This window comes from Taudactylus pleione, unplaced genomic scaffold (assembly GCF_031769625.1).
Source record: "Taudactylus pleione unplaced genomic scaffold, aTauple2 ptg000256l, whole genome shotgun sequence".
Lineage (NCBI taxonomy): Eukaryota > Metazoa > Chordata > Amphibia > Anura > Myobatrachidae > Taudactylus > Taudactylus pleione.
In genome coordinates this window covers 1,208,567-1,280,655 of record NW_028284658.1, presented here as the reverse complement: position 1 = coordinate 1,280,655, position 72,089 = coordinate 1,208,567, and the positions used below count along the sequence as shown (strand labels likewise).

Genomic DNA, 72,089 nt, shown 5'->3' with positions numbered 1-72,089 from the left:
GACGTTGGTAGCTGAGTGGCTACGTGGAGCGGCTGGATAGTCGTGGGTAGACGTTGGTAGCTGAGTGGCTATGTGGAGCGGCTGGATAGCCGTGTGTAGACGTTGGTAGCTGAGTGGCTACGTGGAGCGGCTGGATAGTCGTGGGTAGACGTTGGTAGCTGAGTGGCTACGTGGAGCGGCTGGATAGCCGTGGGTAGACGTTGGTAGCTGAGAGGCTACGTGGAGCGGCTGGATAGCCGTGGGTAGACGTTGGCAGCTGAGTGGCTACGTGGAGCGGCTGGATAGCCGTGGGTAGACGTTGGCAGCTGAGTGGCTACGTGGAGCGGCTGGATAGCCGTGGGTAGATGTTGGCAGCTGAGTGGCTACGTGGAGCGGCTGGATAGCCGTGGGTAGACGTTGGTAGCTGAGTGGCTATGTGGAGCGGCTGGATAGCCGTGGGTAGACGTTGGTAGCTGAGTGGCTACGTGGAGCGGCTGGATAGCCGTGGGTAGACGTCGGTAGCTGAGCGGCTACGTGGAGCGGCTGGATAGCCGTGGGTAAGCGTTGGTAGCTGAGCGGCTACATGGAGCGGCTGGAGCGCAGTGGGAAAGCTACTTAGCTAAACTAAGAAACTAGTTGCACTGGCAACTTGTGTGAGCATTGGGGATCCTTTTATAGTGGACACTGGGAGCTGACAGGCTGAGAGAGAAAGAGAAGGCTCCTCATTGGTGGAAGTGGGGTCACATGGGCAATCCAAGATGGCCGCGCCCATGGACCGGAGGACAGCGCTTCCTGGAGGTAGTCAGCGGGGACCAGTGGTGAGCAGGAGCCGGCGTGGGAGCAGCACAGCAGCGGGACCCTCCAGAGGACAACAGCGTACAGCGCGGGAGCCGGAAGACAGCGCGGGTCAGCGCCCGCACAGGTAAGCGACGGGGTCTGATTCTGGGGTCTCCAGGCTGGCGTGTGACAGTACCCCCTTCTTCAAGAGTGGCCACTGGACACTTCCTTGGTTTATGAGGAAATTTCACATGGAACGCTTTGACCAGACGGGGTGCATGGACATCGGAGGCATTTATCCAGATTCGTTCCTCCGGACCATAATTCTTCCAGTCGATAAGGTATTGAAGACGGTTGTATCGACAACGGGAATCTAAGATTCTGTCAACTTCGAACTCCTCTCCCTGCTGTGTTTGAACACTAGAAGCTTTAGGCAGGACCTTCTGAAATCGGTTTAAGACTAGTGGTTTTAAAAGAGAAATATGGAAGGAACTTGGAATGCGAAGAAATGGAGGAAGCTTTAACTTGTAAGCCACAGGATTCAGGACTTTGATGATTGGGAATGGACCAATGAATCGCGGAGCAAATTTCATCGAGGGTACTCGGAGTCTTAGGTTTCGGGTAGAGAGCCAGACCATATCCCCAGGTCGGAAATTTGGAATCGCTCGTCTTTGGCGGTCAGCAAATCTCTTGTACCGGGCTGACGTTTTAGTCAGAGAGGAACGAACCTTTTCCCAGATGTTTGAGAATCGTTGAAGGGACATTTTGGCCGCAGGCACATCTAATGTGGGAAGAAGAGGGAAATCTGGCACTCGAGGATGTTGACCAAAAACTGTAAAAAAAGGAGTTGAGCTGGTGGATGTGTGATAATGATTATTGTGGGCAAATTCGGCCCAAGGAAGAAGTTCAATCCAGTCATCTTGGGAGGAGGAGACAAAAGTGCGCTGGAACTGTTCCAGGTCTTGATTGACCCTTTCGGTCTGACCGTTGGTCTGGGGATGATAAGCGGTAGAAAATTTGAGTTTTACCTGAAGGGCAGAGCAGAGTGACCTCCAGAACTTCGCTACGAACTGTACTCCCCTGTCGGAGATGATCTCTTGAGAAAGGCCGTGGAGCTTGAAGATCTCTTTTATAAAGCTCTGGGCGAGTAGAGGTGCAGACGGAAGCCCAGTAAGTGGTACGAAATGAGCCATTTTAGAAAAACGATCCACGATAACCCAAATTGTGTTGTGGCCCCGAGATGGAGGAAGATCAGAGATGAAATCCATAGATAGGTGAGTCCATGGCTTAGATGGAATTGCAAGAGGTTGGAGTTGACCGTGTGGAACCCGCCGAGGTATCTTGTGTTGGGCACATTTGATGCATGAAGACACATAAGATCTGACGTCCTTTTTCATCGAAGACCAGCAATAGGACCGCTGGATAAATTCTAGGGTTTTATCCATACCCAGGTGACCAGAGAACCGGGAAGCATGAGCCCAATGCAGTAACCTCTTGCGGAGTTCCGGAGCGACGAAAGTCTTCCCAACCGGGGGTATAGAAGATAGTTGAGTAGAGGCGAAGGAAGCGGAATTCAAGATTGGTTGGGGCTGCTCCATGGGTAGATCAGGGTTGCTCGTCATGGAACGGGAGAGTGCGTCGGCTTTGAGGTTTTGTGAACCGGGGCGATAGGAGACTTTGAAATTAAATCTGGAGAAAAACATTGCCCACCGGGCTTGACGAGGGTTCAAGCAATTTGCAGATTTAAGATAAAGGAGGTTCTTATGGTCAGTAAAAATGGTAATGGGGTAATGAGCTCCTTCTAGAAGATATCGCCATTCTTCGAGGGCTAGTTTCATGGCGAGTAACTCTTGATCTCCAATGGTGTAGTTCTTCTCTGCAGGCAAAAACTTCCGGGAAAAGAAACCACAGGGATGAAGTTTTTCATCTTTAAATCGCTGGGAGAGCACTGCACCGACACCTTCAGAGGATGCGTCCACCTCCAGGATAAAGGGCCGGGTGGAGTCTGGTTGGTTTAAGATGGGAGCGGAGATGAAGGCTTGCATAAGAAGTTGACATGCAGAGGTAACTTCGACGGGCCATATAGTTGGATCTGCTCCCTTGCGGGTGAGGGCTGTAATCGGAGCTACCAGAGTCGAGAAACCTTTTACAAACTTGCGATAGTAATTGGCAAATCCTAGGAATCTTTGTATGGATTTTAAGGAAGAAGGAAGAGACCAATCAAGAATGGCTTGTAGTTTTGACGAATCCATTTGAAGGCCTGTTCCGGAGATAATGTATCCCAGGAATGGTACACTTGAGACCTCAAACAGACACTTCTCTAATTTGCAAAACAGTTGATTGGACCGCAACCTCAGAAGGACTTGTTTGACCTGGTCTCGATGAGTTTGGAGGTCTTGAGAAAAAATCAAAATGTTGTCTAAGTAAACGACCACACACTTGTACAAGAGGTCCCGGAAGATTTCATTGACGAAAAACTGGAAGACGGCCGGAGCATTACAGAGGCCGAAGGGCATAACGAGATACTCGTAGTGCCCATCCCTGGTGTTGAAGGCCGTTTTCCATTCATCGCCTGGACGGATACGAATTAAATTATAGGCTCCTCTTAGGTCGAGTTTGGAAAAAACTGTGGCTCCCTTGACTCTATCAAATAACTCTGTGATGAGAGGAAGAGGGTAGTGATTCTTAATAGTTATTTCATTAAGACCCCGGTAGTCAATACACGGGCGCAAGCCACCATCTTTTTTTTTTACGAAGAAAAATCCAGCCCCTGCTGGAGACGTGGAAGGTCGAATGAAGCCTTTATTTAAGTTTTCCGTAATGTACTACGACATGGCCTGAGTCTCAGGGAGAGATAGAGAATAGGTTCGGCCCCTAGGAGGATTCTTCCCGGGAATCAGATCTATGGGACAGTCCCAATCACGATGGGGAGGTAACAGGTCTGCGCTCTGTTTGCAAAAGACGTCCTGAAACCCATCGTAGGCTTTGGGCAGGTCTGTAGAATCCCGTACAACGGAAGATCTGATAGGTATTACCCGCTGAAGGCAACCTTTGAAGCAATTGGAACCCCAGGAGATTATTTGCATGGTGGTTCAATTGATTTGAGGTGAATGTCTCTGTAGCCAGGGTAATCCGAGGACTAAAGAATGAGAGGCTTTGGGAATCACTAGGAAGGATAGTTGTTCGGAATGGAGCACCCCAATGGTAAGTTTAAGTGGTGTTGTACGATGGGTGATGGTTCCACTAGAAATGCGACTACCATCGATGGCGGTTAAAGTGATGACTCGAGGCAACGCTTCCATGGGGATTTGATGCTTCTGGACAAATTCAGTAGTGACAAAGTTCTCTGCCGCTCCGGAATCCAGGAGAGCTAATACAGCTTTGGAACCTCGAGGACACTTTAAATGAGCCTGGATGGTGGAATCAGACTTCCTTTGTGATTCAATGGCAACTCCTAACTTAACCTCTCTTTCATAAGTTAGCAGGAGGCGATTCCCGGACGAATGGGACAAGTTTTAACTAAATGTTGAGGAGATCCGCTGTACATACAGAGGTTCTGCCTCCGCCTTTTCTGACGCTCCTCAGCCGATAAATGAGAGCGGTTGACCTGCATGGGTTCTTCGCCCAGAGGAGGAGAGGGTAAGCGGGAAACTGGACTTGGCCTTCCACGATCAAATCTGCCTCTTTCCAAGGCACGCTCCCTGTGACGGAGATCCACCTTGTTGCAGAGGGAGATTAACCCATCCAAACTGGTTGGAAGGTCACGGGAAGCTAGGTCGTCTTTGAGCCTTTCAGAAAGGCCACTCCAGAAGGCAGCGATGAGGGCATCCTCATTCCAATTGACTTCTGAAGCCAGAGTCTGGAACTGGACTACGTATTGGCCGACGGTCCTGCTGCCCTGACGGAGGCGTAGAATATCAGCTGATGCGGAGGTGGTTCTTCCGGGTTCATCAAAGATTTTGCGAAATGTAGCAACAAATTCGGGGTAGTTGGAGAGCAGGGGATCCGACTTCTCCCAAAGGGGCGAGACCCAATCGAGTGCTTGGCCAGAGAGTAGAGAGATGATATATGCCACCGTGGTTCTGGCCGTCGGAAAGTTGGCGGATTGTAGCTCGAATTGGATTTCGCATTGATTTAAAAAAACCCTGCATAATTTGGGGTTGCCATCGAACTTGCTCAGAGGGGAGAGCTGAAGACGAGCAGGAGGTAGAACCGGAGGAGCAGGTGACACCACAGGAGGAGAGGCGGCTTGGGAGCCAGCGGGAGCGGGATGAGCCAGTAAGGACTGGATGTTGTCCAGGCGTGACGACATATCTTGGATAAATTGGATCAGCTGAGCCTGAGAGGTCTCCTGTCTTTCCAGACGGGATAGTACATCCTGCGAGGCTTCTATCCCAGATCCTTGACCACTTGCCGAGTCCATCTGGCCAGTGCAAACTGTCACAAGCGTGGAATTTAGGAGCTGTGTTCCCGGACTGGGCCTTGGATCTGTATTATTTGGCGCAGACGCTCGCTGGAGGAGGCTTGGCTTAATGAAGTTTCTCCGCATGAGAGGGTGCAGCGAACTGACAGGGGTTTGAGGAATGCGGCAGTAACGAGATAGCTAGGAAGCTGTGTGGAGCGGCTGGATAGCCTAGGGTAGACGTTGGTAGCTGAGTGGCTATGTGGAGTGGCTGGATAGCAGTGGGTAGACGTAGGTAGCTGAGTGGCTACGTAGAGCGGCTGGATAGCCATGGGTAGACGTTGGTAGCTGAGTGGCTACGTGGAGCGGCTGGATAGCCGTGGGTAGACGTTGGTAGCTGAGTGGCTATGTGGAGCGGCTGGATAGCCGTGTGTAGACGTTGGTAGCTGAGTGGCTACGTGGAGCGGCTGGATAGTCGTGGGTAGACGTTGGTAGCTGAGTGGCTATGTGGAGCGGCTGGATAGCCGTGTGTAGACGTTGGCAGCTGAGTGGCTATGTGGAGCGGCTGGATAGTCGTGGGTAGACGTTGGTAGCTGAGTGGCTACGTGGAGCGGCTGGATAGCCGTGGGTAGATGTTGGTAGCTGAGAGGCTACGTGGAGCGGCTGGATAGCCGTGGGTAGACGTTGGCAGCTGAGTGGCTACGTGGAGCGGCTGGATAGCCATGGGTAGACGTTGGCAGCTGAGTGGCTACGTGGAGCGGCTGGATAGCCGTGGGTAGACGTTGGCAGCTGAGTGGCTACGTGGAGTGGCTGGATAGCCGTGGGTAGACGTTGGTAGCTGAGTGGCTACGTGGAGCGGCTGGATAGCCGTGGGTAGACGTTGGTAGCTGAGTGGCTACGTGGAGCGGCTGGATAGCCGTGGGTAGACATTGGTAGCTGAGCGGCTACGTGGAGTGGCTGGATAGCCGTGGGTAGGCGTTGGTAGCTGAGCGGCTACGTGGAGCGGCTGGAGCGCAGTGGGAAGGCTACTTAGCTAAACTAAGAAACTAGTTGCACTGGCAACTTGTGTGAGCATTGGGGATCCTTTTATAGTGGACACTGGGAGCTGACAGGCTGAGAGAGAAGGAGAAGGCTCCTCATTGGTGGAAGTGGGGTCACATGGGCAATCCAAGATGGTCACGCCCATGGACCGGAGGACAGCGCTTCCTGGAGGTAGTCAGCGGGGACCAGCGGTGAGCAGGAGCCGGCGTGGGAGCAGCACAGCAGCGGGACCCTCCAGAGGACAACAGCGTACAGCGCGGGAGCCGGAAGACAGCGCGGGTCAGCGCCCGCACAGGTAAGCGACGGGGTCTGATTCTGGGGTCTCCAGGCCGGCGTGTGACACTGTGTAAACTTAATACCTATTGAGGCTAAAGTGCTACATGTGCTTATTAAATAATTCCAAAAAAGTGCAAAAGGTACACAAAAGTAGCAATACATACATAAAATTTAGAAATTCATTCAATTAATGAATAACATATACAGGTGTATCCAAATAAAAATGTATATTTAATTAGATAAATGTCTTTTAAGTTAATTGTTCTTATGTATTATCTTTTATCTAATTAAATATACATTTTTATTTGGACACATGGAAAACAATAAGTTTCGGTTTTCAGATCCGAACATAACTGAGCCAAAACCGAACCGCTCATCTTGAATTCCATCCACTCTTCCCTTCCTACTTTCCTCACACAGTGCATCACGTGGCCGGCTCCTTGGACGTCCGTTCTCCACATGTTTCAACCCAGGGCATGCACAGTGGTAACAGAGCATATGATACCATCACAAATGCTATAAACAGCAAAGAGCAGCCACTTCAGGCATGAAAAAATACATACATACAACAGCAAAAAATTGTGATATGCCACAAAAAGTGGCAATTTTTTTACGTCGCTTTTCAGTATTGTTTTACAATAGATCCCATAGTTTAAAATGGAAAAAAAGCAGCATGTTAACATTTGTTGGTTCAACTTCTGAGAAAATACGAGAGAAGTAATAATCTTAATTGTAAGGTTGCAGGTCACTATTTTAAGTGATTAATAAAGTAATAAGTGCTGACATCTGTCTGCCTACTTTGTTTATATCACTGTTCTTAAACTAGTCTCAATGTTAGTTTATTAGGGCTCATTTATAAACATTGTAATTACAGCCACCAATAAACAATTAGCTTCTCTTTATTTCAAATTAAACAAAGCCTAAAAGTGCCTCACTGATTGCTTTGGTTTAATGCACAAGTTACACCTTTTGGGGTGATTCAATTGTTCTGTGGGCGCCCAAACATAATCTACACCAATCGGAGCAATTCAATTGTTGCTCCCATAGGGCGTGAGTGCCACATGAGTGTGCCCAGAAGCTGCGGGTTTAGATGCGCCATGCGGCTAAACCTGTCTAGAGTACTGCTTTGAGCACCCAAATTGCAGACTTATCCTACATTTCTTCTCACCACCTCGAGTGCTATTTGCGCCCGCATGATGCAACAATTGAATTGCTCTACTCCAAAAGAAATAGCAGCGAGCGCAAGCAATTGATTCGCTCCCTTTGAATCTTAAAATGTCTTACTGGAAAATATCCATGAGCAAATTTCTAAATATTGTATACATATATATATATATATATATATATATATATATATAACTATATAAAGAAGGGTACGGTACAGCACTCGGGGCTAGAATAGCCACTGTGCTACAGCTGGTACACCATCAACGTTTCAGTGTTTGATGACACTGCCTTCAGGATCCTGACGACAGTGTCATTAAAAACTGAAATCTAGACCTGAGTGATGCACCTTAGTATACTTTATCTGCACTGTTTGTGTAGGTACTATATAGAGAGAAAATAAATAATAATATACTATATTGTACTGTACCTGCAGTAAGAGACTTTCCTTTCCTATCTCTTCTCTTGATCTTCTTTTGTAGCTAAATCCAAGTCTTCGGTACTATTAAGTTTCTATTTGATTCTGCTTTTCCCTCATGCTAACTGTATTCCTCATTTATAGCCTCATCATCTGGAAAGTGTCACTATGTTGCTTTTATAGGGTGACGAAGCAAAATAATAAGCAAGGGCTGAGATGAATGATACACAGGAAAAGACAAAACAGACTCTCCCTAAATGTAATCTTTCTGTCAACAGTTATAGCTTACATGCTTGTAAGTAGTATATTGTTGTAGTATAACATATTAATCCAGATTGTCTGCTCTGTTTGAAGTGATATCACAATACATACAAAAGAGAAAACTATATTTACTCTGTGAATCTCTCCTTTATAATATAGTAGCAATTCCTATATGCACTCACTCTGCATCAACCTCTGTAAGTAATAATTATATAGACTAGAAGTAGAAATTAGAGTGGTTCAGTTTCCCTGGAAACCAAACACACCCGAACTTTAATGATTCCGGGTCCATGCTCAGGTCTACTAGCCAAGTTCGGATCACAAAATGAGGCATAAAGTCATGAACCGAATAGAACCGAGCCTGCACATCCCTACTTTGAATGCACATGTTTTAGAATGCATATAAAAGTCCCTCCCTTGTGATTGGGCACCATTTCACAGAGCAGAACGGAGGGAATGGGTGTTGGACATAGGCGTGTTTATAATGGGTGCAAGGTGTGCGGGGCACATTTGTCCAGGTGGACCACACCACACACCCTGCACCCATAATTAATAATTACTTACCTTACCGCAGACTCCGGCAGCCATTTTCCCGGAGACCTGCACATGTGCAGACAGATGTCCCCAGGCACCATTTTCCCAGAGACCCACGCATGCTCAGTAGATTCTGGCCAGAATCTACTGCGCTCAGTGCACTGACAGGGAGGAGGGGGCCCAAACAGAGGCTGCACAAGGCCCCATTTTCTCTTAAAATGCCCCTGTTGTGGGACTGTGGGCTGTAGCACTGTGAGGCACTATCAGGGGAGGAAGTAGTGGCGGTGCAGCCGGTGCATTACCGGGGCTGTCACAAAGGAGGGGCCCGCAGCCAGCGGCAATAACAACAAGCAAGTCATGTACTATAATGAGTCAGACTGATTCTTTATAGTATGCTGGTGGCTGCTGCGGGAAAAGACAGGAGGTTGTCCAGCCAGAGGAGAGGAAGAGGAGGAGGCTCCCTCATCACACCCCTCAGCACCTCCTCTCTGAAGTGGTCCTTACTTTCTGCTGTTGCCGCAGCGCCGCTGGGAATCTGACACCGGTGCAAAAACCATGGTAACAAGTAGAGAAGAGCCTCCTTGGGCTCTGTCTGCCAGCTCAGCCCAGCCCTGCACATCGCAGCCCTGCCTGCTCATGGAAATAATAAATTAAATATTTTTATTTGAGCGTGAGTGTATATTTTATATATATATATATATATATATGTATATACTAACAGTGCAAAGAATAAGCGCCTAAATGTGTCTAGAAATTAGAACATTTGTGAAGTGTATACATATAGATACACCCGTGTTGATGATAAATGACAACTTATCTGGTAGTTGTATCTTCGGTCAAATGACCCTTATTGGTTTCATAAAATAGAAGAGAGAAAAATGCAACATAGTGTGTATCGTTTTTTAACACTGTATATGTAATAAATATTTATCATATACCCTTTTTAGGAGCATATTTGCTCCATATAAAATTCACAATCACAAGTGATTTAGGGTAAAAAATGTAATTTTAATCTAACAATGACATAAATGGCTAAAAAACACATGTACAAGATATCAATAAAAAAGGCTTATCTGTCCATCAATAGGGGTACAGGTACAGTGCAGCGTTCCGGGCCGGCACAGGGTGCTCAGACCCCTGGAGCCGGCCCTGCACGGGACGATCTGTTCAGCGAACAATATCGCTGAACGATCTCCCTTGAAACTCCTGGTGTGCTGGATATACGATACTGTTCATTCACACATCAATGATTTTACCAACGATGAATGGCCAACGATCATTCTCCCATATAGAAAATTAACGATATCATCTAGATTGGCCTGCATGCATGCCCGATGGACGATATCATAATCGTTCAGCAGGAGTGCGCATCGTTGGTCGTTCATTGCATACAAACTAGGGGTGAGCGGGTTCGGATTTCTGAAATCCGAACCCCCCCAAGCCCCCCCGATCCGAGGCCGATCCGAGTCAGGCTCGACTTTTCCCGCCTGACTCGGATCTGAAATCGAGGCAAAACGTCATCATCCCGCCTTCCGGGTCTTGCGGGTTTTGGATCCTATATAAGGTACCCGCGTCGGCGCCATTTTCTCACTCGGCTGTGGACAGTGAAGAGGGAGGGTGGGAGTTTGGGCTGGCTGGGCTGTGTAGTGTAGTGTAGTGCTGTGTAGTGTTGTGCTGTGCTGTGCTGCGCTGTGCTGCTGCTGTCCATAAGGGCTGTGTCCACTCCTCCAAAGTCCATAGGGGCTGGCTGTGTTGTGCTGTGCTGCTGTTGTCCATAGGGGCTGTGTCCACTCCTCCAAAGTCCATAGGGGCTGGCTGGACTGTGTTGTGCAGTCAGTTGTCCATAGGGGCTGTGTCCACTCCAAAGTCCTGTGCAGAGTCCCAGTCCTAAAGGGGTGCTGTAGTGTTGTCCAGGGGGTGCTCTGTCCATCAGGGGTGCTCCCCCCAAGTGCAAAAAAAAATAAATATTTTCTGTGTTTGTGAATTGTGTGCGCAGTTGCCGCACGTGCATCAACAAAGTAGTGCCAAGCGTGCGCCTGTGTCCCATAAATAAAGGGCCGGCTGGATTGACCGCTAAAGGGTGCTGTAACCCCCAAAGGGCACTCCAAACAAAATAAAAAAATATATTTTTTTGTGTTTGTGAATTGTGTGCGCAGTAGCCACACGTGCATCAACAAAGTAGTGCCAAGCGTGCACCTGTGTCCCATAAATAAAGGGCCAGCTGGATTGACCGCTAAAGGGTGCTGTAACCCCCAAAGGGCACTCCAAACAAAATTTTTAAAAAATTCTGTGTTTGTGAATTGTGTGCACTGTGGCTGCACATGCATCAACAAAGGAGCAGCGCCAAGCGTGCGCCTGTGTCCCATAAGTAAAGGGCCAGCTGGCTCATTTCTTAAAGGGTGGTGTAACCCACAAAGTGCACTAGTCTCCAACAAAAAGAAAAAATAATTTTCTGTGTTTGTGTGCGCCTTAGCCGCACGTATATATCAATATAACATAAATGGAGGACCAAACTTTCTCCGATAAAAATAAAATAGGGAAAGATCAAGAACCACTTCCTCCTAGTGCTGAAGCTGCTGCCACTAGTAATGACATAGACGATAACATGCCATCAACGTCATCTGCCAAGGCCGATGCCCAATGTCATAGTAGAGGGCACATACAATCCCAAATGACAAAGTTCAGGAAAATGACCTTGAAAAAAACATTTAAATCAGCTGAAGAGAAACGTAAACTTGCCAATATGCCATTTACGACACGGAGTGGCAAGGAATGGCTAAGGTCTTTTCCTATGTTCATGACTAGTGGTTCAGCTTCACATGACGATGGAAGCCCTCCTCCCACTAAAAAAATCAAACGAGTTAAGCTGGCAAAAGCACAGCGAAGAACTGTGCGTTCTAAGAAGATATCACAAATCCCCAAGGAGAGTCCAAGTGTTGTGGTGGTTGCGATGCCTGACCTTCCCAGCACTGGACGGGAAGAGGTGGCTCTTTCCACCATTTGCACGCCCCCTGCAAGTGCTGAAAGGAGCACCCACAGTCCACTTGCTGATATGCAAATTGAAGATGTCACTGTTGAAGTACAACAGGATGAGGATACTGGTGTAGCTGGCGCTGAGGAGGAAGTTGTCGAGGAGGATTCTGATGGTGATGTGGTTTGTTTAAATCAGGCTCCGGGGGAGACAGTTGTTGTCCGTGGGATGAAAAAGCCCATCACGGTCATGCCTGGGCAGAAGACCAAACATTCCACCTCTTTAGTCTGGCAATATTGCTATCCAAATCCGGACAACAACTGTCTTGCCATATGTACCATATGTAAAGGTGAAATAAGTAGGGGTAGGGACGTTAACCACCTAGGAACATCCTCCCTTATACGGCACCTGCAGCGCGTTCATAAAAAGTTACTGTCAAGTTCAGAAACTTTGGCTAAGACTGTTAGCAGTCCAGGGACACCTAAATCCCGTTGTCCTGTTGTATCCAAGCGCCTGCAAACCACACCGTCAACTCCCTCCTCATCAATTTCCACCTTAGTCAGGATCGGAAGTAGTCCTGCAGGCCATGTCACTGGCATGACTGACTCTCCTATCCGGGATTCCTCCGGAGGATCCTGCATTGCTACGCCTCCTGCTTCCGCTGCTGCTGTTGCTGCTGCTGGGAATCGTTCAACATCCCAGAGAGGAAGTAGGAACACCACTACTTTTACTAAACAATTGACCCTCCAACAGTCCTTAGCGAGGAGGATGAAGTACGACAGCAGTCATCCTGAAGCAAAACGTATAACTGAGGCCTTGACTGCTATGTTGGTGTTAGACGTGCGTCCGGTATCCGCCATTAGTGCAGTGGGATTTAGACAATTGATTGAGGTAGTGTGTCCCCGGTTCCAAATCCCGTCTAGATTCCACTTCACTAGGCAGGCGATACCGAGACTGTACAGAAACATCAGAAAAAGTGTCCTCAGTGTCCTGAAAAATGCCGTTGTACACAATGTCCACTTAACCACGGACATGTGGACAAGTGGAACAGGGCAGACTAAGGACTATATGACTGTGACAGCCCACTGGGTAGATGTATCACCTTACGCAGCAACAGCAGCAGCGTCACCAGTAGCAGCATCTCAGAAACGCCAGCTCGTTCCAAGGCAGGCTATGCTGTGTATCATCGGTTTCAGTAAGAGGCACACCGCCGACAACCTCTTAGAGAAACTGAGGGAAATCATCACCCAGTGGCTTACCCCACTTAGACTCTCCTGGGGTTTTGTGATATCTGACAACACCACCAATATTGTGCGGGCATTACATCTGGGCAAATTCCAGCACGTCCCATGTATTGCTCACACAATAAACTTGGTGGTGCAGAATTTTCTGAAATGCGACAGGGGCGTGCAGGAGACGCTTTGGGTGGCCCGAAAAATTTCTGGCCACTTTCGCCATTCAGCGACTGCGTGCCGAAGACTGGAGCACCAGCAAACACTCTTGAACCTGCCCCGCCATCACCTGAAGCAAGAGGTTGTGACGCGGTGGAACTCAACCCTCTATATGCTTCAGAGGATGGAGGAGCACCAAAAGGCCATTCAAGCCTATACATCCACCTATGACATAGGCAAAGGAGGGGGTATGCACCTGACAAGCGCAGTTGAGAATGATTTCTGTGTTGTGCAAGGTTCTCCAGCCCTTCGAATTTGCCACACGTGAAGTCAGTTCAGACACTGCCAGCTTGAGTCAGGTCATTCCCCTCATCAGGCTTTTGCAGAAGCAGCTGGAGAAAGTGGAGGAGAAGCTAAGATGGAGCGATTCCGCTTGGCATGTGGGACTTGTGGATGAAGCCCTTCATTCGCTTTGCCAGGATTCCAGGGTAGTCAATCTGTTGAAATCAGACCACTACATTTTGGCCACCGTGCTCGATCCTAGGTTTAGAGCCTATGTGGTGTCTCTCTTTCCGGCCGACACAAGCCTGCAGAGGTGCAAAGACCTGCTGGTGAAAACACTGTCAGCTGAAGCAGAACGTGACACGTCAACAGCTCCTTCTTCATTTTCTCCCGCAACTGGGGCTGCCAGGAAACAACTTAGGTATCCTAAGCAACCCGCTGGCGGTGATGCAGGGCAGGCAGAACCAAGTTTGGACATCTGGTCTGGACTGAAGGACCTGGCAACAATTTCTGACATGTCTACTGTCACTACATATGATACTGTCACCATTGACAGAATGGTGGAGGATTACATTGGTGACAGCATCCAAGTAGGCATGTCAGACTGTCCATACCTGTACTGGCAGGAAAAAGAGGCAATTTGGAGGCCCCTGTACAAACTGGCTCTATTTTACCTGAGTTGCCCCCCCTCCAGTGTGTACTCCGAAAGAGTGTTTAGTGCAGCTGGGAACCTTGTCAGCGAAAGGCGTAGGAGGTTGCTTCCACAAAATGTGGAGAAGATGATGTTCATAAAAATGAATTATCAACTCTTCCAGGGAGACCAGCCTCCAGAACGTACAGAGGGACCTGTGGTGGTGGATTCCAGTGGGGACGAGTTAATACTCTGTGAGGATGAGGATGTACACAACACTGAAGAGGGTGAGGAATCGGTGGATGAGGAGGATGAGGACGACATCTTGCCTCCGTAGAGCCAGTTTGTGCAGGGACAGATTAATTGCCAGCTTGTTTTGTGGGGGCCCAAACGAACCAATCATTTCAGCCACAGTTGTGTGGCAGACCCTGGCGCTGAAATGATTGCTTTGTTAAAGTGTCCATGTCCTGTTTATACAACATAAGGGTGGGTGGGAGTTACCAAGGACAATTCCATCTTGCACCTCTTATTTTTCTTTGCATTATGTAATGTTTGGAGCCTAGTTTTTCAAACTGCCATCCTGTCTGCCACTGCAGTTTCACTCCTAGATGGGTCACGTGTTTGTGCCGCCCACTCGTGTCGCTTAGCATAGTCATCCAGCTACCTCGGTGCAACCATTTGGACATAAAAACACTATTGTGAGGTGTGAGGTGTTCAGAATAGACTGGAAATTAGTGGAAATTAAGGTTATTGAGGTTAATAATAGCATAGGAGCAGAAAAACCAACACATTCTGTGATTTTAGCTGAACCCAGAACCCAAAACACGGAAGGGTGGTTTTGGCAAAACCAATCCAGATCCAAAACACGAAGAAAGATCCAGATCCAAAACCAAAACACAAAACACGAAAAGTGGCCGGTGCACACCCCTAATACAAACGGAACGATTTGAATGATATATCGTTGACCGATATCGTTATCGTTCATATCATAAAGATATATCGTTCCGTGTATATGCACCTTAAGGTGACTGGCAAGAAACTGATAGTAAGGGAGGGGGCTTCTTAAAAGTGGGCAAGCATGAATTGCACTCAGCAGAAACAGTGATATGAAGGGTGAGACTTACTAAGCAACCTTTTTATTTGCAGTTTTCAAATGATCATACATTGGATACGATTTTTATAGCTAAAAACGTAGGATCTGCTATTCTGCAGTTTGGAATCTGAAAACTCAAATTTCATCTGATGTATGGCAATTTTCAAACCTTGACCTGCATGCTGTTCAGGGCAAACCAGATGCGGCTTAGGCCAAACCGTATGGTACATCTGGTTTTACACCTTACATTGTATAAAAGCACAGTATCAGCATTTGACCCAAATGTCCAAAATATGACGACATTTAGGACACTCACATCGGGTATTACTAGTGCCAGCATGCACTAATAACCAATGAAGTATTCTTGCATGTTGGCACTTGAAAAACTAAAAGTACCAACATGTACTGTACATGGGCAAATATGCATACTACTGCTTCAAGTGACCCAGGTCCATGCAACTGCAACTTGCTCACACTTGCCGTATAGCCCTGTCCATACAGCTGCATCTTGCTGACACCTTCCGCATAACCCAGTCCATGCAACTGCAACTTGCTGACACCTGCTGTATAGCCATGTCCATGCAGCTGCAACTTGCTGACACCTGCTGTATAGCCATGTCCATGCAGCTGCAACTTGCTGACACGTGATGTATAACCCTGTCCATGTAGCTGCAACTTGCTGACAGATGCCGTATAACCCTGTCCATGCAGCTGCAACTTACTGCCACCTGCCGTATAACCCTGTCCATACAGCTGCAACCTCCAATCAGCATTAGCGTACCAAACTTTTAAATTGACAGGCAAAACTTCCAATTCAATTGCCATGACACCAACCTGCACCACCTGTAAATCCAAGTCTACTCGGCAACCCCTCCCCAGGGTTGCAGAGTTGACTCTGCTGAGTCTTTTTCCTGATGATATCTGCGGCATTGACTCAGGAGAGGTAAGTATAATATATGGGTGCAGGGTGTGTGGTGTGGGTCCCCCCTGGACCCAAGGGCTGGTGTGCAACTGCACCCATTATAAATATGCCTATGCTATAGTAGTGAGTCACATATCTTCTTTAACCCCTCTTATTTCATTATTGCTTTTAATCTCTGTGAGAAGTTTCTGTATAAATACAGTATTGACACAACATGAGCTGCCAATGACTGATAAATCCATTGCTGTGATTGTTTAATCCTAGGAGCTATGCTAAGAATGCTAAGTACTGCCTCCCAGAATCCTTTACTTTGCTCTAAGGCTTGAAAACTCAAAACTAACAAAACAACATTTACTGTAATCCCACTATTTGTAACTGGATATCTACAGATGAATCTCATGAGGTTGTGATGATAGTAACTCATTTGAAAATATATTTATTACACATTGTATAATGTATATATGCGCAATAAATATATGAGTCCCAGAGGTGATTTCATGCTATCATGCAACTTAGTGGGTGTGTTTATGCTCCATAATAAGGTGACTTTTAATTGAGTGTGAGACTAACGTGATAAAGATTAGTGTAAAGTGTTCATGTTTAGGTAATATTAACTAATATATAGGAATTGAAAATATAGTGTTATCAGTATCACATATCCCAACATACAAAAGAAGTGGCACTTGGCATTTGTCATTACACGATGAACAAGAACAAGGACCAGCTCAACAAAAAGGTGGTTATTCCTTTGTTCTACTTTAGTCAATGGCTCTGGCTGGACTCTGACCTGAACCAATTACACTAATTCTTCTTACAATAACTTTTGCATCAAATCATTCTGACTCACATCCAGTGCTACTGCTAACACATTCACCACCCCCAAGTGTTTCGGTTTTGGTTTTGGATTCCAATAAAAATCTAATAAAAATGTATAAAATTCAATAAAAACAACTAATATGGCCGAATCCAAAAACCCAAGTTCGGTTTTTAAATCTGAGTTCCGAACCGACAACAGATCTGACTTGGGACTCGGTTCGAATCGGGTCACAAAAGTGCATACGAACCCTGAGGAAGAGTTTGTTTCAACTCATTGGAGGCATAAGTGTTTAACTGTATCCACTTTCACTGGAACCTTGCTGTGCGACGCTTTGATAGCTAGTCCAGTATCTGAGGAGGAACTAGTGAATGCATGCTCCTATTTTCTATCTTGGTGATTAAGGGAAAGATACTGGAACTCCCCCATTCATGTTCACGGCATCAAGGTACGGTTCCAAACACTATATTTGCCTATTAAGGAATGCATCACTGGATATGTATATATGCTGTAAACCTGTCCCATTGGACACATGTTCACTTCATAGTCTGGAGACTTTTTGCTTGTTATTATATTGTAAATACGTTTTTTCTCTTGAACGTGCTGCACCATATATTTTTTCTTTAAAATTTTGGGGATTTAATGATATTAAGACTACAAGAGAAGTCCTTGGAGTAACCTGTTCATAACGGTTTGGCATTGGTCGCTTTGTCATTCACCATTACATTGGAAGGAAAATACTGATTGAATGTATCTCGATTGGACTATTCCATGTGAAAAAGGAAGGACACATTTTTTACTGATACCAAAGGGAAGTACTGAATACTCTTGTGATGTTAGGAGGGCACCTAGAGAGCCTTTGAACGTTTTCCCTGTTTGTGATTTGAATCCGAACCTTAACCCAGTTCTACCCAGAACCAGTGGTCAAAGTGTGAATTTTGAAGTTGGGGTATGGATATCCTGTGTGTGCCCACTATACTGTAGGTGCACGGGGAAAAATGGGCATGGCTGTGCATCACGAGGGGCATGGCTATGTGTCATTAGGATTTGCATGAAAGATAAAATGCATACATTGGGGGCAATTCAATTAAACATGATGTGAATAGCACTGGGAAGGAGTTCCCGGAGCGATTCATTTATTTCTCCCACGCCCAGAACTTCCCCCACATCCGGGTAGTGTGCCTTAAGCCAGGAGTTTAAGCGCACTATCCAGTATTTTCCGACTAAAGTGATGGTCGCGATGGTGTCAGTGAAACTGATAAACAGCATCGCTCTCTGCCCTTTAGTTGGATTTCTGCCAGCACCCTCAGGAGAGTTCTTCAGTTGGACTAACAGCGCGGTCAGTTGAATAGATCTCGGAACCCCTTCCCAGCACTATTCAACACTGCACTAAATTGAATTGCCCCTAATAGCACCAATAAGAAAATAAAGAAATACATAGACTACAGGAAAAAAAAACACACACACACATAGGCCCGAAAAAGAAAAAAACACAAACATACTGGCACCGATAGGAAAATGTTTTGAAAGTACACAGGGTTGGTGAGGCACACAGGGGTGGTGAGGTGCACATGGGTAATGAGGCACACAGGGGTAATGAGGCACAAAGGGATAATGAGGCACACAGTGGAGGTGGGGTAGGCAAGGGGTGGATGGTACACACTACAGAGAAATAATAACTGAAAGCTACTATTACTCTCTGGTTGTTGATGTAACAGAGCTGAGGAGGAGGCTGTCTGACTCTGATTCCAACTAGATGGAGTGGAGAGGGATCCATCCTGAGGAGTGAGGAGGGAAGCAGGGAGAAGTACAGGAGCCAGTGGCACCAACAGTTGTACTAAGGAGGGACCCAGCAATTAAGAGGTCCCAGCACTAGGATCAAGCTCCATGGCTCCCTCAGCCAGCCACACAGTCACCCTCACCACGGAGGCCAGTATAAGGGGCTGTCTGGCTGTGGGCAGTGTCAGTCACTGACAGCAGCGGATGGAGCATGTAGCTTTCCCAGTCAGACCTCTGTCCTTCCAACTAGGAAAAATAAAAAGTTTATTGTTTGTAGGGGCTGGTATGCCATATTGATGCATACTGGTAAACTTTGAGCACTGCTTGGAACCCCTAAATTTGGGTGTGTTTGGATTTCAGAAATCCGGGCCTGCGCATCTCTTATTATTATTACTAACATAGATTTAAAGCAACAAGCATATTAGGCTGCTATTAGCCCATCCATTATCCACAAATACAAAAAGCAAACCATAAGAGTTTTTTTGGGAATAAATTTCAACTCACCAATTGGACACTATGGTATGAACCTCTATAAAGCTATATCAGCATCCTTTTGATGATACTAAAAGCTACAATAATTTTTGGAGTCTTTCATTACGCACATTAACAACAATACATTTGGCCCTCAGTTTACCTCTACTATTAGTTAAGATTGTCTTTCTATATTTGTGACTAAAGCTGGGTAAACGCTAGACGATTTTATGAACATTTGGCTGATTCCTATGCATTGGAACAACAAAACATTGATATCGTCCAGTGCTCCCACGCATCGTCAGTGACATCGTCCGTCGGACCTGCATGCAGGTTCGACGAGCGATATTGTTAGCGGGGCCAATTCTGCCTAGCGCGTTCCATTGCTGCTGGCATCGGCAAGTGTTATGCACTTGCCGGTGCCAACACCCCTGCCGGGTCCCGTCGCTAGCGACATTGCACTGGGTACATATCGTTTAGTGTGTACCCATCTTAAGTATGAATTTCATAAGATGCTCGCTTAAAGCTAAGGTGTATTGGAAACTAATTGTTTATACCTTTACAAGAATGTTTTATCATAATGGGTGACCACAGAATGCCCCCTTTTGCCAATAAAGTACTGTAGATTTAGGAGGAATTGTAGCCGATTAACTGACTAATTAGGATGCAAACATTGTAACCAATAAATTACTTGAAAAATAGTATTTTGGGAATACTGCTTCATGAAACCCAAACCTGAACTGGGAAACTAGAGATATTGACATTTTTATCAAAGAAGATTAGACATATTAATATAATGAACATCCTCACTTAGTAATGTGGAGGATAAGGAATAACTTTAAAAGGTATCAGCAGGTTATTATGGGTTCTTGCACACGCAAGTTTAATAACTAATTTGTTAGCAGTGACATAGGTGGAATATTGTACCACAGATGTTACAGTATGTCACTAAGGGGTCAATCTAAGTTTGCAAGTGTGAGTTTGTCTCATGAAACTCATACACTTTGCACGAATGCTCGCTCCCGAGAATCACGCAATCCAATTAGAAATGCCAACTCGCACTACTCACAGTGAGTAGCATGCGACTTGGGAGAAGTGCATGAAAAAGGGAGACCATCCTGGAACCTCAAAAATGTATAATTTTGTTAGCAGGACCATATAGAAGCATGTTAGTGGGCATAAGGAAAGTAATGGAGGTTTCTAAATGGTGTCAAATGGCTGATTTGGGCATATTTTTTTAAAAATAAAAAAAATTATAAAAAAAATAGCCTAGTTAGTTTAATCTCAAGCGAATGAAACAAAAAAACTGAAAAAAGTTGGAAAAAAAGGTGATTTTGGAGTAATCTGAGACCAATTTAAATGAAAATAAAAATGTAATAAAATGATAAAAAGTAATTATTTTGCATTAACCAAATACTGTCATTAAATGTAAACTAACAAAAAAGTAAATTTGGGGGTAATTTGAGCCCATTTTTTTAATACACCCAAAAAATTACATGTAATTATTGGGCCAATTAAGCTGGTCACCCACAGCTATGCGAGCGGCCAGGAGGCCGCACAGGAAAAAAAATGCCCTTATTCAGAGCGAGCGCTCTTTCAGAGTGTCTGGCTCTGAATCAGGGCCAGTGCTCATTGAAACCTGGAGCCTCCCTGTAGACTCCCAGAGTAGCTTGTCTCTTGAATAATTATTATTCCCCCACAGTCAAAGTGCTTGAAGGTAATAATATAGTCAAATCAAATACAACCCTTTTAGGTAACTGAAATGTCAACTAAACTCTTCTTGCAAGGTTTGACTGTTGGGTATAACTTGTCTCTATTCTCTCCCATAAACTCTGTCCCTCTATCCTGTGCCCTCTGGAATGCCAGATAGGTCTGCAATAAGCTGGTCCCCACCCATGACTTTTTCATCTCCAACTCCCTGAATCTCCTAGTAATTACTGAAACTTGGATTTCACCCCCTGACACCACTTCTCTTGCAGCTCTTTCCTCTGGGGGCCTCACCTTTGCCCACACCCCCTGGCCCAATGGTTCCTATCATCTGGCACTGTCCCTTTTGCATTAAAACATGCCCTTGTCTCCCCCATTCTTAAAAAACCTAACCTTGATCCTAATACTATCTCCAACTACTAACCCATCTCTCTCCTCCCTTTCCAGTCTGGCTTCTTTTCTCTCCACTCCACTGAAACTGCCCTCACGAAAGTCAGCAATGACCTCCGTGCTGCCAAATCCAAGGGCCACAACTCTCTGCCCATTTTCCTCGACCCTTCTGCAGCATTTGACACTGTGGACCACCCTCCAGGCACCGGACTCTTGACAGCAGTCAGAATCCCGGTTTCAGAATCCGCTGACAACCCAATGGTGAGTATTAGGGTTGTGGGGAGGTTTAGGCACTAGGGGGAGGGTTAGGGTTAGGCTGTGGGAGGGGAGTGTTAAGGATAGGCTGTCGGGGGAGGATTAGGGTTAGGCATTAGGGGGAGGGTTAGGAATGTTAGGGCTAGGCTGCAGGGGGTTACTTACAAAATTCTGCATCCTGACCACCGGGATCCTGTACCCAACCCCTGCACAGAAGTGAGTCTGTTGAATTGTGTATTAACCAAAATACTGTACATCAAAGGCGGTCAATCCACCTGTAACACATAGGTTAACTGAGATATACCGCCAAACATTCAGATTTGGAAATTGTGATATTTAGGTCAAAATTTACCCTGAAATCACAAATTCCTTCCAATATTCTGCCTCTAAAATATAAATTTAGACTATTGGAGGTATAGTACAGGTATGAATATCAGGAATTAATTTTTTTGTATAACTTTATATGGAAACTGCTTCATAACAATATATATATTTGAATATATTATATTGCCTTGAAAGATCCATATAAACTGATTATATTTTGTAAATTATTAATTTTTTTGTCATTGCTATTCCCATGTTTATAGAACAGTGACAATTCAAGGCATAATATTAATTAATATTGTAAGTCTGAGGTGGGCAATCAGTGTTTTTTCAGATTTGTGGAACTAGAAATCCCATCATACCCAGCCAGCTAAATATTACTGAAGCTTGCTGTAGATAAAAGGAAAAAAAAAAACAATAAAAAAAAAAACACACATGCACAACTAAGCAGCTCTCTGAGGCAGTCTGAACACAAATATATATTGAGAACGATGAATTCATTCTTCTGGCAGGTTCAGTTTTACAGTCAACATTTTCAGTCCATTCAGAAAATGCAATGATTCTGAAGCAGTAACATAAATTTAAAAGCAATTTGAGGAGCCCCCTTTCAAATGAGATGTCAGTATGAACAAAAACTAAAATGCATTTAAAATGTAAACACACTTTAGTAAGGGTGAATATGCCCATTTGGATATTTTTTTTTAATGCTAACTGACTTTATTTGAATAAATCAAACAACAATCAAGTCATGTTTTTTGACCCATGGAAGTGTTTCTTTCTTTGGAAATTTATGGCAACTATGGAGAGACAGTCTAAAGTTCATGAAACCATTTAACTGGAGAGAAAACCACACACAATTTATGCAGAAATAGCTCATATGCTCTTTACCAGCATCTCTACAGCTTGGAAAAATTATTTCAGCAGCTGGTCAACACATCATGCTGAAAGACAGCAGACCGGAGATTCAAACCAGAGGGACCAGACACATGAGACTTCTGAGACTTCTCCCATGCTTCCCTCATTTCCCTCTTTAAGAACTCCCTGTGCTGTCTGACCAGACTCTCTCCTGCCCTTCAATCTTTAAAGCACAGCTCAGAACATACCTCTTCATTATAGCCTATCATGTCCCAATCTGATACTACTCTCTCTGGATGCTCTACTCGCTTCAGACCTAATCTCATCTCTAAATCCTGCAGATCCTATTGTGTCTCCCTTTAAACCAGGGGTGGGGAACCTTTTTTCTGCCGAGGGCCATTTTGATATATATATATAACATTATTCGCGGGCCCAGTGAAGGTGGCCTTCACTGGCTCTGCCCCCTCTGTGTGCAGGGCCACAATCGCCAGTGATTACAGGGATGCTCCGGGGAGCTGTAAGGGCAGTGGTGTGCACGTCTTCAGCATTCTAAGGATGCTCCAGGTGGCAGTGCTGCATAGATTCTGGCTGCAGGGTGCCATTGTAGGCACCCTGCTAGCCATATGAGGCTAGCAGAAAAAAGCTCAGAGGGCCAGACCAAATGATTCTGCAGGACTTATACAGCCCCCGAGCCTGAGGTTCCCCATCCCTGCTCTAAACTATAAGCTCTCATGAGCAGGACCCTATTTACCCTCTGTCTCACATTTGCACCTCCTTCATCAACCTTGTTTGTACTTATTCTCTATTATGTATACATTTTATTTTGTATGATTTGTTATACCAAATGTTGTGGGGCACCTTACATAAACAATGATGATGATATGCATAGCGGGAGGCTCAGTGTCACTACAAAATTAAAAATTTACAGAACTGTGAATAGCACTGTAGTGTAGCCAACTTCAAAACTTCAAGCCAATGAATGGCCCATTGTAATGTCAAATGTATGAGGTAAAGATGATTTGTCTATCTATCAACTTTTAACTGGGCAGTAATGTACTGATCTCTGGAGAGTAATACACTGATAACTTCATCATTTGTTATATGAGATTTGTAAGCATATTCCTTCAAAACCTTTTTATATATGGAGAGCATTGCGCACATACATTTTACTGCTACATCTATTGCATTTGGCAGTTGTTTGTATTTCTGTTGTTAACCTTCTAAGGGGTTGATTTCCGAAGAGTCATGGTTGAAAATCTGGAGCTTCTGATTGTGTTTATGCCCAATATGTAAAAGGGCAATAATTTTACTAGCCGTGTTTTGCTAGTAAAAGCATTGCCCTTTTAAATATTGGACATAAACACAATCAGATGCACAAGGTTTTATAACCCGACTCTTCTAAAATAAACCCTTAAGTGTCTGACTTAAGACTAGATGGCTTCATGTGGATTCTGCTCACAACAAGACATAAAAAGAATGTATGCAAATTGCTGACAACTTTATAACATTTTATTACAAGGATATTTAAATTTGCAGATCATTTTGAACCATATTATCCTTGAGGTATATAGATGTCAATATTATAAATATACATTTTTAGTAAAATTTTTGACTCATAAAACATATTGGGGCAGAAGTGCCGCTCTACCGCTTTCTGCTTTGCCTCTTTACCGAGTTATGTTTTAACATCTCATCGGCTGGAGCGGGGGATTGAACACTCCCCACCCCAGTGAACCCCACTAGTGCCCACAGCGCATCAGCTTAGTGCTGATGCTCTGTGTCTCACTCACGGCCGGCTCCACTGAGCATGCACGGCATCTCGCAACCATCGCGAGATCCTGTGTGCAGCTACCGGAGTCGGCAGCAGTGCTGTCCCTGCCGCGGGGATAGGGTAACGCCAGCTGCAGCTGTCGATACCATTAGTTGCAGCGGACGAAACGGTCAGGCGAACTGACTGTTCATACTGACAATAGCCCAGGCTATCGGCGCTGCTAGCTGTAAGATAGCAGCACCAGAAATAACAGGGGCACATAGTGCCCCTGTCATTTACCACCCAGCCCCCCAATAATACATGGGGGAGAAGCGGTATCAGCGCACATGACGTGCGCTGATGACGCTTTGGTGGGTAATACATCTGCCCCATTGTGTACAAATACTACATTTACTAAACATTTACCATCATAATAATGTATTCTGAATTTTAAAAAAAATCCTTTGCTTTGTCACTCTGAGAAAGATTTGACAAAACGATTTTGCTTTCTCAATAGACATGTCATTATGTAGAAACCATCAAATTGTATATCTTCTAAAATCACTCTTTTGAAAAGTCTTCTTTTAAATCTGCTGCCAACAGCGCAAACCCCTAAAATACATAAAAAAATAATACATTAAAAAAGCATATTCATTTCATTATGTCTAACAAAGTATATTTTCGTTATACTCGAACTTCTTGTAACCTTAGGCAGTGTCAGACTGGCCCACAGGTCTTTAGGGGAAATCACCGGTGGGCCCCCACACCTTCCTCTAGGAGTCAGTAACTTGGTGGAGCAGAATTATTGATGAACTTGGGTGCCTACAGCAAATCAAAGTGGGTGGTCCGGACACACCCCTGTCTCCTCCTTAATGGTTGGCCCAGTCCCTCTGTAGTGACTGGCCACACCTCTTCTGGTGATTGGCCACATCCCTTAAGTTTGGGCCCCTACCATTGTATTCCCTGGTGGGCCCTTCATGTCCCAGTCTGACACTGATCTTAGACCTCAATTAGCCTTGAATATAGATAAAGTGGATGGAGATAAAGGCCCTCATTCAGAGCCGTACGCTCTGAGCAGAGCGCACGCTCTGAATGAGGGCCGGGCTCCATTTTCATGGAGCGTCCTCCTGGACGCTCGTATAGCTGTGGGTCACCACCCACAGGCTATACGAGCGTGCTTTGTGATGGCCGCGATGGTCGAGACCATCGCGACCATCGAAATTGCGAGCCGGAGCCTGCGGTTGAGGTTTTCAACCGCAAGCTCTATCAGAGCCAAAATCACTCCCACTGACATCACTAGTGATGTCAGTGGGCCGGCTTCTGACGGGAGGCGTTCCCGTGGGAACGCCCCCGTCAGGGAGGCACGCCCCCGGCACGCCCACCAAAGGGGGCGTGCTGTCAATCAACATTGACAGCACGCCCCCTTTGATCGGACACAACGAGCGAAGGACTTTCCTTCGCTCGTCGCGTCTGGCGCATGCGCACGACGGAGCTCCCTCCGTCGTGCGCATGCTCAGTCCATAACATCGACCCACTTGCGAGCGGACAGCCGCTCGCGAGTGGGTCTGAATCAGGCCCAAAGTACCAACCAATCAGCTCCTGTCATTTTTTAAACACAGCCTGTAAAGTTACAGTTAAGAGCTGATTGGTTGGTACTTCAGCTCCATCAACTTTATCTCTCTCCAAGGCTCTGTACATAGTTCCCATATGTGTTTCCCTTGTAGTTGGTTTGGTTTCACCCTTAGGTCCAGTTCATCTCAAAACAGCTCAATGGAGTTAATGTTTGTAGACTGTGCTGGCCATTACATGATTTGTAGCCTACCATCTTGTTCTTCTCCTCAAACGTAGTTCTGACCAGGGACGTGCAGTCAAGGTAGGCAGGATACTCCCGCCCCTATCATACTCCCTGTCATGCTCCAGAGTTTTGATATAAAAACTGTGTTTTTATACGTGTGCCTCCCCAGCCATTGACCTCACCACATGTTACTGGTTCTGACTGGGGTATGTTTTGGGTCATTGGGGTAAATGTATTGGTTTCCCTTAGCAACCAATCAGATTCTAGATATTATCTTCTAGAATTTGCTAGTTAAATGTTAAGTAGAATCTGATTGGTTGCTATGGGCAACATCTCCACTTCTAAAAACTCTCACTTTAATAAATTTAACCCTATGAGTCGGCTTTGACAAAAAAATGTGCACTTTAATTGAAAATGTAATTGCTGTCCCAGTTTCATACCTCCCAACATGACCCTCTCCAGGAGAGACACAATGCTCTGGTCCTGGACTTCCTGGTAATTTATGATTGGTAAACAAAAATGGCAGCTGCTCAATCAATCTAGCAGTACTAATCAGGTGCATGAAAGGGAGGGGTCATACTAAGTAGAGAAAGGAGGGGGATTTAACCCCCTATTGTACCTCAGCACACTGAATAATACCTGCAACAATATATGAAGACTATATGGTCATAGAAATTCAGAGATATTAGCTGCATGCATTTGCAAACACATGGGAGGCTGCTGGGCCACGTCACGGCTTCTCTGTTACCAGCAGTCCCTAACACTAAGGGATTCACGTCCGGGGCACAGTGCACCCCAAAAAACGTCCAGCCCAGGACCCCCTCAGGGCATCACACGAAAATGGAAAAAGAGTGACAGTGCAGTGCAAAGTATATCTGTGTGTGAGTAATCATTAAGTGTGGAATGAGAGGTTAAAATATATGTGAAAAAAATACATGAATAATAAACAAACATAAAAGGTGATGTGAAAAGCAACTATGTGTATTAAGTGGTGATGCCCTGAGGAGGCCCAGCCAGACCAGTCCCGGGGGCCCTACGCCCAAACGCTCACCCCAAATGTAAAATATCCCAATTATAAGGCCTCATGATAAAGGCACATATATAATTTTGTCAAATGTAAGGCCTCATGATAAAGGCACATACATAAATGCATCCAAATTGAGAGCCAGCTTACCTGGGAGTCACCCCTGGGAACTCCAACTAGCACTACTAGAACCAGCATGCCCTACTAATGCTGGCTTCTTCATGCAACTCATAACAAACAAACAAAAATGGCAGCTGCTCAATCAATCTAGCAGTACTAATCAGGTGCATGAAAGGGAGGGGTCATACTAAGTAGAGAAAGGAGGGGGATTTAACCCCCTATTGTACCTCAGCACACTGAATAATACCTGCAACAATATATGAAGACTATATGGTCATAGAAATTCAGAGATATTAGTTGCATGCATTTGCAAACACATGGGAGGCTGCTGGGCCACGTCACGGCTTCTCTGTTACCAGCAGTCCCTAACACTAAGGGGTTCACGTCCGGGGCACAGTGCACCCCAAAAAACGTCCAGCCCAGGACCCCCTCAGGGCATCACACGAAAATGGAAAAAGAGTGACAGTGCAGTGCAAAGTATAGCTGTGTGTGAGTAATCATTAAGTGTGGAATGAGAGGTTAAAATATATGTGAAAAAATACATGAATAATAAACAAACATAAAAGGTGATGTGAAAAGCAACTATGTGTATTAAGTGGTGATGCCCTGAGGAGGCCCAGCCAGACCAGTCCCGGGGGCCCTACGCCCAAACGCTCACCCCAAATGTAAAATATCCCAATTATAAGGCCTCATGATAAAGGCACATATATAATTTTGTCAAATGTAAGGCCTCATGATAAAGGCACATACATAAATGCATCCAAATTGAGAGCCAGCTTACCTGGGAGTCACCCCTGGGAACTCCAACTAGCACTACTAGAACCAGCATGCCCTACTAATGCTGGCTCCTTCATGCAACTCATAACAAACAAACAAAAATGGCAGCTGCTCAATCAATCTAGCAGTACTAATCAGGTGCATGAAAGGGAGGGGTCATACTAAGTAGAGAAAGGAGGGGGATTTAGCCCCCTATTGTACCTCAGCACACTGAATAATACCTGCAACAATATATGAAGACTATATGGTCATAGAAATTCAGAGATATTAGTTGCATGCATTTGCAAACATATGGGAGGCTGCTGGGCCACGTCACGGCTTCTCTGTTACCAGCAGTCCCTAACACTAAGGGGTTCACGTCCGGGGCACAGTGCACCCCAAAAAACGTCCAGCCCAGGACCCCCTCAGGGAATCACACGAAAATGGAAAAAGAGTGACAGTGCAGTGCAAAGTATAGCTGTGTGTGAGTAATCATTAAGTGTGGAATGAGAGGTTAAAATATATGTGAAAAAATACATGAATAATAAACAAACTTAAAAGGTGATGTGAAAAGCAACTATGTGTATTAAGTGGTGATGCCCTGAGGAGGCCCAGCCAGACCAGTCCCGGGGGCCCTACGCCTTTATCATGAGGTCTTATAATTGGGATATTTTACATTTGGGGTGAGCGTAGGGCCCCCGGGACTGGTCTGGCTGGGCCTCCTCAGGGCATCACCACTTAATACACATAGTTGCTTTTCACATCACCTTTTATGTTTGTTTATTCATGTATTTTGTCACATATATTTTAACCTCTCATTCCACACTTAATGATTACTCACACACAGCTATACTTTGCACTGCACTGTCACTCTTTTTCCATTTTTGTGTGATGCCCTGAGGGGGTCCTGGGCTGGACGTTTTTTGGGGTGCACTGTGCCCCGGACGTGAACCCCTTAGTGTTAGGGACTGCTGGTAACAGAGAAGCCGTGACGTGGCCCAGCAGCCTCCCATGTGTTTGCAAATGCATGCAACTAATATCTCTGAATTTCTATGACCATATAGTCTTCATATATTGTTGCAGGTATTATTCAGTGTGCTGAGGTACAATAGGGGGTTAAATCCCCCTCCTTTCTCCACAATTTATGATTGGTGGCGGCTCCAGAGGTGGGGCTGCAGTACAATTCAAAATTCAAATAGGGGAGTCACACCAACTGCCAGTGGGTCCCAGCCAGTGATGTTTGGCAGTGTGTGAAATGACAGTTGGTGTGGCTCCCCTATTTTAATTTTGAACTGCGCTGCAGCCCCACCTCTTACCAGGGAAGTCCAGGACCAGAGCATTGTGTCCCTCCTGGAGAGGGTCATGTTGGGAGGTATGCAGTTTTAAACACTTTCTATGTATAGGAAGAATATGGTAGCCCAACTAGGCCTACCATATTAAAAACTAGATGACCTACTGTACCACCTTTTTTTTATTTGGGAGAGATATGGGCTTAGATCACCTTGTGGAAAAGTTCTTGTGTATTGTTTCAGTTATTGGGCCTGATTCATTATGAATTGCAATTGCAACCGTGCACGCAGATCGTCTGATGGTGCGTACTACGCATGCATATGCAACAGCGTGATAACCGGCATTCTCCAACTAAAGTGCCGCGCGCATGGCTGTTAGCACCGTGGTAAACCGGCAAACAGCTGCGTTTGTAGGATTTCTCCTGGCATCCCCAGGGGGGGTGCGAGAAAAAATCCTTTACCCGCCCAAACAGCGCGGTGTATTGAATAGCTGCGGGAGCTCCCTCCCGTGGCTATTCAACATTGCACTGAATTGAATTCGGCCCAAAGTTAGGACAGTGATAGGTATGTCTCTGTAAGTTATCTACTCCCGGTGCTAATAGCTTGTGGACATGTGTTCAGTAATCATATGTAGAAAAAGTCTTCACGGTGGTTTAGGATTAAGTACGAGTTAGTGAGATCTCAATCAGGATATGACATTTAGTAGATGTGCTAAGTATCACTTGTATAAGAGTATGTTACCCCTGTACTAAAAATAATGCCAGTACGTTGTAACAGAGAGCAATATATAATGTCAATCAAAAATCCTTAATTGAATCACAGTTAAGTTGTACATTGGGTATTATTAGTATGATCAATACATCACATGATGTATTTATGTGTATAAAGAAAACTTGCCACAAGTGACAAACATGCTTTTTCCTCTTTATTTCTATAAAGAATATTGATTAAGTGAAAATTATGCCTGTCGCTATTATCACGGTATGAATTAAGTGACAAATGAATAGATATATGGATGAATCACAATATGTCTCACCTCGTTAATGTTGATTGAGGACTTCTCCAGGAAAGTGCCAGGAATATACATTCCTTGTGCTATTTTTTCTGGCAAGTAAAAATATAATAATGTATTACTTGTGTCACAAGATATTTTTGTAAAAATTCTTTAATTAAGGCTGTGATATTTTTTCTTACCATTAACAACCGGTACTATCACCTCACTAATTAACTTCTGAATTCCTTTCTCTGTCACAACGACCTGGATACAATAAGAAAAAGCACACCATTGCAGATTAAAGAGAACTTTAGAGGTAGGTCATTTATTCTACAATCAATGCAGAATAAATCACCAATTCAGTAATAGCCATGAAAAAACATGTATTAACATCTATATGATTTCAAACAGTTACCAAAAAGAAACATGGGAACAGATATTGGTAGTTTTCACTCTATTATTTTAAGTAGAATATATAGGATGTGTAACAATCACACTCCTAATACTTATTTAGTGTAATGGAAACCATAAGATTGTAACCTGAGCTTAACTCTAAATAGATTAACATCTTTACAGTCTGGTTTCAGGTATTTTCTGTGTGGTATAACTTGTCGACATTCAGAAGGCCGTCAATCAGAATATGATACCAGAATGCCGATATGGATGTTGACAACCGGACATAGTGATGTTAGGATCACGTGTGTGCACTCTCCAAATTCTGCCATGACAGAGGAGCTCAGGGAGGCAGAGCTGGCTGGCTGCTCCAATTGTGTTATAGCACAGAGCAGCCTGGGAGCATCCTCTGCCTGCCTCCAGCAGCCAGACGGTCCATGATCACCAAAATAGTTCCGGCGAGCGGGATCAGATGGCACTCGCCCAAACCCCCCCCCCCCCCCCCCCCCCGGAACAGTCCACCACTGCTCTCCACTAATGCACAGTAGCTCTTTCGGGTCAAGATCTGTAATTAAAGTGATCCCCTAAGCAAACGCTTTACTTTTTACAATATCAGAGCCAATGCCCTGCATAAATATATTGATACATACTGCCAATAATTAATTTCTTATTGCCGCATTATACAGCGATAAGAGATTACGTTTATCAAGGAATAAGTGGCAGGCTTAAAAAATCTGCCTCTTATGGATAAATTTACTAAGAATCGTGTTTGATTTCTAAACGTAATTGCTGGACATCGCCGAAGCATTTTATGATCAAAAACCCAAATTCCTAATTTTGCGTATTTTTGCGTATTTGACTGTTTATTTACATTTAATGGTGGTACTCTGTGGTTCTTGTTTTGCCAATGATTCGCATTTCCAAATTTGTAAAAAGTAGGATTCAATGATCTTCTACCCACATAAACTTGGAACACATAGATGTGTCCTCATACAACTAGTGTCAATACACCATAAGGCGTGAGACACCTGGCACGACTGAGCCACTCAGAGTTGTAGCGTATCGTCTTTACTTTTTTGCATCTTATTCGCATGGCAGACACAGCAAAACACCACTCAAAGTGTACTACAGACTCTGAGCTGTGATTTTATCTAAACAGGAAAACAAAGTCGCAGATGAAGCACAACAGAACTTGGCGTGAGAAAAAGCTGCGGCTACTGAATCATAGCACGTTGTATACAGATTCAGACTCATTCGCTGACAGATGTACAAATGTTGCATATCACATTGATCAGTGTAATCTAGCAATGTAGTTTTGCATCTTCCATTTGTTTTATTTATGCAAATAAGATGCATATTTTGAGCGTGAAAGACTCAGCATAGCCCAGTCGTCCTGGAACTGGCGTGGGACCTGGACCTTAAGCTACAGTGTGTGAGGACAATTCTGTAACAGGGAATTCATTCTCAGGTAACTTTACTCTTGTACATTTTTTTTCCGAAGAAATTAACATTAATGGATAATTTCCTTTGCTGGCAGCTATGCAAAATGTCGTTGTTATGTAAATAAAAAGTAAGAAGAAAGATTAGGAGCTATTCTAAATGGATAAAAAGAAAGCTAACCTGAGTAACCTGTGTATAACAAATGAAACACTAATCACTAAAGCTCCATTATTTGTTGAATACACTGGGAACTAAACAGTTTTTTTTTTTTTGTTAAAGGTATATTTTCATGGCTGAATGACTGGATCATATTTAAGCACAGTATTAAATCACAAACATGTTTGATGGTGTTTATGTAACTCAAGGGATTCCTAAAGTGTCACCAGAATTCAGTGGTGCAAAGGGACTGAGAGAATATACACTGAGATCCAGTCTAAACCAATGAGCTCCTAATCCTACATCATACAAACAGTATTAGTTATCTGTGCTAACATGGGTAAGCCTTAAGTCAGGTTTATTGAACAAACTTTGGCAGCTCATCCTACCTTTGGCACTTTAGTGGCAGACTTAGTATCATCCATCTGTAATCTGTAAGGAGACACATTTTCTGTGAGTTTGGTGATAAATTATTGAGCAATATCTTACAGGTCACATAACGTAATATGACGTAATAGAAGCAGTTTGGGAATGAATTAGAAGGAATGTGCTATTGCCAAAGCTGCCATTAGAAAAGACCACCCTGGTACAATGAGGAGGAGTGATCATGATGTATGGGCATGGTCACACCACTTAGGAGTCCTGTGTTGCTGAAGGCAGCATGGTCACACAATGCTGGGTACCCCACCACCCTCTCAGTGAGTTAATTGTGTCATTTAGTGAATTTGTGAACAGTACAATTATCCCCATTCATTGATTTATGTTGTATAGGAAGTTGCCTTTGGTGCCCACAGTCACAGTACACACAGTGAAAACTAATGTATTTTGGGACAGGTGAGGTGTGGTTAAGATTAGGATTTAATAAGACCATTATGTAGTTGTCATGATAAAGGTAGGTAGAGAATGCAAATGTAAGCTTCAATGGACAAGTACCTAATGTACACAACACATAATCAAGATATTTTAGAATATTAAGGACAAGAATAGGATTACTGTCACCTGATCAGGCTGACGGAACCTGTGAGGTTCAAACCTGGGACACCTTTGGCATCTGACAAGGAAAAAATGGCATTGAAGCTAGCTACCTGTATAAGGAATGAAAAGATATGTCAGCTATATTTACAATTGATAACTTTATTTTTGTTTTCAGAATGCCTCTGCCCCATGTGCAGGGACACTTACTATTTTAGAGCTGAAGAGACGCTGAGGTCTGGATATCACAGGATAAGCAGATGCTTGAATAAGCCCATAAAATTCAACTGTCATATTGTTTGATTGAAGATCAATTTTTGGAGAACTAGTAGCAGATACTTTTATTTTCACAGGTGCCATAGTTGGAAACAGTTTAGAAATCTAAAACATGAATAAATATTTAAAGAGAATGTGTCCATAGTTTATGGGTATTAATTTATTTAATTCTTTGTATGCTTAATTTAAACAAGGACATGATGAATCTCTGTGCTCACCTCTGGTATGCAGGCAGACAATTCTGAGGTTGTAATATTTTGGGAATCCTGAACAATATATAATTTTTGTGTAAATATGACAGACGCAATGTAGCTATGCAGTTTGTTTGTCAATGTGTTTCTTTTAGTTTCATACTTACTGCCATTTGGGAGAACTCATAGCTGAAAAACCCAGGAGTGTAATAAGCATCAAAGAGAGAGTTTACTGAGGCCTCTGATATTCCAGCATACAGCATGGACTTGCTTTGGACAGGAAGCATCATTGGGGCCGGGGAAAAAGCAGGTTCAGTCTCATTACTTAAGTAGAAAAGTCCCTGCATGGAGGAGACAATTTCACTATGTTTAATTTATATGCACTGAGAGCATGCAAACACATTGGAACATAAAATCCACAAGACAATATAGAACATATTGCAGCAGATGAGGTCATACTACTAACAACATTCCTAGCACTCTCTTTATGTAACCGTAATGTACATATGTGTGGTGGTTGTTCACTAACAAGACTCATGTTCGCCATAATCTATAGTAATCAATTTACCGCTAAATGGTAGACAGTAGACCTCATCTATTAAGCACTCAGGAAGGTCCATACTTTCTTTCCTGTCTTTGTAGATTAATCCGCAAACTAGAGGTGCACTAGGTTTGTGGACTGGTGAAAACATTTGATAATAATACTCCCAACCACCCCAATTTCAGCAGTACAATACCGGTTTTGCAATCTTTCAATGTTGGGAGGTACAGTATGGATAAGCATTGTGTAAAACATCACATAAGAGTTTATCCTCCTACCCATTTATTACTCTTTATTAGTGGTGTAGCCAGGGGAGAACTAACATAAAACCTGTCATTAGTGGTGACTATGGGCTCCATTTACTAGCGAAACATAACCCCTTTAGCGCTTGCTAAAGGGGTTATGCCACCTTTCTGCATTTAATAAACAGTGGTATTCTAAGATTACCGCTGTTTTCACAGCATCGCTCGCACCATCTTGTAGATAATGAGAGCGATGCAGTCCCCATTGCTGGCGATGGAGACCTGGCTGTGCCTTTCCGGCTTTAGCAAAGATTTCCAGGCACTGCCGGGTCCCTGTGTCATGCACTTGTGCAGACGGACCATTGTGCATGCGCACAACACTGGAGCCCCGTTGCTGGCAACGTCAAGTTGCCAGCAGCCCAGCGGAGGACCTCACCGAGGACGAGGACTTTGCGGGACCTTGCCGGAGGGGTAAGTATTAATAAATACTAGTGGCATTTCTGTTTGTATCACAGTGATACTAAACGAAAATTGCAGCTGGCATTTTTGTTCATTTATAAATGGGCCCTATAACTAGGGATGTGCGCCGGACCATTTTTGTCGGATTTGGATTTGGTTCTAATTCGTCGTCCGGCTTTGGATTTGGATTTGGATTTGCCAAACTGCGGTGACTGGCTTTGGATTTGGATTTGGATTTGGATTTTTTTACAAAAATTGACAAAAAAAGCTAAAATCACATAAATTGGTCTTTTTTGTCTTCCTAGAGTATTATTAACCTCAATAACATTAATTTCCAGTCAATTTAGACCATATCACAGCTTATAATATTGTTTTCAACATTATTGGCCAAAGGTTGCAGTGAGCTGACTGGTTACTAAGCGACAAATCAGCGGCACAATGACACAGACACCACAGTATAAAGCACATCTATGACACATTGCCACACAGCAGTGGCAGAAATGAAAAGTAGTGCACCCACCCAGTGAGGTACGGCCAGCAGAGTCACAGTACTTGTTTACATAGTGGGCTACGGCCCTAGGAGTCACAGTGCACAATCTTATTCACATTACACCGCACATAGGGCCTGATTCACATTACACCATAAAGTAGTGTCTCTTATTTATGTTACGACACACAGTAGTGACCCTTTTACACAATGCCCACAGTAGTGCACCTTTTACACAATGCCCACAGTAGCGGTGTCCCTTACACAATGCCCCCAGCAGTGGTGCCCCCTATGCAGTCCCCTTAGTAGTAGGGTCCCCTATGCAGTGCCCCCAGTAGAATGCCCCCCAGTAGTATGCCCCCCATTAGCAGGCCCCCCCAGTAGTATGCCCCCCATTAGCATGCCACCCAATAGTATGCCCCCCATTAGCAGGCCCCCCCAGTAGTATAGCCCCCCCCAGTAGCAGGGCCCCCCCAGTAGTATGGCCCCCCGCACTCCCAGTAGCAGACCCCCCCCCAGTAGCGCCCCCGGCCCTTGCACAAGTAAAAATAAATAAATAAACACTTACCTGTATCCCCACTCCCGCGCCGTCCGCTCTGCTGTCACACGCTGAGGAGGGAGCCGGAAGACGGAGCTCATGTGTGAGCTCCAGCCGGCTCCCTCCGTGCAGCAGCCAATGAGAGTCTGTGTGACTCTCATTGGCTGCTGTAACAAACACACAGCTGCCGCTGGCGGCTGTGTGTTTGTGTCTGTGTAGGGCAGAGCGCTATCACAGCGCTCTGCCCTACACAATAGGAGCCCTGATGTCGGATTCTCTAGTGAGAATCCGACATCAGGCGGCTGCCGTTCGGCCCCGAACGGGGATCCGAGTCAGGCGGGGAACACCCGAACATGGTTCGGGTGCACTCGGATCCCCAATGTTCGGAGCGGTTCGGATTCCACAGAATCCGAACCACTCATCTCTACCTATAACAGTTAAGGCAGGCCCTGTCCCCTTGATTCATAACTAGGAGCTGATTAGGCTGAGCTGCTGCGCATTTGAGTGCCTGCTGTGATTGTGACTCTTCATGTGTGAGTGCCTGCTGTGATTGTGACTCTGCATGTGTGAGTGCCTGCTGTGATTGTGACTCTGCATGTGTGAGTGCCTGCTGTGATTGGGACTCTGCATGTGTGAGTATCTGCTGTGATTGTGACTCTGCATGTGTGAGTGCCTGCTGTGATTGTGACTGCATGTGTGAGTGCCTGCTGTGATTGTGACTCTGCATGTGTGAGTGTCTGCTGTGAATTTTTACTGTATGTGGAAATTAATGAGCTTAGGAGGATATAGCCACAGCCACTATGATGCATACATGTCTACTCTCCCGGGACGGCCGGGAGGCTCCCGAAAATCGGGTAGCGCTCCCAGCCTCCCGGAAAAGTAGGCAAATCTCCCAGCCGGCCGCCACCCTCTTGCATCCCCTCGCATTGCCCTGGACCCCCTCTCGCATCCCAATACACACACCCCCACTGTGGGGGCCATGCGTCAATGTGGCCCCGCCCTCTGCTTCACAATGCCTTTAATCTTGGCATTTTGAAGAGAGGCGGGGCCACATTGACACAATCAAGTGGTCTCGCTCTCTGCTTCGCCCCCAATACTGCATCATCTCCCCGCCACACCCCCCTTATGGGGTGTGGCCTCGTGGCCTGAACTCCCTTGGTCCCAATCTTCTTACCGGTGGGGGAAGTCGGGTGTGCAGGAGGGGCTGTATGGACTGCCTTTTGGTTGCAGTGCCGGCTCCCTCACAATGTCAGGAGCCGAGTGCTGCACTTAATACTACAGTGCACACCTGGCTCCTGTCACTGAGGGGGAGTCTGCACCTTGGTGTCACCCCTCGGTGGGTGACACCCGGGTACGGCCCTCACTCCCCTTGTGACGCTACTGGCACCAAGCCCCCGCTGTAGAAGCCTGGCTGCCCCCCCAGGAATGAGGGAGATGAATATTGGCAAGTATGCTATGATGCAGTCACACCCCAAGGCATAATGTAGACACACTCCTGTGGAACCTAATTTTACCCTTTGCTTCCTATCTCTTCAAAACCTGGCATTACCATTGCTCTTTCTGTAGTATATGTCGGGGGTGCTAGTGTACCGCACCTCTGTGTATCTATCTTGTCTGCTGTATTTCTCAGCACTGCCTACATTCTATGGCACTCTATAGTCTTGATTTTGGTGTTACTGCTTCTCTGATCCCCTAATGAGGGTTGGCTCATGATTCTAGAGTATGATGAGTTTATATTAATGTGGGTGTAATTTTAGAAGACAGGGGTATTACTTTTTCCAGACTTTGCTTATTAAAATGTTGGTAAACATGTTGTAGCATATAATATGCGTCTTTCCATTGTGGATATAGGGCATGATTCAAAAATATATGTAATGCCGATGTCTTCGCAAATGGAGCAATGTTTTGCCACTGTGCATGCGTCTGAGTTGCACTGCATATGCGTTAAGATACTTTACTGAAGTCGCACACTGTGCGTCTTTAATCGCTGAGTGATTGATGGGCAGGGAGCATTTGGGGGAGGCAGCAGGGAGTGTTGGCTGAAAACACAGGCATATCGCGACTGTTTCGGGGGCATCACATCCTGTGACTGCGATCCTGTATGCAGTTAACATAGCTCCAGCATCTCAGTTATGGTGTCCATTCTGAGTGACCATAGACTTTCTCAAGAACTCAATGTTTGCTTGATCTGCCTCCCATGCTGCGTATGTGTACACAGCTGGAGACAGCTGCAATGGCTCCGGTAGGCATCTCAGTACAAGAAAATCATGACTGCAGGAGCATTACCATACAACTCTGAATCAGGCCCATAGTTATTTTTTACATCTTTTTGCTTCTGTTTTTGTATGTGATGTATTCAGGTATAGAGAAACTAAACTCAAAAATCAGAATGCACTCATTTAGTAGTCATAACTGAATAAAGACAATTATACTCGCTAGTTGTTAATATTAATCTATTGGTACAGAACGTGTTAATATCATATTGATTATGAAACAATAAATACTGTATATAGCTGGAGGCAAAAAATGTATATATTACAGTATAATCACTTTCACACAGGAAACACACATGATTATGCTACAGATGATTTCTGCTGTCAACAGTAAAACCATATGATGCAGTTTGCATCTGTGTTTAAATTGTACAAACAATAGGAAGTCTTTGTAGGGAATTGGTATGAAATACCGTCAGCCGCATGGCCGGCGGTTCGATTCCCGTCAGCGGCAGCCCGACAGGAGCAGAGTGCGATGCAGCGGAAGCCCGACAGCGCTGGAAATCCCGATCGTGGATAGGTAAGCATCCACTAACCTAACCTAACCCCCCTAACCCTAACCCTCCTTAGGGGTGCCTAACCCTAACTTCCCCCCCGTGCCTAACCCTAATCCCCCCTCTAAGTGCCTAACCCTAACCACCCCCTTCCCCGCTGCCTAAACCTAAGTCCCCCGGGGGAGTGCCTAACCCTAAGTCCCCCCCGGGGGTGCCTAACCCTAACCCTCCCTCCCCCTAGCCTAACCCTAACCCTCCCGGGGGGGTGCCTAACCCTAAGACCCCCCCGGGAGCCCTAAACCTAACCCTCCCCCCCCCACGACTGTCCGCTCGCGGCGCCCGGCATCAGTACGAGCGTGATGCCGGGTGCCAGTCTCCCAGCATCGGGGAAATGCGGGCGTCTATATCTAGACGCCCGGCATTTGACCCATGCCGGGATAAGACAGTCGGGAAGCCGGCTGCCGGTATATAGGCAGTCGGCTTCCCGATTGCCTCCCCTTTGTAGCTACAACTTTATTAAAAAATATTTCTCATAATCCTCAAGAATGGAAAAATAGCAAATCTAAGTCAGTATATGTACATTCAACCCCAGTAAGTCTCAAATAGAATACATAAAGAAATAATGGGGATCGTAAGCAAACAAGCATCTGGTACAATGACTTTAGAGCCACAGGCAAGGCTGGCATCAGTGGAGTACAGGCATTATGCCAGTAAGGGGCCTGGGCTGGCGAAGAGAGCTGGACTACTTGGGTTTACGTAAATCGGAAACATTTCTGCCACAAGGTTGTGCACGCAAAAAATTACGCAGACCTTGTGACCAATTTTGGATTACTGCCGGTATGTGTGCTCCCGATACCCGTGCTATTGAAAATTAAATAAATGTTAAAAAAAAAACTTTTTTGGTTTAATTTTGTACGAATAAAATGAAAACAAAAAATATTAGAAAAAAGGTAACTTTGGGTCAATAAAAAACAATAAAATGAAAATGTAAAAAAATTATAAATACAAACTTTTTATTATTTAGATTCAAATGAAAATACAAAAAAAGTAGAGAAAGAGGTGTTTTGGGGGTAATTTTAGACCAATTAAAACAAATAAAATAAAAATGTAAAAAAAAGCAATTTTTTGCTGAAATAATTGCTTTAATTGAATTTGGGGTGCAGTAGTTAACAGAAAAGTTGATTTTGGGGTAATAAGTTATGTATTGGTTTGTCCCAAAAAATATATATTTATATGCATCTAGTCATTTTTGGCTTGAGGAGCCTGCACACTGCCTGATGTCACATTGAGATAATACATACCTCAGTTTTTTTAAGTGACTAAGCTATACAATATTGAAAATGCAATCCAAATATATCCCGTAGTTTTTAATTGATGCCGGAACGAACACACAGACAAACAAAAATTCTGGTCCATACACAGGACCTCATTCAGAGTCGATCGTTACAGTCGTATCGTTAGCTGGCTGACCAAGGGGAGGAAGCGGCCGGAAGACAAAAAATACGCCCCCTTCTCGTACGCATTACACGTCATCTATGGGTATATAAGGATTAATCGAGACCATCGGGAACCATCGAAACTGGTCGTAGAGCTTAAGGTTGACCATACCCTCTCTTAAGCACTACGATCAGGTCAGTGTACAAACCACCCATGTCACGTGTGCCATGACACTACTTTGTTAATTATGCACTCCCATAAAATGCTGTTCGCATAATTAGGCACGCCTGCGTTCGGATCTCCACTCCCCCGTTTTCAAGCACCTTCCCCTGTTACCACCCACAAACGCCTCATTCTGTCACTCAAACTACCGACCTGGCTGTGTTCAAGGAGAGAGAAATTTCTGATCGTAGCAGCTAGTTTGCGCACGCGCATTGCAAACTTTACGCATGCGCAGTTCAGCAAACATCGGTGGCGTACGACCGTGCGGCCGCAATGACCAACTCTGAATGAGGTCCTCAGTCCCAAGGACTACATTTCACACAAAAAATTATATGTACAGACACAACCATTACAACTTTATTATAAGTATAGATTACCTCCACCATCATATATTAGAGTCGTATACTGGCAAAAAGGCAAAACTCTTACCTTAAAACCTATGTCAGCATACTGGTCTGAAATCTCTGGATTACCCACAAGAGAGAGATCAATGTCAATGAGATGATTTAGTGACAAATTCACTGCAAAAAAAACCCCACATAAATAAAATGTAATGAAATAATTTAGCTACCATTTCCTTTGATTATTATTTTTTGCATTACTAATTATTATTATTATTATTATTAGTATGAAACATTTAACAAAAAAAGTCAATTTTGTACAGTATTTAAGATAGCAACATAGATTTTCAAAGTAGAAAAGACATTTGTGATGTGTGACATGAAAAGAACTATGTGCTCGGACTTAACAGAATTCTGACTAGTATTGTGGACCCATCGTTTTCTGGGTTGTTATCTATTGTGCAGTGATTTTTTTTCCTTTCTCTTCCTCCCAGTCCCATGTCTCTCCCCCTGTTTCTTCCATCTCCCCTATTCCTCCTGTAACCACGTGTTTTTCCCTCTATTCCTCCCATCTCTCCCTCTACTTCTCCATTTTCCATTCATCTCCCACTGTTCTTAGTCCTGTTTCTCCTATCTCAGTTTGTTCATCACCCTTTCTTTACATCTTCCCCTGTTCTTCAACCTTTCCACAAATCTTCCCCTGTTCTTCCCACTATTTCTCTAGTCTCCCCCTTCTTTTCCCCCTTCTCTGGTCTTCCCTGTTCTTCCCATCTTTCCCTGTTCCTCCTGGGTCAGTAGCCTTTGTGCAGTGATTCTTTTTCTCTCCCTCCCCTTTTATTCTCTCTCCCCATGTTTCTAATTTCCCCTGTTCGTCCTATATCCACCTGTTCTTCCCTCTGTTCCTCTCGTTTCTCCTTGTTCTTTTCCATGTTCCTTCTGTTTCCCACTGCTCTTTCCCATTTCCGTACATCACTCATTGCTCTTCCTCCCATTTCACCCCGTTCCTCCCATCTCCCCCTATTCCTCCCATCTCCCCCTGTTCTTCCACCTTTCATCTTGTCTCCCCCCGTTCTTCCTCCTGTCCTCCTATCTCCAATGTGCTTCTATGTTCCCCCATCTCACCCTTAGGGATGGTTGGGGCCTCTCTCCAGCTCTTAATTATCATTCACTAACAGCACTTTTTTTGTGGAGGGGGGGTGAGTGTACAGTGCCCAACACACCTGCGCTAGGCTGACACCGTACAGGATTCTATACTAGATACTAGTATCAAGCTAAGGGGTGTATTTACAAAGCAGTGTTAGGAGGCAGAGTGAAAAGTGATAAGGTGCTAGCCAGTCACCTCCCAAATGTCATTTTTAAACACAGCCTGTGAGATGGCAGTTAGGAGCTGATTGGCTGGCACCTTATCACTTTTCACTCTGGGCCTGATTCAGACCCGGTCGCAAGCGCTGAGCGCTCGCAACCGGGTCGATGGTGGCCCAGAGCGCATGCGTGAGACCCGGATAGCGACTGGCAATCCGTCGCTCTGGGTCTTGCACCAAAGGGGGCGTGCTGTTGATGTTGAGTGACAGCACGCCCCCTTTGGTGGGCGGGCCAGGGGGGTGGCTGCCCAGACGGAGGCGTTCTCATGAGAACGCCTACCGTCTGGGGGCGGCCCCACTGACATCACAAGTGATGTCAGTGGGAGTGCTTTTGGCTCTGTTTTAGCCGAAAGCTCTCTGGGGCTTGCGGCATCAAGACCCTACCACAAGGGTCTCGTCACAAGCCCGATGGTCGTGATGGTCTTGACCATTGCGACCATCTTGCTTGCCGCTCACTATAGCTGTGGGTGGTCACCCACAGCTATGCGAGCGGTCAGGAGGCCGTTCTAAAGAAAAAAAGACCGGCCCTGATTCAGAGTGAGCGCTCTGTCAGAGCGTCCGGTTCTGAATCAGGGCCTCTGTCTCCTAACACTGCTTAGTAAATAGACCCCTAAATGGCTTAGCCAGATAGGCAGATTAATATTATTTTCCTTTTTTAACCATGAGCACAGATTAAACAATACAGGAATATATAGTAACACTAAAGGCAAGACGGCCCTGTTCATTACTGCTTACAATCTACTGTAGGTGGCTTGTGCAGAGTTAAATGCAAGTTTGCTGTGATTGCATGCACGAGACTACTGCACACATCTACAGTAGGCGACGGCACTGCCCCTATCCATACTCTTGGTTAAATATCAGTCATTATTATTATTGCACACTTGCACCAGCTCTATCCTTGGATCAATATATCAGTCTGAAAATAGATGGATCTCTGCATATAAACAGCACTGCATAGCCCGCAATTCTGCCAACAGGTCCTCGCTAAATTTAGCCTATTGTACATGAAAAACCCCATTAGCAGCCAGATAATTTAGCCGCAAGTGAAGATACAACAGAGTGGCAGCTGAATTTAAAACAGTAATAATAATAAATGCTAAATCAGGAAACATGCCACTCCTTAAACAAGCCAAAAACATATGGGAACTGGCACATAAAATGGTATCAACCCAGACACTCCTCTATGGGATACGCTGGCCTTATCGGAGCTGATCAGCCTGAAGAAGGCAGTGATGGTTTGAACAGAGGCCAGATTATCACTGCTCTAATAATGTTATTATTGAGGTGACGCTGATATACAGTATTTGAGCTGAGTGCTTCCAGCAATTGATCTCAAACCTTCATATTTCTAAATAGTATAGTTAAATAAAACATCTTTATCTTAAGGGTCTATTTAAGCAGTGTTAAGAGAGTGAAAAGTGATAAGGTGCCAGCCAATCAGCTCCTAATTGCCATCTCGCAGGCTGTGTTTGAAAAATGACAGTTGGGAGTTGATTGGCTGGCACCTTATCACTTCCTTATCACTTTTCACTCTGTCTCCTAACAATGCTTAGTAAATAGACCCCTTAGGGTTACTAAGCAGTGTTAGGAGACAGAGGCCCTGATTCAGAGCCGGCGCTCTGACAGAGAGCTCGCTCTGAATCAGGGCCGTCCCTCTGGCTTTTTTGAGCGGCCTCTGCCGCAAGCCCTGGAGTGCTTTCAGCTCTATCAGAGCCGAGAGCACTCCAACTGACATCACTTGTGATGTCAGTGGAGCCGGCCCCAGATGGTAGGCGTTCCCATGGGAACGCCTCCGTCTGGCCAGCCACGCCCCCGGCACGTCCACCAAAGGGGGCGTGCTGTCATTCACCATCAACAGTACGCCCCCTTTGTAGCGAGACCCGGAGCGACAGCTTGGCCGTCGCTATCCGGGTCTCACGCATGCGCACGACAGAGCCAGCTCCCTCGTGCACATGCGCACTGGGCCAACATCAACCCGCTTGTGAGCGCTGAGCGCTCGCAAGCGGGTCTAAATCAGGCCCAGAGTGAAAAATGATAAGAAAGTGATAAGGTGCCAGCCAATAAGCTCCCAACTATCATCTCACAGGCTGTGTTTGAAAAATGACAGTTGGGAGCTGATTGGCTGGCACCTAAGGCGGGTATCCACTACCCGACAGTGAAAAGACTGAATGATAACGATATCGTTCAGTCGTTCACTACACTGCAGGGTGCCCACACTGAATGATATGTTGTTCAGTGCAGGCACAATCAATCATCTGCAAACATGCTGAACCTGACGATATCGTCAGGTTGACAGCATGTTTGCATGATGATAGATGTCTAAAAGATGTCTAAAAGACCAAATTTTCAAACGATTATCGAACAATTTTATCGTATTCGTTCAATCGTTCAACTTAATCGTCTAGTGGATACTGCTTAGTAAATAGACCCCTAAATCTTTTATTGTTTTCATTTTCAAAAAGTTTTGCGACATTAATATATTTTACTTAAACTGATAAAGCTTCATGCTGGTACAAGAGGGACAAGCCTGCAGTTTGGAGTGTCCAAATTGGACATATATAGCCATATGACTATTTAGTCTAAGCAGTTTGATCACACACTGGAAGGGTCTGTAATTGAGATTAGCAGATGTATGCACATACAGGGCAGATTTCCAGCCAAGACTGAAAGCAATGTGATTTATAGAACTGCAATCAGTCGTCAGCATCACGTTTGATATATACAGTAGGCATAAACATTGGGCTGAATTCAATTCAGTGTGATTATGAATAACCGCGGGAGGGAGCATCTGAAGCTATTCAATTCAACTCGCTGTTTCAGCGGTTAAAGGATTTCTTCTCGTACCTCCCTGGGGATTCGAGGACAAATCAGACAAAAGTGCCTGGCGCGCAGCTGTTTGACGGCTTAGTGCGGCGCTAACAGCCGTGCGCCTGGTACTTTAGTCAGAGAGTTGAATTCGGCCCTATAAGAGAAATGGAATAATATTGCCAGTGATTAGATTGAGGGGCCTATTAATTAAACGTAAAAATTCAATGGAGATAATTAGCTTTAGAACTCTCATGGAGTTCTAGCTAATTATTAGGGGTGAGCGGGTTCGGATTTCTGAAATCCGAACCCCCCCGAGCCCCCCCGATCCGAGGCAGATCCGAGTCAGGCTCGACTTTTCCCGCCTGACTCGGATCTGAAATCGAGGCAAAACGTCATCATCCCGCCTTCCGAGTCTCGCGGGTTTTGGATCCTATATAAGGTACCCGCGTCGGCGCCATTTTCTCACTCGGCTGTGGACAGTGAAGAGGGAGGGTGGGAGTTAGGGCTGGCTGGGCTGCGTAGTGTAGTGTAGTGTAGTGCAGAGTAGTGTTGTGCTGTGCTGTGCTGCGCTGTGCTGCTGTTGTCCACTACTTCAAAGTCCATAGGGGCTGGCTGTGTGTGCTGTGCTGCTGTTGTTAATAGGGGCTGTGTCCACTACTTCAAAGTCCATAGGGGCTGGCTGGACTGTGTTGTGCAGTCAGTTTTCCATAGAGGCTGTGTCCACTCCAAAGTCCTGTGCAGTGTCCCAGTCCTAAAGGGGTGCTGTAGTGTTGTTCAGGGGGTGCTCTGTCCATCAGGGGTGCTCCCCCCAAGTGCTAAAAAAATAATATTTTTTGTGTGTTTGTGAATTGTGTGCGCAGTAGCCGCACGTGCATCAACAAAGTAGTGCCAAGCGTGCGCCTGGGTCATAAGTAAAGGGCCGGCTGGCTTGACCGTTAAAGGGTGCTGTAACCCCCAAAGTACACTCCAGTCCAAACCAAAAAAAAAATTATTTTCTGTGTTTGTGAATTGTGTGCGCAGTAGCCGCACGTGCATCAACAAAGTAGTGCCAAGCGTGTGCCTGTGTCATAAGTAAAGGGCCGGCTGGCTTGACTGTTAAAGGGTGCTGTAACCCCCAAAGTACACTCCAGTCCAAACCAAAAAAAAAATTATTTTCTGTGTTTGTGAATTGTGTGCGCAGTAGCCGTACGTGCATCAACAAAGTAGTGCCAAGCGTGCGCCTGTGTCATAAGTAAAGGGCCGGCTGGCTTGACCGTTAAAGGGTGCTGTAACCCCCAAAGTACACTCCCGTCCAAACCAAAAAAAAAATTATTTTCTGTGTTTGTGAATTGTGTGCGCAGTAGCCACGCGTGCATCAACAAAGTAGTGCGAAGCGTGCGCCTGTGTCATAAGTAAAGGGCCGGCTGGCTTGACCGTTAAAGGGTGCTGTAACCCCCAAAGTACACTCCAGTCCAAACCAAAAAATAAAATATTTTCTGTGTTTGTGACTTGTGTGCACTGTGGCTGCACGTGCATCAACAAAGGAGCAGCGCCAAGCGTGCGCCTGTGTCCCATAAGTAAAGAGCCGGCTGGCTCATTTCTTAAAGGGTGGTGTAACCCACAAAGTGCACTACTCTCCAGCAAAAATAAAAAAATATTTTCTGTGTTTGTGTGCGCTTTAGCCGCACGTATATATCAATATAACATAAATGGAGGACCAAACTTTCTCCGATAAAAATAAAATAGGGAAAGATCAAGAACCACTTCCTCCTAGTGCTGTTGCTGCTGCTGGGAGTTGTTCATCATCCCAGAGAGGAAGTAGGAACATCACTACTTTTACTAAACAATTGACCCTCCAACAGTCCCTAGCGATGAGGATGAAGTACGACAGCAGTCATCCTAAAGCAAAACGTATAACTGAGGCCTTGACTGCTATGTTGGTGTTAGACGTGCATCCGGTATCCGCCATTAGTGCAGTGGGATTTAGACAATTGATGGAGGTAGTGTGTCCCTGGTTCCAAATCCCGTCTAGATTCCACCTGCATCCTCAAAGCAGCAGCGACAAGCGTGCATCAGTCTGTTAAAGGTTGGTGACACCCTCAAAGTGTGCTACACAAACAATAAAAATATTCTTCTTTTTTTTCTGTATTTGTGAATTGTGTGGGCTGTAGCCGCACTTGCATCCTCAAAGCAGCAGCGACAAGCGTGCGTCTGTCTGTTAAAGGGTGGTGACACCCTCAAAGTGTGCTACACAAACAATAAAAATATTCTTCTTCTTTTTTCTGTCTTTGTGAATTGTGTGGGCTGTAGTCGCACTTGCATCCTCAAAGCAGCAGCGACAAGCGTGTGTCTGTCTGTTAAAGGGTGGTGTAACCCTCAAAGTGCGCTCCACAAACAATAAAAATATTCTTCTTTTTTTTCTGTCTTTGTGAATTGTGTGGGCTGTAGCCGCACTTGCATCCTCAAAGCAGCAGCGACAAGCGTGCGTCTGTCTGTTAAAGGATTACATCGGTGACAGCATCCAAGTAGGCATGTCAGACAGTCCGTACCTGTACTGGCAGGAAAAAGAAGCAATTTGGAGGTCCCTGTACAAACTGGCTCTATTTTACCTGAGTTGCCCCCCCTCCAGTGTGTACTCCGAAAGAGTGTTTAGTGCAGCCAGGAACCTTGTCAGCGAAAGGCGTAGGAGGTTGCTTCCACAAAATGTGGAGAAGATGATATTCATAAAATGAATTATCAACTCTTCCAGGGAGACCAGCCTCCAGAACGTACAGAGGGACCTGTGGTTGTGGATTCCAGCGGGGATGAATTAATACTCTGTGAGGATGAGGATGTACACAACACTGAAGAGGGTGAGGAATCGGTGGATGAGGAGGATGAGGACGACATCTTGCCTCCGTAGAGCCAGTTTGTGCAGGGACAGATTAATTGCCAGCTTGATTTGTGGGGGCCCAAACGAACCAATCATTTCAGCCACAGTCGTGTGGCAGACCCTGGCGCTGAAATGTTTGGTTTGTTAAAGTGTGCATGTCCTGTTTATACAACATAAGGGTGGGTGGGAGGGCCCAAGGACAATTCCATCTTGCACCTCTTTTTTTTCTTTGCATTATGTATAGTTTGGGGCCTAGTTTTTCAAACTGCCATCCTGTCTGCCACTGCAGTGTCACTCCTAGATGGACCACGTGTTTGTGCCGCCCACTCGTATCTCTTAGCATAGTCATCCAGCTACCTCGGTGCAACCTTTTGGACATAAAAACACTATTGTGAGGTGTTCAGAATAGACTGGAAATGAGTGGAAATTAAGGTTATTGAGGTTAATAATAGCATAGGAGCAGAAAAACCCACAAATTCTGTGATTTTAGCTGTTTTTATGCTTTTTTTCGAAAAAATACTGATCCAAAACACAAAACCCAGAACCCAAAACACGGAAGGGTGGTTTTGGCAAAACCAATCCAGATCCAAAACACGAAGAAAGATCCAGATCCAAAGCCAAAACACAAAACACGAAAAGTGGCCGGTGCACACCCCTACTAATTATAGGTGGAATTCATCATTCCACCTCTCCATAAGTATCTATTCCGAAAAGCTGTCATTTTTGCGATGACAGCTTTTCGGGAAATAGATACTTTTCCCTGCCTACACTACCTTATCGCATCTGGAAACAGTGCTGCGCATGCGCTGTTACATCTGTAAAACCAGCGCATGCGCAGCACTGTCTACAGATGCGTTAAGTTTCGTATGGGGAGTGTGGAAATTAACGCAGGGGGACTTAGCAAGGAGATATCTGTGATATCTCCTGTGTTAAGTCTGTTCATGAATACCAAAATAACGTTATTTAAGGAAAATGTCCTTAAAAACGTTATTTTAGTGTTGATGAATAGGCCCCTAAGTAAGTAGCTATTACTACAATAAATGCATCTTTTTTTGATCGGTTGAAATGATGCTCTATTGTAAGTCTATGGATTTCCAGCGAGTCTGACCAATGTTTTAAAGGGACAATCGTTTAAAAGTCAAAACCAGGTTGGTTTTGAAATAGATAATTAACCAGGTGCAATATAAAGAAGGAATAATAATAAATAATAATAATAATACAATTAGTAATAAAAATCCTGAATTAAAAGCTGCTCCTAGTAAGGACACATCTGATTCCAAAATGGATAAACTAAGACAGCCATTAAGCCAAGGCTGACAAACAATATAGCGAAGGGAGCTCTGTTAAATCTAGGTAAATAGCAGTTGTATCTCATACAAAATATAAAATATAGATTCAGTCTAGGGGCAGCTGTGGTTAAATGCACGAAGTGTTAAATCACAAAGTGTGCTAACATAACAGTTAATCAAACAGTTATCCTGCATGGGTATGGACTTGGACTAATCATCTGTTTATATCATTTCATCACTCAGGTATGTGATTTGGGATGTAGTCAGCAACCCGGCGTGCGGGATGCCGACGGTCTTAATACAGGTGCTGAAATCCCAACAGGTCGGGATCCCGGCATCAGTATCCCGACCGTTGGTATCCCGAAGGTAAGTATCAAGGTGTTAGGGGGAGGGTAGCGTTAGCTAGTGGGGTCAGGTACTAGGGGGAGGGTTAGGGTTAGGCACCAAGGAGGGAGGGTTAGGATTAGGGTGCGGGGAGAGGGAGATTAGGTTTAGGCACCGGGGAGGGGGTGTTAGGTTTAGGGCACAGGGAGGGGGAGGTTAGGGTTAGGCACCGGGGAGGGTGGGTTAGGGTTAGGGTTAGAAAAGTACTTACCATAGCGTCCTATGGGTGTCGGTATTCAGGCTGTCGGGATGCCGCTGTCAGTATTACAACCAGCGGCATCCCGACAGCTGGGATATCATACCCAACCCTGTGATTTCATCCCTCATCCTGCTTTCTGCATCTACACTCTGCATAGAACTTCATGCAATCATGTGCAGTTTTAAATGTCTGTGTTTTCATCTCTCATCCTACTTACTGCATCTACACCATACTTACCGACTTTTAGCTCCCTCCTTGAGGGAGGGAGCTGTCAGACTTCCACTGCGGGGGGTGTGTCATGGCAAAAGGGGGCGTGGCATGGGGCGTGACAGTGTGATTGCGTCATCATGGCCCTGCCCTCTCCTCACAATGCCGATATTAACGTCTCTAATGAAGCATACACACGGTCAGATTTGTCAGACTTGTCAGATTTGTCAGTTGAACGATTGAACGATTTCAACGATTTTACCAAAGTTTTGAACGATTTGAACGATTGAACGATTTTTGACTGCATTAAAATGAATGGAATCGTCCAAGTCTGACTGCAAACACATCAGATGTCAGATATTGTTATCTGACAAACGGGAACGCGCATTGTTGATCGTCCATCATTCAGGCATGTCAGATATGTCAGATTTTCCTTCAGATATGAACGACTGAATGATTTTTAAATCGTTATCGTTCATATCTGAAGGAAAAATCTGACCATGTGCATGCACCATAAGTCATGCGTTCCGATTGTCTCCATGCAGAGTCGCAGTGATTATTTCAAGCACATGCTGGGAAAATTGTATTGAAAATTTAGTGGACATTCGTGGGCGGTGTCTACAAATGCACCCATAAATGTTCCTTATAATGGGCGTGGTATGGGAGTGCCAGTAAAATTGGCTGCGTACACAGACGCACAGCCACACACATAGGAGGACATACACAGAAGGAAAAACTACACCTGCCATAGTGCATGTTTCGATGGTGCGACTAATGGCAGTGTCTAAGGACGCACCAATCAGTATTACAACAACGCGTACAGAAGCTCAAAGTGGGCATCTCAGTCCTTGCACATTTTGGCTGCATGATTTTTCCCAAGGGAAGGAGCATGCAGCTGCATTTTTCATAAAGATACAAATGGGCAGCCACCAATAGACACTGCTACAGGTGCTTCAGCACACATCCCTGAATCAGGCCCTTACAGTAGGTGTAAATCATGTTGAAATTACTCACAATTTAAATGGCTCAAGGTCTGATCCCATTGTTTCACCTTATTTCTCAGTGTTTCACATAGCTGTAATACAGACAAGATCTCTACTTATAGCAAAGTGCCTTAGGCCATATACTTGTCAATACAAATTACAAACAAATCTTTACTAAATATCCCGAACATCTATATAGGTAAATATGCGTAACACACACACAGTTTTGAAAATGTTAGAATACATATTATTGTTTAAATTAACTATTAAGTTAATCAAACAACCATTAGGTCTACCTGAGATACTACTAAGGGTACATACTTTATGCCATATATCGAACACATTGGTATGGATAAGCAGCCAGTAGCTACAGTATATAGTCAGTGTTGGATGATGTCTGTTAGCCCAGGGAATAATTCAGCTTCAGGGTTTTCTGGATAAATATTTAAACCGTCATTAGCGATAACCATCAACCATAGATGGCTTCATACCAACGATGCTAAGCGCCAATGTGGTTAACCCTCTGATGGCCATCCATAACTGTCATTTAAGGCACTATGTCTAAAATATACTAAATGTCTTTCCTCATTCTTACTTGAAGTGTTGGATTATATTTTGGGATGAAGAAGACCTCTGCGGAAATTGGTTTTAAAGTACAGAAGTCCTTTCACGAAAAAAAGTCTTGCTTGGACAAATAAAATATAGCTTTGTACATGCAAGTTATAATTGGTTATTTGTGAAAAATATAATGGCAAGTGCAATATTCTATATTTGTCCAAATTATACCTTTATTAAAGATTTTGGGACTGCTTCCATTACGAAACAATAAAATTGTCACCGGTGTCAAACCTAATACAATTTAGGACCACCACACACTTCACGAGTCACTAGATCTCCCACTGCCTAACTTATGCTGGGCATACACTATACAATTATCTGTCCAATGTGGCTGGTTGGAATGAAAACCTGGTAATGTATGGGAGCAAATGATAATCGACCATTTGATCACAAACACTGGAAAACAGACAAAAGTGGTAGTTAAGACAAATTGGTTAAAACACACAAATTTAACCAATTTGAACAATTGTTTTTTGTCCGTTTTCCAGTGTTTAAGACCATATGATTGACTGTCATTTGCTCCCATACATTACCAGGTTTTCATTCCAACCAGCCAGATTGGACAGATATCTGACAGAAAATTGTATAGTGTATGCCCAGCATTAAATATGCTCCATATTTTGAAAGACAGACAGACAGATAAACAGACACGGATAGACAGACAGACAGACTGATAAACAGACACAGATAGATAGACAGACAGATAAACAGACACGGATATGCTGGGCATACACTATACAATTATCTGTCAGATATCTGTCCAATCTGGCTGGTTGGAATGAAAACCTGGTAATGTATGGAGCAAATGACAGTCGATCATATGGTCTTAAACACTGGAAAACAGACAAAAACAGTTGTTCGAATTGGTTAAATTTGTGTGTTTTAATTAACCAATTTGTCTGAACGACTATTTTTGTGTTTTCCAGTATTTGAGAGCAAATAGTTGATTGTCATTTGCTCTCATACATTACCGGATTTTCATTCCAACCAGCCAGATTGGTCAGATGTATAGTGTATGCCCAGCAATAGATAGATAGACAGACACAGATAGACAGACAGATAAACAGACACGGATAAATACTGTAGATAGACAGACAGATAAACAGACACAGATAGCTAAACAGACAGACAGTCAAATAAATAGAGCTAACTGAAAACAAGAAGAGATTGCTTTACCTTGTATCCAAAGATACATATAATATTTAATAAAAAAAGTTTTCTTAATATTCCAAAATACTCATACTGCTTCTCCTTTACAGAAAAATCAGACATTATCCTAAGTATCTCATTCTACATTTCCATTGGAGACAAAGGGAGACTAAATATAATTAGAAGATGATAGCACTTTTGGACTCTATGAATACTACATCATTATTTCCAGGTCTTACCTGTTGGTTAATATTTGTTCGAACCAAATTCTGGATAGGTTCATTGATATTATCATAGATATAACTTAAGAAAAGAGAAAGTAAATATTAGCTCCTGAAAAAGCTGATAGAGTACTAGCAAAATATTCAACAGTATTGTTTATCACTTTAACATTATTTAGATCAGTGATTTAGAGGTACTTTTATTAGGTTCTATTTTGTTTTATATACAGTTGTTTTACAACAATAAGCACTTTTGTTACTATGTAACATTGCCTTCCTGCTCCTCTTTATCCATCTAGTGCTAAGTAACCATCAACGAGAGCTATCATGTCCCAGTACTAGTGGGTGTGCCAAATATCTGAGGGTGTGGAAATACTATGCCGGAGATACTGTGGTACTCTTTACATGGTGCTCCGCCTCCTGAAAGCGAGTTACCCATGCTGTCTAGGAGTGTGGCCGGACACTGGGCCTGATTCAGAGCCGCTCGTAAGCGGCTGCTCGATCGCTCCGAGCGATGTTCGCACATCTGCGCATGCGTATGGGTTGTAATGCGCATGCGCCAACCAGTCAGTGCGGTCGGAAATCGTGTGCTCGCAAAATAGCGAATGCCTGCTAATTTGAGTGACAGGATGAGGCGTTTGTGGGTGGTAACAGGGGAAAGTGCTTGAAAACGGGGAGTGGAGATCCGAACGCAGGCGTGCCAAACGGTCAAAACAGGCGTTTTAAGGGTGTACATAATTAACAAAGCAGCGTCATCGACCACGTCACTTGGTTGTCTTTTAGCCTGAACTGCTCGCATGATTGCGGTAGGAAAATGCTACCACAAGCACTGCGAGCAGTTCAGACGCCTTTCGATGTACTCGATTAATCTAATAAATAGTGGAGATGACGTATGATGCGAGCGGCCAAGGGGCGTCTTTACAAACTAGCGAGCGCATGTTTCGGACGCTCGCTCAGACATAGAGGCGTCAACAGACCGCAAAGAGCGAGCGCTCAATTTAAATAGCCAGCCCCTTTTTCATAACAATACCCCGATCAGCCCACCAAGTGCAGTATGGTACAGGATACATATACCAAAGTAAGATTCACTGACTTCTATTCCAGTTACCCTGGTACAATAACTATAGATGAACTTAGCCATCCCACAGTTGAATATGGGTACAAGTCTAAACAGATATCAGTATATTTGGTACAGAGGGCCCGCTCTGAATCAGGGCGTTTTTACTTTTTTAATAGTGCGCCCTTTTGACCGCTCGCATAGCTGTGGGTTACCACCCACAGCTTATGCGAGCGTCCATGATGATGGTCGCGATGGTCAAGACCATCGGGCTTGCGACGAGACCCTTGCGGTAGGGTCTCGTTGGCCGCAAGCCCTGGAGTGCATTTGGATCTATCAGACCCAAAAGCACTCCCACTGACATCACTAGTGATGTCAGTGGGGCCGGACCCAGACGGTAGGCATTCCCATGGGAACGCCTCCGTCTTGGCAGCCACGCCCCCGGCACGCCCACCAAAGGGGGCGTGCTGTCACTCACCATAGACAGCACGCCCCCCTTTGGTGCGAGACCCGGAGCGATGGCTTGACCGTCGCTATCCAGGTCTCGCGCATACGCACGATGGAGCAGCCTCCATCGTGCACATGCGCACTTGCCCAACATCGACACGCTTGTGGGCACTCAGCGTCTGAATCAGGCCCAGAGTGCCTTGATCCAAAGTACTGTAGCAAACGCACAGCTTCTAACTGTAATTTTATAGACTATGGCCCTCATTCAGAGCCGTACGCTCTGAGCAGAGCGCACGCTCTGAATGAGGGCCGCCCTCCATAAAAATGGAGCGTCCTCCTGGACGCTCGTATAGCTGTGGGTCACCACCCACAGCCTATACGAGCGTGCAGTTTGATGGCCGCGATGGTCGTGACCATCGCGACCATCGAAACTGCGAGCCGGAGCCTGCGGTTGAGGTTTTCAACCGCAAGCCCCGGAGTGATTTTGGCTCTAACAGAGCAAAAATCACTCCCACTGACATCACTAGTGATGTCAGTGGGCCGGCTTCTGACGGGAGGCGTTCCCGTGGGAACGCCCCCATCAGGGAGGCACGCCCCCGGCACGCCCACCAAAGGGGGCGTGCTGTCAATCAACATCGACAGCACGCCCCCTTTGATCAGACACAACAAGCGAAGGACTTTCCTTCGCTCGTCGCGTCTGGCGCATGCGCACGACGGAGCTCCCTCCGTCGTGCGCATGCTCAGTGCAGACCATCGACCCACTTGCGAGCGGACAGCCGCTTGCGAGTGGGTCTGAATCAGGGCCTATGTTAGAGAAATGATAGACAAACTCTGATTGGCTGTTATAGGCAACTTCGCTTTCTCTGTCTCTTTAGAAGGTTTGGCACCCCCTTCCAGGGCCGTAACTAGGGGTGTGCGAGTGGTGCGGCCGCACAGAGTGCAGCACTCTGTGGGCGGCACCGCCGCTCACCCACAACTCTAGCATCTGGCTAGCAGGGTGCCTGTAACGGCACACTGCGGCCAGAATCTCTGCAACAGTGCCACCTGAAGCGTCTTTAGGACTCTCCAAATGGTCGCAACGCTGCCCTTACAGCAGCCCAGATGCTCCAGGCATTGTTGCAATCACCCGCTCCCGGCGCCGGGTGCAGACCATGCCCCGCCACGTGACAGGAGGGGGCATGGCCTGCACTGGGTGCCGGGAGCGGTAGCTATGGCACTGCCCCCCCTAGACCATAAAGAGGACAGTTTTACTACCTTTGCACTGTGCTGTCAAAATAGCAAATAAAATTATACATGCAAAGTATTAAATGCAAACTGTGTCTGTCTGTATGTATACAGCTCAATGAATTAAGTGCTCATCCTTGACCTGAGACACTCATTGGATAGTGATATAGCACAGAGCATCTCTTCTTTTTATCTAGTCACAAATAGCTTGGAGTAACAGGCTGATGTACTATTCTGGCCAGAGAAACTATGTTACTGTAATGGTCAACTAATGATCACCTAATACAGCCATATTACTTCACATTTACCTAAGTTCGCTCAAAAGCTTGACATCAATCCCTTGAACACCAGACTGGCAGTCAAGCACGGAAATAGATGGCATGCCTGGATCACCTTGATGAACCCCCAGGACCATGGAGACAGATATCCCACTTAAAGTCAACACACTTGATCCACTGTCCTCTCTGAAATTAAAATACAAATCTATGATCTTATTTTGCCTTCAGTCAATGAATAATATTACTGCAAACATCAGAAAAATCACTACTTACACCAGCCAGCTCTCTATGCTCCATGTACTATTGATTGTAGCACTAGCATCCTTCATTGATATCTGCAATCCCGTCCCAGGCACCCATTTTGTAGAGATTGTTGGACAATAAAAACTTACCATCCGTATCCTAAAAAATGAGACACATATTTAAAGGACTAAAGTAAATATATTGTTCAGTAATAACTTGACTTTGTATTTATTAGATATTTCTACCCTTTCCCATTGGATGTTTCTCCCAAACCCCCACAGCTTATTATATTAGCAGGTGGGAAGTGATGGGTGGCTGGACAGCACTGTGGCACTGGACTGTGACATTATAGCCAAATGTGTAACACTGACAGTGATGTGCCATTGCTTTCAGATTCATATTCATAGGCAAGAAACTGTTGGATGCTTCTCCTTCATGTCAATGGCTGGTTCTCTGGGGACATTGTGATGGGCATGAAAAACACTGGATGGTGCCCCCTATTAGTACAGTAGGCAATTTTTTAAGTAGAGTGGATGAAGGTTTTATGTGACGTTTAAGAAACTGAGATATTTAGAGTTAAAGATAAATTATTAGAACTTAAAAATTGGACATAGTCACTTTTATCCACAAATTATATCAGTAAGTAAACTACCAACATTTAAAATAACATTGTTCTCAAAATGATTGTCAGAATGTCGACATTAGGGTTAGGCTGCAGGCGGGAGGATTAGGCTGCAGAGGAGGTTAGGGTTAGTCTGCTGGGGGAAGAGGTTAGGGTTAGGCTGTAGGGGGTGTAGGGTTAGGGAGGAGGGGGAGGTTAGGGATAGCCACTAAAGGGAGGGTTATAGGGGTAGGTAATAGGGTTAGGGAAGGAATTCTCACCGAAATGCTGGAGTGTCGAAGTTCTGACTGGGAAGTGATAGTCACATGACCGTGGGGTCCATTAAGCTGTGCTGGGCCACTTATCTGGCCCTCAGGACCAGGTAAGTCACTGCTGGGCCATCAGGGAAGATATGTCAACACTCTTAACATGTCGACATTGCATCAGTGTATACATAAAGAATGTGAACATGGTCAGTGTCGACATTATGACCATGTCAACATTATAACCACACCTGTACAATATAGAATCCTTTCCCTGGTGGCACTCTCATTTAGGAGGAAATGTATCAAGCAGTGAAGAGTGCAAAAGATTCACATAGCAACCAATCAGCTTCTAGCTAGAACTTCTCAAGTACATTCTATAAAATGATAGGTACAGGCTGATTGGTTTGTATGGGAACTTATCAATTTCACCACTCTTTACTTTGCTTAAGTTACCGAGCTGCTAGCAGACTCATGTACTGTAGTGGCAATTTAGCATCAGGCAGTTTAAGTTGAGGTCACTACAGTAATCAATAGGAATCCGGAGGAGACCAGCAAATGTAGTGCTGTTAGCAAATAACAGAACATATTGATAGGGTTTAGTTTTTTGTGCAGACTCTGCTGTAGGATTTTAGAGGAGAAGAAACAGAGCTATTACCAGCCAGTATAACAGATTTATAGCAGCTCTGTGACTCTGCAGGATTTAACAAATATGATTTAAAGCATGTTTACGACATCTCTGTCTACTCACTGTGTAAACTCATACTTCATAACCTCAGATTCTACAGTTGTACTTCCAATCACATCTGGGAGCTGATATTCTTTGTTCTGTGAGATAATTTTGTTCATTAAATATTTCACACCTGTAAGAGACAATCAACAATCTGGTGTCAAAGATTTTTTTCGAATGTATGAGGTTTTTTTTCCAGGGTCAGCTGCAGCTGTCTCCTTTTATACTGTAACAGCAAGTGTCAGGTGTGTTGTTTGGAGGTATAGGGGCCTATTCATCAAACGATAAATGGCCTGGTAACCATGCCGAAACGCTATATTTAAGTTACCTGGCTATTCATCATCAGGGGTCGGATAGCACCTCCCTGGTATTCGATACCTGATTCCACATGTAAACATAAAACACCTTCGATTAAAACATGCGACAAAACATGTAACAAATCACATAGGATACTGTCCAATGATTATTCTTCTTTATAGGATCAGTCCACCTTGCGATGCAAATGTTTCATAAATAGGAATATCCTTATCCTAAAATGATAAATGTATCTCCCACATATGCAGTTTATTCAAAATAGTGGGTAGACACAGGAGAGAAAGAAAATAAAAATAGTGCAACACCTTAAGATAAAAGGTATGTTTTAATGACAAAAAACGCACTTACAAGATGTAGGTGAATAAACAGCATGTAATAAAAGTACTTTGGTAGTAGTGTGGCAGCGTCTACAGAGTCCTCCTTGGATCCCTCAGATGTAACATGAACTAGGGAGACTGGATACAGGTCCGGACTGGGTACCAGAGCCAATGGTGGCAACGAGCGATGTCCACACGTCCCAAAAGTAACAAATAGCCAAATGCTAAGCATTCCTTTTATCTTAAGGTGTTGCACTATTTTCCTTAATGGATATCTAGCATTTCCAAAGTTAACAAGGAAATTGAGTTGGGGCAAATTGTGGGGCCCTTCCCCGAGCCCCTGTTTTTTGATTTTGTGCTTTCTCCAGTTGGGGTTGTCCCCAAGAAGGCGGTGGGTAATTTCCGATTTATTCAACACCTTTCGTACCCGAAAGGGCAGTCGGTTAAAGATGCCATTCCGGAGGAATTATGTCGAGTGGCTTAACAGTCTTTTGATCAGGCACTTAATATGGTTCATTCTTTTGGCAAGGTGGCGTTGATGTGTAAGGTGGATATTGAATCGGCCTTTCGATTGATGCCCTTTCATCCATCCGTTTTTAGGGTCATGGGATTTCGGCTAGGGGACGGGCTTTATTTTGATAGGTGCTTACTTATGGTATGTTCAATATTTTGTGCATACTTTGAAAAATTCAGTACCTACGGGTTCTGGGGAAACGGGAATCGCGCACTACCTGGATGATTTCCTCGTGGTAGGTCCACGCGATTCTGAGCGGTGTGCTTTGTTGTTTGCGGGATACGGTGGCATTGTTTTAATCTTTTGGGGTGCCCATAGCTGGGGAAAAGACAGAGGGTCCCACTACTGGGTTGTCGTATCTGGGCCTTGAGATTGACACTATGGGGGGTTTATGTCACTGGCCTGCAGATAAGCTTCAGCGTCTGCACAACGTCATCATATTGGCTCTAGCGGTAGGCAAGTTGACGCTTAGGCAGGCTCAATAATTGTTGGGTTTGTTTGTTTGCTTGCAGGGTGGTTCCCATGGGTCGGTTTTCTGTACCAAATTGGAGCGTCTGACAAGGAGAGCGCAAAGCCCTCCCCATTTTTAGTGGCTGTCGGGGAAATTAGGAGGGATTTATTGGTTTGGGATGGTTTTCGCCAGCATTTTAATTGGGTGCGTATTTGGCCTGCTCCTCCTGCCTCTAATGTGGTGCTGCAGTTGTTTCTAGATGCGGCTGGCTGGGGCGACCGGTTTTGGAGCATTTTTGAAGGGATGCCGGTGCGCTGCACTTTGGCCTGAGGATTGGGTGTGAGAAGGTCTCACCAAGAACATTTTACTATTGGAGTTATTTCCGATTATGGTGGCGCTGGAGCTTTGGGGGAATAGACGGCGGGATTGCAATATAATCTTTTGGTGCAATAACTAGGGGGTGGTTCAGGCGATTAATCGGCAGAGGGCTGAGTCTCTGTTTGCCATAAGAGTTATTGCACAAATTATTTTGCGCTGTCTGCAATTTAATATTTCTTTTTGTGTTCGTCATGTTCCTGGTGTGGAGAACGGAGTTGCTGATGCATTGTCTCGGGGTGATCAGGTAAGGTTTAGGAGACTTGTCCCTAATGCTAACCTTGCTGGTGAGTTATGCCCCATTATGTCTGGCAGGTGATCCATCCGGACTGGAGGCTATAGCTCATCGGTCCCTGGGCCCAGGGATGTATAGGGCCCTTTTGATTTCTTGGGAGCCGTGGAGTCGGTTCCTTCTGCCCATGGTATTGTACAAGAGGTAAGAGTGTGTTTTTTCGTTATCTTTGACCTTTGTAGTTCTTTCCTTGAGCATTATTTCAAGGGTGGGCTGGTGGTAGTAGTACCATTGCCTATTCTTTGCGTGTTTCGATGCGGTCGGGACCGAGGGGGCAGTGTGCACCATTTCAGGGCTCACCTTTGTATAGACGAGATATGTGGAAAGGCGCCTTAGCAGGCAAATTTTGGTGGTTTTTGCAGTGGCTTTGGTGTTTTTTCTGTTCTTTAATGGGGTGCGCATCTTTGCATGGTGACTTTGTTTTGGGGGTTGTGGGATGTTGCACGTTCTTCTTGGTTCGGTGTCCAGTTTCTGACCCGCAGGGTTTCGCACTGGTACCTTGGTATAAATGCAATTCCCTGTTTTCAATGGCAGATCTCAGACACATGAGTGGTCCGAAGGTGGTGTTCGTACTGAGCCCTGATGGTCTTGAGGAATTTTTGTTTTATCACTGGTCTTAACTTAGGCTTTAGCCAACCGGTGGAAGTTTTGTGTTTTTGCCTCAGGTCAGGATGGGATACTCCCCTGCTCACACATTTTTCCCCATTCCCGCAGGTTTGGGAATTTATTTGAGTTACCAAATAGGCTTTAGCAGTTAGCTAGGTGCCCTATTTAAAAAATCGGGACCAGGCGAAACTTGAACAGGCGGAAAGTAATGTCAGAATTGGTGAAATCAGCCTGACACCCCCCAAAAGATGCTCTGACATGGTGGTTCACTATGGTCCCGATTTGGCTTGCTGAAGGTATTTGGTGTTTTTAAACCGGCTCAATAGCTGCTAAATAGCGTTTTTCTATACGTGATGCAGAATAGTATTCTTGAGTATTTTTTCCTGAAAATAAGTTATCCCAGCAAATTTGGGGTACTTGAAAATGGGGGTCAGTATATTTAAAAGTTGCTAAAGTGTAGTTGAAAAAATCATGAAAAATCCACCTGCCGCAAATACCTGCAATCAAAAAACACTTGGGGCATACTTGGGGACCCCCCCAGAGTTAAGTTCACTAGTTTTTAACCCCAACTTTTTTTTGCCCCCTTTTTCAAAGTCATTTCTTGGGGTGTCCTTTACTGTTTTTTATTTTTTATTTTTTACACAGTTTACCTTTGGGGGACTGTCTGAAGGCTGCAGGGGGTTCCCACAACGTTGCACCCCAAAATCCCATTTCTGCACTTTTGTCCGCCTGCTATTCATAGGCGAAACGTTTCCGCCTAGTACATTGCATTGATTTTCCGCCTAGGCGGAAAGTCTTTCAAATTGAATACAGAGTAAAACCCAAACAGGCGAAAATGACGTCATCTGCGAAAAGTTTTCGCCAAAAAGACGCTAAAACGGCTTTTCGCTCCAAATTGAATACGGGCCTATATATAATAAATAGTTGACCCTCTTTTACGGCAAGCTGTGGTGTCTGTGTCTTATTTGGGGGATGGTGTATGACTGTGCATGGTGATCGGATGAGAGTTTATAAGGTGCAACAACAAGCTGAGGGCATACACCTAAAATGTGTCTCCTTCATGAACAGACTTTTCACTCATTCCCACAGCTTTAGTCAGTAATAACATTTTTGGAGGAAGGGGGAAAAGGAGCTTTCTTTTGGCAACATATAAAAATATCCTTGTAACTTATGTTAATTGTGGAAGGAAATATAGAGTAAAAAGTAAAGAATGCACGTTTCTGTGATTCTTGCCTTAGGTAATTTGATATAATTAGTTTACACCCAAATATGTAATCCTTCATTTATTTTGTATAGGAATACCAACATTTTAAATATAATATACAAAATATTGGCTTCATTTGTAGTTTCCCAGCCCTACCATAACTACACAACAACAGAATAAATTGACTGTTGTTGTTCCTGTTTTATTCAGGCCTTTAAATTCTACAAAGTGCTAATTTACAACTACTGAGTCTTATTCAGAGTCAGTCACAAGTGTAAGATCAGGTTTTTGTTTACTGCGCATGTGCATCTTTTCACTTTCCACATCTTCTCCAAGTCTCAAGTCAGTCTCGGGTCTAACTTGCAGTTGTGTACGACTAGGCTGTGAAGTGGGATGGTAAGTGAGCGTGCAGTCACAGGCAGTGGGCGTGCAGTCGCAACAATAAAAGTACAGTAAGGGCATGGTGTGGGCATGTAGTATCATTGTATGGCTGAAATGGCTGCTGAAGTCTCAGTCGCAGCCTCCTGGAGGTGTCTGAGTTACCTGTGCTCTGGCCCTATTGTAAGTGTAAAGTTGATAATGATTACTGAATACAATTGGTCGCAAATGTGAATAACACAACGTTTTATTCAAAAACATGAAAACGGCAAGAAAAGTATTTAAGAAGTCACATTACACTCCACACTACCCTCATTTTACACAGATAAATAATGATTCATGAACAATTGGGGAAGGGGAAGCCTGCACATCTATTTATGAGTGATAAAATGAAAACAAAAAAACTATATATATATATATATATATATATAATTCATTTCACTATAGGGACGATAATTTCAACCTCCTATTTTCATTGTGTGTCACAATTTCTTTACTCACAGTGAAGCTACGCCTCTGTGAGCAATCCAGTCTAATGCCACCCATGCATGACACTGGGAAGGAGTCACTGCCAAGGAGAGGAAGTCCCAGCTGAAAACTTGCACATGCAACTCTGAATAGGTTGCAGAGTTGTGATTTAAACATAATCTCTGACTCTATATGTTCTCTCAATTGCAGCTTTGGCATACGTGAGTCATAATCAGCTTTGTGTTGCTTTTTTAACTTTTTAAATTCATGTTTTTCTATATTTTTTGTACATGTTTATTAAATGTTTACTATATTAGCTCTTTCTGTACATTCTAAAAGCTCCCACAATCTCAACTCACATCACAGGTATATTTTCAAGTAGAAACTTGTTATTTAGGCTTGTGATATATTTTTGGAAAAAATATACTTTATTGTAGATATAACACAGTATAAGATCACTAGAATTGCTAAGATGACCTCAGTATTCAGATTTCCCACTGCCTTGCTGACATAATTTTCTCACTGCACAATTGTAGAACACATTTTGTATTAAAAAAAAAATAGGATGAGACCAGCGGCAGCTGCTAGCCTCTTAGATGAGGGGTGCTGTGCTGCCAAGAGGGAGAGGGTACAGAAAATTACACTCACCGGCTACTATTCGGGTCCCGGGGTCTGCGCAATCAATCTGACAGGTGCCGCGACCAGCACGCATGTGCATATCATCGGCTTGCAAAGGTCTGCATCGTCCTACTGGAAGCCGCTCTCTGCTAATAGCAGCCTGGACTGGCAGTCCCAGGGAGAAGAGACACCTCCCCCTGAGACTGCCTGTTGTTTAAGTGACTGTCAGGTAGCGCTTCCAATGGGAAGCCACGGACTGCAACTGGCTCACTGAGGTGGCGGATTTTACTGGGGGGGGCTGCAGCCTAGGTAGGTAAAGCCTAGGTAAAATCCGCCAGTGGATGATACTAGGTAAAATCCGCCACTGGATGAGACTCGATTTCTGTCAACAAGTGTTGAAAAATAGTTGCTGAGAGAAAAAGACTATTTGCTCTGTTACAAAGTAGGGAACGTCCCTATACTGTATTAGTGTCCTCTTTCCAACTTGATCTCTTTTAAATAGAGATGTGCACAGATCCCCATGTTTTGGTTTTGGTTCTAAATCTTTGTTGTGTTTTGGTTTAAAATTTGATTAAAGAAAACGCTAAAATCATGTAATTTGGATCTGTTTTTTTTCATACAGTATTATAAACATCAATCACATTTATTTTCAGTTAGTTATGACCACCTAACAGCTCACAATATTGTTTTCACCATTATTGGCCAAAGCAAGCTGGCTGGCTAAACTAAACGACAGAGCAGTGGCACAAACACATGGTAGTCTAAAATAATGACCAGTAGCACATCTGAACATATTGGCAGATAGGATGGCAGTTTAATAAACTATACAATCCTATAAAATGTTTTACATTTCATTAATCAAGAACTAACAGCCTAAAAACTAAAGCCTAGTAGAAAAAAATATATAAATTACCAACACATTTCTCCAACCAGCAAATTAGATATCACAGGCCTCAGGCCAATACAGGTGATATAAGCCACAGTAAAAGCTAGTACAAAAAAATTGCATATCTAACCGTTGGCCAGGATGGCACTCGCAAGGGGCGCCGACTGAGTTGGGGCGCTGCCCGGCGTTGCTACCCATGACCAAGGGAGTCATGCCTTCCTTACCGGACGGATTCACGGGCCCCCATACGGCACAGGCGGCCAGTACAATATTTGTTATTGTGGTGCAGTGCCTGTGTCATGACATCACACCTCGCTGCAACCGCTGAGAAGCAGAGGACCTGAGACCCGATATGAATAGGAGCAGCAGCCAGAAAAAAATAAGGTAAGTGACTGAGCTGATCGGCAGGATCTAAGGGCTGGAGTGACACAGGAGACCCCAGAGAAATATGAGGAGGACCTGGCAAGAGCCAGAGGGATTAATAGATGAATGTATGGAGGAACACATTATTGTGTAATTGATGCATAAGAAAGGATTTATCCTACATTACAGTACTTCTTTGTGCTCCTAGGTGGTTAGATACTATATTCGCCGTTATAACATTCTAGTTTGGAATATGTTTTTTGTTTTTGTTCTGGGGCAGACTCGTCATCTTTTTTACCAATTTGAATCTGGATATTTAACCCCAATATTTTAAATGGAACTAATAGAGGTTACATTTTAAATACAGATTACCTTTACACCTTAATGCATTATAAACTATAGACTATGAGTGCCCCATAAAAGGAATTTCTTCTATTTAGCCTCTTGCTAAATTTTGTATAGTTGTGTGTATTTACTTGCATTTTCCTAGGGAGCACTGTCAACCACTATGTATATTCAGAATAAATCATTTATATTTGGAGAATAAGTTGGTTTAAGATATATCATAACATTTCAGTCCGGTGCGGGATCACCATTAAACAATCTTGAGTAAAAAGACACAGGGGGACCCTGGATATATACAGGAGGACCTGGATATATACATGGGGAGCCTGGAGAGACAGAGGGAGGCCTGGAGTGACACAAAAGAGGCCTGGAGATAAACAGAGGGGTGACATGGGGGCCGGGAGTGACACAGGCAGGCCTGGAGTGATACAGGGGAGCCTAAAGTGACACAAGGGAGCCTGGAGAGACACAGCGGGTGATACAGGGGAGGCCTAAACAAAGACACTGGGGTCTGGAGAGACACATAAGAGGCCTGGAGAGACACAGGGGGTGGGGTCTAGAGAGACACAGGGGAGGGTGGTGGCTGGAGTGACACAGGGAGAGACTAGAGAGATACGGGGGCCTGGAGTGTCACAGGGTGTGCCTGGAATCACACAGGGTGGGCCTAGACTGACACAGGGGGACCCTAGAGTAACACAGCGGGAGCCGAGAGTGACACAAGGGGCCTGGATGGCACAGAGGAAGCCTAGAATGAAAAAGGATGGGCCTGGAGTGACACAGGGGAGGCCTAGAGTGAAAAAGGGTGGGCCTGGAGTGACACTGGGGGGAAGTCCCTTACTTTGGATCCCTAGATACATCTCTGATTATTAATTATTAATAATTGTCAAGTAAACTAAACAACAGAGCAGTGCAACAAACACATGGCAGATTAAAAGAATATAGCATATCTATGAAACATAGTGGTACAGCTTTGGCAGACAGGATAGCAGTTTAATAAACGATATGACTCTATAGAATGTTTTCATTAACCATGAACTATTAACCTAAAATGAAAATACTAGTAGAAAATATAATATATTATCAACATCCACTAGTTTAGATGCTGCTCATGTAGATGTGTCCTCCTACATTCTTGCTGCAGTCGTGCCAAACAGTCCCACTTGGCGTGCCAGATCCCATATGATTCTGCTAGCGCTGGGTGTCTTTTTTCCCACACAAATGTGTCTAAGTCGCAATGTGATGCAACAATGAAGCACCAGGAGACTGTGCTAATTAATTTGATATGTGACACTTGTATATCTGTGTGCAACTGATTCTCTGAATCTGTATATGAAGTACTAACATGCAGTGGCCGTGACTTTTTTCCATGCCAAGTTCCTTTGTGCTTTGTTTCCAGACTCAGAGGCCTATTCATCAACACTAAAATAAAGTTTTTAAGGACATTTTCCTTAAATAACGTTATTTTAGTATTCATGAAGAGACTTAACACAGGAGATATCACTGATATCTCGTTGCTAAGTCCCCCTGCGTTAATTTCCACACTCCCCATAGATTAGTAAGGGGATATGGAAATTATGGTATTCATCAAATTCCGAAAATTATGTATTTTCGGAATTTGATGGAGTTACTATTCGCCACTGTGAGGTGGCGAATAGCAGGTAACACTTACCTGTGCCAGCATGTGCAGGTCCCCCGGCGTCTCCTCCGGTGCTCTGGTCTCTCCTCTGGCTCCGTCTGCTATGCTGTCATTTGTTCTCCCAGCAGAACACAATAAAGTTTAAAAAAAAAAAAAAACATTTTTTTTTATTCTAAACAGTACTGTGTGCACTGTTGGGAGACCACATGACAGCATAGGAGACGGAACCGGAGGCTGCTGCGCGGGCAGGTAAGTGCTGGGCGGGGGGGGAGGTGAGCGGGGGGTGGACACAAACTTACCAGATCTGTAGGCAGTGCTGCGCATGCGCTGGTTTTACAGATGTAACAGGGCATGTGTAGCACTGCTTCCAGCTGCGATAAGTTAGTGTAGAGAGGGATAACTATCTTTTTCCTGAAAAGCTGTCATCGCAAAAATGACAGCTTTTCGGAATAGCTAGTTATAGGGAGGAGGAATGATAAATTCCTCCAGTAATTAGGCAGAACTCCATGCGAGTTCTAAACCTAATTACCTCCAGAGAAAGCTAAGTTATGATGAATAGGCCCCTTAGTTGCGCCAATTGTCGCATATGAAATGAATCAGCAAAGTATCCTGGTGCATCCTACTGCATTGCATTTCAACTAAGATGCATTTTCAGATGAAAAGATGCTAAATAGATCCCCGTCACTAGCAGAGTTGCACAGGAACTGGCGGCTTACTCGCGTCAAGCATCTCGCACCACATGGCGTATTCAGGTTAGGGTTCCCCCAAAATCAATATTTAGCCCTGGACATTTGAGCCTGGTCTGGTTTTTTGAAAATAGAGGGAAAAAGTGGTGTTGGGTTCCCTCTATTCTTCAATAACCAGCATCAGCCTGAACCAGCCAGGGGGCAGATGCTATAGCAGGAAGACACACAGTGTGAGGTCCCTCTGCCATACCATCAACCAGCCTAAATCTGGTCAACCCAGGGCTGGAAATCCTTGGAAAGTGGGGACCTCAAATATAGAATAAGCTACATGAATGTGCCTACTTTTCTAACTATATACCTAAATGAGAAAGGAATGTTCCAATTTGCTCTACTTCCCCAAATGGCCTGTACAAATGCCCCATCTTAGCCCACAAACCCATGTGCAAAATGATACCTGCCTGCTTCCATACTGTAAACCAATTTCTTCACTCCCATATGATTAGTGTAAGATACTGACATGGGTCCTGAGCATAGAACTAGACACAGCTGGTGTAGTGATTCAACTCCGCCGTCATCTATGTAAGATGGGGCAAGTGGGTCCTGACGTGACCTCTGCTACAGAGGTAACTATGTCAAATATTGTAATTTTTTACTTGTTGGACACAGAAAGGGTTTTGATGCTGGTGAACATAAGGACGTGGCAAAGGAAAGGTTCGCTCTTATACAGTACAGTAATGTTTACAAAACAAAAAATTTATCAAAATGTGTATTAATCGAATGACTCCATAACATGTATTGGGCAGAAAAACTAATTAAATATGCTGTCTAGTGCTTTGACAAATGATAAGAGAATGTGACGGTACTGACAGTTGTAAGTTTCCATACAAGTCAATGTGCTCTAGGTATCATGTAGCTCCCTATATAATCTCTAGCCTCTACAATTTAAATATAACAAAATAGATTAGTTATCACCAGCAGCAGCATTTGAGAATATACCCTACAGTATTTATACATTATTGTTACTTTAGAAATTGCCCACCTTTATCCAAGGCATTTTCTGTGATCCGGATCTTCATACCGGGATTGTCTGAATAACATATGCCAGACAGACTCAGAAGAATGGAGGTAATGGTGGTAACCCACAGCATTGCTTGTAAAGGTCTGTTGATAAAAATGCAACACAAATAATCACTACCACTTTAAATAACACAAACATAAAACATGGCGATATGACTTTAGTAGCCGAAGAAACCATGTCTACCTTATTGCTGATGGAAACAGCTGAGTAACGTCTTTTATTCTCTGTAATTATCTATGATAGAAAAACCCAATAAAGAGTAATAGATGAGAACATGGAGGGGTACATATTAATGTCTATTGACTATTGATGTCTATTCAAGGTGAAATGCAAAGATGGCAACAAGTTTGTACTTACTGTGAACTATACATATATATATATATATATATATATATATATATATATATATACGATGTAAGGGCGGCACTCCACAGCTTTCAAAAAATACTATAACACCATCAGGTAGATATTAACGTTTCAGGTGTGTTTATTGACACCTTTCTTCAGGATAAGACGAAAGGTGTAAATAAACACACCTGAAACGTTGATATCTGCCTGATGGTGTTATAGTATTTTTTGAGAGCTGTAGAGTGTCGCCCTTACATCGTATGTGCATTTGGAAAAGAACGTTCCCGGGAGGGCACCCAGGTATTGTGTGTATTGAATTGTGGAGTGCCGGACTACTGTCCTTATATATATATATATACATATATATATGTATAACATTAAAAAAATCAGAATCAAAATCTCATTCATTTATAGCTCATTAGATAGAAATACAATCTAATCTTCAATAGAGATATACCTGTATGTAAGATCCAGTGCTTCTGTTTCCAGTGTCAGCAAACAATAAGCAACTGCTGCTTCCTATTTGTACAGATCATGGATACCTGGCTAATAAAAGGTTATTATTATAGTGACTGATCTGGTTCTTCTTCTATTCCGGGTGTGGAATCAGGGAGAAGCAGACTGCATGTGACATTACTGTAATGTTTATGACGAAACATTGTAATAATAACAAAATAAGGTGATCCATACTACCAAACTATTATTGTAATTCTAATGATAATCATTATTTGATCTATACATCATCATTTGGTTCTTGTTCATAGTTATAATAACATGGAATTTTTAAAAACAGACTTTAAAATCATTGGACTGGTTTTAGGAGCTGATTGGGCAGATATTTCATTATTATAAATATTAATAGTATCTGTTTTACATCTTGACAGTTATTCTACATCACCTGCAGCATCGCAAGATACATTATATTTTATATTTTTCTGTGACAGTATATTTTAGATTTTCTGTGAAAAGTTGCAGATATTCTTGTTAGATTTTTTGTTTGACAATGTCATGATTATAATACAAATAAAAAAAGAAATATGCATATACTATGGTCCCATTCACTGCTATCCGTGTTCAATGCTATATTGAAATCCTGCGGCTGTTTAGCCTCCGGTTCAAATACCGACTGCAGAAGCCCAACGTAGGAGATCCGACTGGGGCTGGTAAGTATTGTAACCTTCCCCTCCCCCCCAACACTAACCCTCTATTAGTGTTGCCAAACCCAAAACTCCCAGGGTAGTGCCTAACTCTGAGTCCCCCCGGGGGTGCCTAACCCTAAACCCCCTGCCCACACCATAAACTTAACCGTCCTGGGCGAGGGTGCCTATCCCTAACCTCCCCCCAGTGGCACCTAACCCTAACACCCCTTTTCCCTAGCTTAACCCTAACCCTCCCTGGGGTGCCTAAACCTAACCCCCCCCCCATCCCCGGGTTAAGAAGTATACTTACCCGGCTATTGATGACCGGGATTGCGGGGGTCGGGCTTCCGGTGTCGTGATTAAGATAGGTTTTGGTATTTCGACGCCTATCTTAAGTCCCATGCCAGGCTTGTGCAGTCGGGATATAGACCAGCAGCATCTTGTCTGCCGGTCTATTGACTGCATCCCAGTGAAACTTTGTGTGAGAAAAAGGTAGTGTAATAAATAGCTAAAGTGATGCTCAGCTAAAATCTTGTTGTGGGTATAAATTAGTGGAAGTTACCAAAGTGAAGAACAGACAAGGACTAGGAAATTGTAGGGAGTTGGAGTGACTGCTCTCTTGGCAGGGATTTTGCTTTGCCTTCTTCAGATCACAGTTCATAATAGATCTGATCCAGGTCACTCCTAAAATGTACGCACACATGGTATAAACGTGTGGTGGTGTCACATAAATGAATTGCTAGCTACATTTTGAATTCAATGAAGAGGAAATAGTTAATTTAAGGGATTTAAGGGCCCTACCCCCATAGCCCCTGAAGCCGAGCCCTACTGTAGTTCACATCACAGTGCAGTGAAAATGAGAGTAGTATAATCCTTCAATAGAGAAGATAGCTCCCAGATATCAATCAAATTAATGTTAAAGATTTTCTCATCTCTAATGATAATTTGTTTCAACAAGCCTGGCGAACATTGCTCTGAACATTCATTTATTAATATTCGAAAATTTGGTGCAGTATCTATTATTTACTTTCTTCTTAATGGGGTTGTTAGTTTTGGGTTACCCCCCACCCCCTTGCTATTTGCTATATGGGGAGGGAATGTTATATTAAGGAGGGTTTAAACTACAAAACAAAAGAAATCCTTCAATCAAGTCTATGCTACAGTGGGCAGGATACAAAAGAGACGGCTGTGGGACATACTGTACTACTGCAATTTCTATTGTCAGTACCTATGGGGTGGGATGCAGCAAGGGGAGAAATGCAGTCAAACCCCGAAAATGCAGGTTTGACCGCATTTCTTATGTGCTCCGAGCCTCAGAATGCGATGCACTCCAGGACTTGGATGTGGTGGGTAACGCCACCTATCTTCTATCGGGATAGTGCTGTTAGAGGAATCCAATCGGATCCCTCCCAGCACCCACCGCAGCGCATGCATCCTTCTGCACATGCGCTGAAGGTCGCCAGAGGGTCTTCTGGGTCATAGACCCAGAAGTCCCACATTCGCAAGGGCCGCTCTTCCCGAGAGAGCGGTCCTTTGCGCATTCCTTCATACATACCAGCGTTACCAATGCCAGCATGCATGCGAAGAGCAGCAGGATGCATCGTATCCCGTATGTGATGCGTCATGCTTCCCAGCCTGGGTGTTGATAGGTGTCAGCAGCGTGCAATAGAGGTCAGTCCACACAACAGAATGTTTAACCACACTGATTTGTTTTTCAACACGGATACCAGACTGCTGAACACGGGGTTACTGCAGGTATGCACATATACTGGTACAAGCAGATCCAGCCAGGAGCTTTTAGGGTTAATGCAGGTGGTGTCCGTTTTAGGGGAGCACACACCAGTATGTGCACTCAGTGGTGCCAATTACTTTTTTACAGTGAGTCGTTGTGACTCAGTGGTTTCTGTAGTGCCTCCAGATATGTGATCTAGTCTCAGATGCAGCGAAACGCTCAGAGGCATATCCTGGCTCAATGGAGGTTGGAGAGAGAAGACACATGCACAGTAGTGCACTTGGTTCAGAGATCACATTGTGACATCAGCGCACTTCCGTCTAGGCACAGAATTCCAGACCTGGCAGTGTGGGAGAGACAGTACGGAGCGCACTCCCCTCCTAACTTCCCCCATTCACTCAAGGCAGTCTCTGGTTTCATAGTACATAATTTCACATTTAGGATGTCTCATCTGTAATCAAAACACAGAGTACTGTATACACAAATCAAATTATATAA

The 72,089-nt window shown here is 44.4% G+C and overlaps 1 protein-coding gene across 2 annotated transcripts; it reads right to left on the bottom strand.

The window, feature by feature from the left end:
- Positions 1–24,355: 24,355 nt before the first annotated feature.
- On the bottom strand, positions 24,356–69,213 carry LOC148514862 (BPI fold-containing family C protein-like). Of its 2 annotated transcripts, XM_088480776.1 has the most exons (17): positions 69,178–69,211; positions 68,556–68,606; positions 68,334–68,455; positions 57,862–57,973; positions 56,277–56,405; positions 56,034–56,189; positions 53,016–53,079; positions 51,041–51,101; positions 41,016–41,107; positions 34,061–34,234; positions 33,921–33,968; positions 33,637–33,807; positions 33,454–33,539; positions 32,844–32,886; positions 30,666–30,729; positions 30,508–30,575; positions 24,356–25,099 (listed from the first exon to the last, which is right to left on the bottom strand). In XM_088480776.1, exons 3-17 carry the CDS (start codon positions 68,440–68,442, stop codon positions 25,049–25,051), a joined length of 1,428 nt encoding a protein of 475 aa, XP_088336902.1. In that variant the 5' UTR covers positions 68,443–68,455; positions 68,556–68,606; positions 69,178–69,211; the 3' UTR covers positions 24,356–25,048. The 2 variants fall into 2 exon arrangements, with proteins under 2 accessions (XP_088336902.1, XP_088336903.1); XM_088480777.1 differs by lacking the exon at positions 68,556–68,606 and having other exon boundaries at positions 69,178–69,213.
- Between the last annotated feature and the right edge of the window lie 2,876 nt (positions 69,214–72,089).

What these genes read in the sequence shown, in the direction of transcription:
- LOC148514862 (XM_088480777.1), bottom strand. Translation starts at nt 68,442, where the DNA reads ATGCTGTGGGTTACCACCATTACCTCCATTCTTCTGAGTCTGTCTGGC. An exon ending in ATGAAGTATGAGTTTACACA is followed by an intron (nt 56,406 to 57,861) that starts GTGAGTAGACAG and finishes CTCATTTTTTAG; the next exon opens with GATACGGATGGTAAGTTTTT. An exon ending in AAGCTTTTGAGCGAACTTAG is followed by an intron (nt 53,080 to 56,033) that starts GTAAATGTGAAG and finishes TCTTTTCTTAAG; the next exon opens with TTATATCTATGATAATATCA.